General features: G+C 39.7%; 1 long non-coding RNA gene across 1 annotated transcript; it reads left to right on the forward strand.

Moving 5' to 3' along the window:
• The first annotated feature begins 243 nt into the window (after positions 1-243).
• LOC110210547 (uncharacterized) lies at positions 244-45,414 on the forward strand. The gene is made up of 3 exons (XR_002325117.2): positions 244-314; positions 2,708-2,804; positions 45,057-45,414. It is a non-coding gene; the product is annotated as an uncharacterized LOC110210547 (long non-coding RNA).
• Positions 45,415-56,745: the final 11,331 nt, after the last annotated feature.

Below are 56,745 nucleotides of genomic sequence, written 5' to 3' on the forward strand. Positions count from 1 at the left end.
AAATATAAATAAAACCAAAAGACATAAGATAGTTACAGCTACATAGAAGGATGGTTCAAAGGCTCTGATTGGAGAGGCAAACCAAGAAGTTGATGGAGTTGCTTTCGTCTTGCACCAAAAGCAGCAAGGAATTTAAGTTGAGATGGGACACATCTCGACTTAAAGAGCTCATAATAAACATAAGCAAAAAAGACCATCTTCTGTGATGTCATAAGGATAAAGAACTTCACAAAATTCTATAAACCAAGTCAGCGTTTACTTTGATGCTCAGTGACTCCAACACAAAGATCTGGCACAGGAGAGGATGGCAAAAGGTATGCTGAAACATGTAGCACAGATCCGAGAAACAGAAGGCAAATGCTTGTGAACTATGTAACAGTCTGTGTGCGTGCGTGTGTGTAATGAATGCCTTTTTACAGAAGAGACCTAGAAGGTACTGAACATGACAAACATTGACTATCTCCAAAAAAGATATTGACAATATTATAGAGGGCACACCATCTGCCCCTTTTTTCTAACACTCTGCTATCTTCAATTCAGAAGCAGAAGAGGGCCATTTGCATTTTTTCTTTGCTTCATGGATTACCACAGCCAAATATATATTATTATGACAATATTATAAGGAAATGATTGGCTACTGATGTAAGAGTTATAGGAGAATCAGCTGTCTGGATGCATGGAAACCATCTAACTAGACAGGGGAAGGTCAAAATTAGCATCAAACTATAAAAAGTTTAAATATTAGAAGACATTGTTAGCAATGATAATAGCTTCAACTAGACAAAAAAAAAAGCTATCAATACCCCCCAATGGGAAATTGATTATAGCAAAGATTTTTATCTTGATTATTGCTTTTTCCTGCAAGTTTAGATTATATAAAACAATCATCATGAAAAGGAGGCCAAAAGGGCCTATAAAAATGTCTTGGATTACAATTATTTGATTTCTTTGCCAAGTGGTAAAATATGGAAGCCAAGAGTAAGATTGATTTGGAATCCAAATTAATTTTTAAACATAATGGATGAGAATGGCAGAATAGCATAAACATCTCACGAAATATGGAAAAGTAGCAGAAACAAAAACAAATCTCTAGAAAGCTCAACGTGAGATCTAAACAGGCTTCATCATTCCAAGTATATTCAAATATGTCACAAATCAAAGATGGAATGGATGTGTCTTCTCTATAACGGTTTTCATTATGAATGACAACAAAACCACCATGTTTGGACCAAAGCCAAGAGCAACTGTATCATACCACATATACACTGAAGATAACCTCTGCTGAAGGTGACCCAGTCTTGAAAGCAGGGAGGAATTGTTTTATAAGCTATGTCAAGGAGGGAAATATAGCAATAGTATTGGGGGAGGGGCAGAGGAAATCGCAGCAGATATTAATGTACAAAATAGGGGTGATCCAGAGGACATCGGTAACTATTAGCCCATATAACTACAGTCTCATCTTTATGAAATCTTTGTGAGAAAAGTATACACACATATATTTGTATGTATACTCCAAGGGTATGCTTTATGAAAATGGAATAGACAGGGTTTTCTAGAGCAAACCACATCCTTAAATCACACCATTGCTTGAAATGTTCAGAGAACACAAAATTCTGCTATTAAATTTGTTGATTACAAAAGAAAAAGAAAGAAAAGAAAAGCATTTCACTTGACCCAATGGTTGAACAAAATGCAGTCTTAAAATATATTCTCCAACATTAATATTTATATGTTAAGATCATACAAAATTCCTTGATAAACTCAAAGATAACTGGTCGGTGACCTAATTCTTAATGCTAATTGAGGCATAAAATAGGGAGTGCTAGAGCCACTAAATGTGGACTCTAATGTCCCAGATGTCCTACATAGGGAGGACTCCCTGTAGATGTGTAGGAGATTCCAGGTCCTCCTTTTAGAGGATGATATTGGGCTGATAGTACCAAGCCCCCGGACATAAAGAGACTCCTTATTGCCAACCATAATGATTCAAAAAAGATTAGCTTAACAATTTATACCAAAAAGAAAAAAAAACCCCGAATGGATGAAAATGCTTCTTTATGAAGACTATAATAACATGCAGTTGGATGGTTAGTCCATTAAGTTAGTACATATATTCAGGACAGACATTGCTGTTGAACAATGATTTGGGCCCAGAACTGAACAAAAGGAAGAGATTAGACAGGCTTGGACTGGGGAAGTTTTCTAGCATTTTTGACAAGCCAAAATTACTATTAGGCACAACAACCCCACCCTTAACATTCATAAATACGTCCTCCTGATAGCCTGGTGTAATCACAAACCTTGGGACATCATCATTTCCAGAGGTGGGTCTGCAGCATCTTACTAATGTGCCCAAAGCTGGCTACCTGGGAAATGAGAGGAAAGGGTAGATACGTTTAACGCCCAAGGGCTGCACTGGGACCTACAGAAAGCTAATCACCAGAGAGAGGCTCCCAGCACTTTAAAAAGGTGTGTGTGCTCCATGGCAAACACACAGGAGAGCAGAGTCAAGAATCTCACAGGATGAGGAGATTTGCATGGGTCGCAAGCAGCACAAATGGAGGGGATACCCATATGGGCGATCAGAAATCTGCTGAATTATTAAAGGGGTCTGTTTCAGACATTCTATCATCCTGACAATCTATGAGTCTAAACACTGAAGATTCATTTGTAGCAGCAACTTATCAGAGCAACCTCCTTCTTCCAGGCAGCCTTTGAGAGTCACTGCCCAAACCACCAGCATGGTACTGAAGATTCCAAGGTACCACAACCAGAGTAATCATTCCAATTTACAATATCCTAAGGTCAGTTCTGTTGATGTAATAAATTCTTCTCTCACGACCCCCAATCTCATCCCTAGGGCTTGCAGCACCCTACTCTTTCAGGAGACTGGAGAGAGCACAGGAGAGAGCCAGACAGAACGGTCAGGTCCCTGGGGCTTTTGGGCGGGCAAACTCTAATTAAACCCAGAGCCCTCTGACTGCTCTGCCTAATTGTGAATGCTGAAGACTTGCACTTCCTGTTTAATTATGGAAAAGAGTCGAGGTAGGGATAGGGTGGGGGGGGAGGTAGGGGATGGAGGGATGGGGTGAAGAGGAGGCTTCTTTTGAGACTCTCCTGCTTCCTTAAGGTTCTTAATCAGAACTGTACATCCAGAGCTTTGAGAGAGATGCTTGGCTTCTCAGAAATGTGCTTGTCTGGCCAAAGGCTTTGGAAATCTATGACAGGTAGGGAATAAAATCACGAACCCAGGATTGTTTGAGCTCTGGAGGTAGGGGGATAGATAAAATTACCTCTAAAAGATTCCTCCACAACAAAGGTTCTTAACCTGGGGTCTGTGAATTTGTTTTTTTTTTTTTAATATTTAAACACTGATATTTCAATAGAATTGATTTTCTTCATAATCCTATATATTTTATTTTATGTATTTATGAAGACATTCTGAGATTTTGAGAAGGGTTCCCTGGGCTTCCCCAGACTGGCAAAGGTTAAGAACTCCTGTTCTATTACCATTTTTTTAAACAGAAGACAAATACACACAAGTTGATATCTTATGGTGGAAAATATGCAATGTTTGGACCAGGAGTCAGAACACCTGAGTTTAAATCCCAGCTCTGACATTTCTAAGTTGGGTGAACAACAGTAAGTTATTTCCTTTCTCTGAGCTTCAGTTTCCTAATCTGTAAAATGAAGATACTGATCATTGCATTGCTCACCTTACAAGATTATTTCAAGGAAAGGGATTTGAAAACTGTGAAGTGTTGGAAACCAGAGCCACAGTGGTCTTTTTGATACTTGGAAAATTGGAGATTTCGAAGACCCTCCCCTCCATCTCTCGTGATACAGATCACAACTTCTCTAAACTAGCCTCAGCAGAAGGTCTTGGAGAATCACTGCAGTAGGAAAAATTCAAACACTGGTGACTAGTCTGGAAAGGACATTCTCAGAGCCTCTCTGGTCTGGCTTTAGGAAGATAGACAGTGCCTGCTCAAAGCCTTTCTAGCTTAGCTTGACCTACCTCAGCTTGGGCTCGGCGAGCATTACCTCTGAGGGCCCAAGGTCACCTCTACTCTTGATAAGCAATGGGAGGAGAACCTTGGGAAAGATTACTGCTCTTATCATTGTTAGTACTAGTACAGAATGTGGCAGGAAATTTAGAAATAATAGCTGTTCAACTCTTCTTGTGGTGGCAAAGAATTGGAAATTGAAGGGATGGCCATCAGGGAATGGCTGAACAAGATGTGGTGTATGATTATGATAAAATATTATTGTGCTGTAAGAAACGATAAGCAGGATGATTTCAGAAAAATCTGGAAAGAAATACATGATTTGATTCAGAGTGAAGTAAGTGAGTAGAACCAGGAGAACATTGTCCATAGTAACAGCAATATTGCATGATAATCAACTGTGAATGACTTAGCTATTCACAGCAATATGATCCAATATGATCCAAGACAATTCCAAAGTACTCATGATGAAAGATTCTATCCACCTCCAGAGAAAGAACTGGTGGAGTCTGAGTGTAGATTGAAGCTTTTTTTTAAACTTGTCTTTATTTTTCTTGAGGTTTTTTTGGTCTGTTTTCTTTCATAACATGACTGATGTGGAAATATGCTTTACCTGACTGCACACGTGTGTATAACCTATATCAAATTGCTTGTCTTCTCAATGAGGGTGGAGGGGAGAGAAGGAGGGAATTTGGAACTCAAATTTTAAAAAAATAAATGTTAAAAATTTATATATATACACAATTATAAAAATATAAAAAAATAAAACCCAAAAATTTTAAAAAGAAATAATAGCTATTCTATCCTATTCAATCATACATTATATTACATTGTATTATTCTGTTACCTTGTATTGTTATGTTTTGTTATGTCATATTATTATTACATATATGTGTGTGTGTGTGTGTGTGTGTGTGTGTGTGTTTATATAGCGAGCATTTATCATCTGATAGCCCAGACCCTTCACTTTACAGAAGAGACCCTTGAAGCCCTGAGAAAGGAAGCAATTGGTCCACAGTTACACAGCTGGTTTATGATAGAGCTAGGGCTGGAAATCAAGTCATTTGACTCCCATTCCAGGACTCTTTCCATCTTGCCCAGATAACCTCTATTCTTACACTTGGTCATCCGACCTTATGGTCCCACTAGGCATCTAGAGTCTCTCTCCTCAATGCCATCTCACAAATCAGGATACTGATCCTCAGAGAGATTTAAGTACCTTTCTTCAGGCCATACCATGAGTGGTAGAGCCCAGCCTGGAATCCAGTCATTCAAATTTCCAGTCCTTCCCAATTAATCCAAGCAGCCACACATTTCCTGCCTACTCCCTACCCCATCCAAGTACATTGAGGGTTTGCTGCTCCAGGGAGCAACCCAAACCCAGAAGGATCAGTCTCAGAACATTCTCTTCAGGCATAAGGAAACTCAGGCACAGAGGTTTTCGTTTCATTGTTCAAGGGCACCCAAGAAATAAAATCATAGATATAGAGCTATAGGGTCTTAGAAGTCATCTAGTCCAACCTGTGGCTTGTCCAAGGTCACACAACTCATCAGTGACAGAGTCAAGATGGGAAACAAGGTTTCCTGACTCCAGTGCTAGCACTCTCCATAGCAAGTCATGCACTGCCTTCTGAGCAGGGACTATGCAGGATGCAAATCATTACATTATAAAGCAGTTCAGGACAGGGGAAAGAGCCAGACCAGGAATCAGAATACCCTTATTCTAATCTTAGCTCAGCCATTCACAAATTAAATAGCTGGGCCTTAGTTTCCCACTCTGTTAAATGGGGAGATTATCCTGATCTTTTAGGTACCTTCTCACTCTAATATTCTATCAATCTGGAGCTATACCACCCTCATACAGATGTGATCCATCACCACAAAAGCACCTTCTCTTCTCTACTGGTGAGGCCTCTAGGCTTGGGCAGGAGATTAAAAAGTAATAAGATTGGGGCCAGAGCTGTCAACTCAGTATGCTTATAACCAGGCCTGGAGAGGGTGGATAATTAAGGAAGTAGAATGTCTGTATGGTCTTAAAAGAAGGAATTTTAAAAGAAGGATTTTTGGTAGGAGAGACAAAGAAATAGGAGGGATTTCAGTTTGCCTCAGTGGAAGGAAAGGGGCAAAACTACTAAGGATTGTGGTTGATACAAATGAGAGTGGTGATGAAGTATGATGGGAGCTCCTTGAGGGCAGGAATTGTCTCATTTTTTTTATATTCGTTTCTCCAGAGCCTAGCACAGTGCTGGATATAAAGCAGGCACTTAAGAAAGGTTATTGACTAATTGATGTGGCATGGTCACTGTTGGCTCAGTAGAAGAAAGAAGAAAGTTAGGAGGGTTTATTGTTCATTTCAGTGGCAAGACTAAGGAAGTTGAAAAGTTGGTTTCAGTGAGAGGAAGCAGGAAGAAGGAGAGTCTGTGGTTGGTTTCCTTGGGAAAAGCCATGTATTGGTGGGAGGGATGGGGGGGGATCCCTGGTGTAGGCATAAAGTGGCTTGGATTTAAGTCAATGACTCCTTATATAACATTGGGCTAGGCCCTTCCAGCCTGTTGGCCTCAGTTTACTTATTTGTAAAATAAGAGGTTTGGACAAGGTGACCTCTAAAGTCTCTTCCAGGTCTGGATCCAGACCTTACCATCTTTAAGGTAGTAGTATAACAGAAGACTGGAACAACTAGGTGGCATGGTGGATAGCGGACTTGGGCTTGGAGTCAGGAAGACATCTTCCTGAGTTCAAATCCTGCTTTAAACACTTACTAGCTTGTGATCCTGGGCACATCACTTAACTCTGTTTGCCTCTGTTTTCTCATCTGTAAAATGACCTGAAGAAGGAAATGGCAAACCACTTCAGTATCTTTGCCAAGAAAACCCCAAACGGGGTCATGAAGAGTCAGACATAACTGAAGTGACTGAAGAACAACAGGATTGGTGCGTACACCAAGCACTCAGGACAATATCTCCCCCCTTGGACAAGCAGGGAGCCCTCTTAGAGGGAACTACATTATGCTGCATAAGTGTCTTGAAGAGGCTGCAGCATGTGTAGGCACTCTGTAGTGGTTCCAGTCAGCTGAAAAGGAGGCTCTTTCAGCTCTGAAGGACCTATGATGAAAAATGCTATCCATCCCCAGAGAAAGAACTGATGGTTTCTGAATACAGATTGAAGCTTACTTTTTTATTTTTCTTGAGTTTTTTTTGTCTATGTTTTCTTTCATAACATGACTATTATGGATATGTTTTGTGTGACTACACATGTATAACCTATATTGAATTGCTTGCCTTCTCAATGGGGGGGAGGAAGAAGGAAGAGACTTTGGAACTCGAAGTTTTGAAAACAAGTGTTAAAAATTGTTTTTACATGTAACTGGGAAAACATTTAAAAATAAATAAAAGGAATATTAATTTTGAAAAAAAATTAAATTAAAAGGAGGCTCTTTGATGGGCTCCAGTCATTAAAAAAGATCTGTCCACTTCAGACTCCTCTTCTTTGCTTCGGTGTTCTTGGGGGAACTTGGATTCTGGGAGTGCAGCCTACAACTTTGTGAATTCTAAAAGCCTGGGGGCTCAACATCCCATCTTCCAGAGTTTGGGATGTCCCTGAGGTACAAAGGGAGTGGAGCCTCCATCAGCATCCTAGTGTTCCCGAATTCAAGTTGACAGCCAGCATAGTAGCATCAATGCCTCAAGGAGTGAGGAGTGACCTTCAGGAATGTAAGGATCTCAATGGCCTCCCAACTCACTATGCAAAGAAGGCAGGGAAAGTAAGTTTCACAGCCAAAGAAGGGTTGCAAGAATAACCCAAAGTCTCTTTTCCCATTGCAAGGAGTTTGAATATCAACTAGCCACCAATTCCTCAGGCATTTTCTCAGCATGACTTTGTACCAGCTCCCTGCACACCAGCTCTAGGCTCCCTGCTCTTTCTCCTCTATATCTGGTCCTATTTGACCCAGATCAGAATCCTAAAAAATGCACTGAGCTTAACAGCATTAGCAGTTGATTCCACTGAGAACCCCAGTGGACCTAAGTTCCGTCCTCCCTGACTTCCCCCTTGTATAATATTTCCCCTCGGTAAAGTTCGCTACTTTATTTTCTCCCTGCTGGTTCCCATCTTGCACTTGGTTCTATCTTGTGGTGCTCTGCCTCCCATCCACATACCAGTTTTCTCCTTTAGAAGCATCAGCTGTTGATCCAGGATGAGACTAATGGTCTTGGCAGCAGCCCCGACTTCACAAGCCATGGCTTAAGAGGGCTGGGACCAGGAATTCCATCTCTTCATGGTAGGGCCTCCCTCCTTCTTCCCAACACTAGGGTTATGATGAAGGGTCTACCCTGAACTATACACCCTCTAGGCGCTACCCCCAGCAATATACGAATAATAACAGCAAGCTAACATTTGTATAGAGCTTACTATGTGCTAGGCACTATGCTAAGTGCCTTACAATCATCCTCTCATTTGATCTTCACAACAACCCTGGGAGGTCAGAGCTATTATTATCCCTGTTTTACACAGAGGGAAACGGAAGCAGGCAGAGGTTAAGTGACTTCCCCAGGGTCATACAACTACCAAGTTGAGTCTGAAGCTGGATATGAATTCAAGTCTTCCTGACTCTGGGCACAAAGCTCTCTGCACTATGCCACCTGGCTGTGCCCTCTCTTCGCCCCTCCCTACATTATGACCATAACTGAGACAAGGCATCAAAGCTGCCTCGAGGCATGAACTTAGTGGGACCAATACTACACAGGCATTGAACTGAGTTGAGCCTACCCGTAGATAACCCTTTTTAAAAGCTACCCAATGTTAAGTGGTTTTAATGGAACTAGACTGCCAGGCACAGGCCCCTAATAAATGAGGGGAGCACAACCAGTGGGGGGGTTCCAGCCTGGCAACGGAAGTGAGGGATCCCACAAACCCCTCTGAGTCTGCTGGAGCTCTGAGGGGCCAGGTCAGGCCTGGCTCTAAGGAAGCAGGGCACTAAGAAAGGAATGATACGGAAGGGAAAGGGTAAGCTGAAGTGTCTCCCTCCCTTTGATTATATAAGGGAACACAGCCTTCCGTGACTTCAGAACCCTTGACCTCTTGTGCCAGGGTCAGACAAGTGCACATGTTCCAGTAAAAGGTTAACCAAGGGAGACAGCTGAACCTTGAACTTAGTCACACACAGGTAGATTAGCCAGGGGCAGCCTGTTTCTTCCCCTCCCATTTCTCTTCTGATTACATGTTCCTAAATAGAGGCACATAATTACTCATGGGTCAATAGGATAGATCTCAGTAATAGTAATAACAGTTTCTCAGATATTGACGGTGCTTTGTTATCTACCAAGAACAAAGTATGTTCACACACATGATCTCATCTAAGCTCTACCAGGAAAGAGTTATCCCCATTTAAGAGATGAGAACACTGAGGCTCAGGCAATCAAAAAGGAGTTATCGTCTACTATATGCTAAGCACTGAGGATACAAAGGGAGGCAAAAACAGACTCTGCCCTCAAGGAGTTTACATTCTGATGGGAGAAACAATAGGCACACGTGCAGGTCTGTACAAAAGGAAAAAAAGATTTAAAAAAATAGAGACAGGAAGGCACTAGCAGCTTAGAGGGAATGGGGGAAAGCTGCATGTAAAAGGTGTTGTTTGAGCTAAGAGTTTTGAAGGAAAACCAGATTCTAAGAATTGAAGGTGGAAAGAGTTCAATTCAGGTGAGGGGGGCAGCTCAGATGAAGGCATAGAACTAGAAGATGAACTGCCTTATGTGACAAGCCACCAAGCCAGTTTAGTTAGATTGTAGAGTAGAAGAAGGGGAGCAAAGGGGAAAAAAAGCTGGAGAGGTAGGGTGGGGCCAGGTTATGAAGAGGTTTGGATGCCAAACAATGGCATTTATCCATGATGCTAGAGGTTCAGCATTTTGCTCATAGCAGCCTCACGGATTTAGGCCTCAGATGTCACCTAGCTTAACCCCTTCATCTTAGAGGTGAGGAAATTGAGGCATAGAAAGGATAGGCCAATCCCAAAGGCAATCAGTATCAGAGATGGGATTTGAACTCAGGTTCTTTGACTTCAAGACCCAGTGTCCTTTCTACCGTACCATGCTGCATCCTGATAAATGAACAAACGAATGGATGTCATTGAGGTCACATAGCCAAGTTAATGGCAGGACCAGGATCCAATCCCGGATCTCTTGACTCCCAGTCCAAGGCTCTTGGCATCATACTATGCTGCCTCTCCTGTAAATGGACACAATCATGTCAATCCATTTATATTCTATCCAACCAGTATTTATTGGACCAGGGTGGTGTGGTAGGTACAATAGGAATTAAGGGACTTAGCTTCAATTCCTCTCATTCACTGTATAAACTCAATTAAGTCACTCCTTTTCATTTCTCAGTTTCCTTGTCTGTAAAATCATAGGATCGTGGGTCTTTACTGGAGATTTTAAGGACCTTTTCCAACCCTTCCATTTTATAGACAAATAAATTGAGGCTCAGAAAAGTTAAGGAACTACACAAGTCCCCATGCCCAAGGAGGGATTTGAACCAAGGTCCACTGACTCCAAATCCAGGTTCTTCACCCTTATACACTTGCCTTCTTTCCATTCCATTCCTTTCAATTCAACAAATATCCCTAAATATCTACTATGGCCAAGGGATACCTTCTAGGAGCCAGGGTTACAAAAAAACCACAAAATAAACAACTCGTACCCTCAAGAGGCTTACATTCTGCTGGACTGGGATACGATATGTACACAGAGAAGTGAATCTCAAGTCTATTCAAAGTAATAGAAAACATTAACAACTTAGGTTGAGTTGGAGGTGGAGAGAAGGGAAGAGATTAGAAAAGACCTTGTCTAGGAGGTGGTAGATGAGCTATGGTTTGAAGGAAGATGTTGATTCTGTAAGGCAGAGGTGAGAAGGGACTATATAAGGGGAATAATAGGAAATGGAGGTGGAAGCCAGATGGTAGAGACAGAGTAGGGAGCCATCAAAGACTTTTGAGGGATATAGTAACATGGTCAAATCTGTGTTTGAGGGTTATCAATTTGGCAACTGTACGTAGAGGATGGAGTGGCTGGATGGGGTGGGGGAGAAGACAAATTAGGAGGCTATTGCAGTAGTCCAGATAAGAAGTGAGGAGGGCTTGAACTGGGGTGGGAGCTGTGGGAGTAGAGAAAAGGAGACAGATGTAAGAGATTTAGCAAGACTTGGCAACTGATTGGAAATGGGTTAGTGAGTGAGAGGGAGGAGTCAAGAACTATTTTAAAAGTATGATGAATGGAAGTATGATGGTGTTATTGTCGTTTAGTCATTTTTCAGTCATGTCCAACTCTTCATGCCCCCATTTGGGGTTTTCTTGGCAAAGATCCTGGAGTTGTTTGCCATTTCCTTCTCCAGCTCATTTTACAGATGAATAAACTGAGGTAAACAGGGTTAGGTGTGACTTGCCCAGGGTCACACAGCTAGTAAGTGTCTGACCCAGATTTGAACTCAGAAAGATGAGCCTTCCTGACTCCAGGTCTGGCACTCTATCCACTGCACCACCTAGCTGCCTGAAAGTACGGTGACACTTAACAGAAATTGAAATGTTAGGAACAAGGGGTGGGCTTAGGTGAAAAGATGAGTTCCATTTTGAACATGTTGATTTTGAGATGCCAATGGAATATCTAATCAAAAATTTCCAGTAGAGCCTAGGATCATAGATGTGAAGTTCAAAGGTCATTTAGTCCAATTCCTTCATCATACAGAGGTAGGAACTGAGAATGAGAAAAGTTAAGAGATTTGCCCGAGGTCACATAGGCAGTAAATAGCAGAGGCAGAATTTGAACCCAGAACCTCTGATTCCAGAAGTATTGCTCTTTTCATGGTGCCACAATGGGTCTCTAGCCAACTGGCAATGTGGGATGGGAGCTTGGGAGAGAGATTAGGATTGACTGAATGGATTTGGGAATAATCCCTGTAGAGATTATAATGGAACCCACTGGAGAAGATGAGAAGTAAGAGAAATTGTCTAGAGAGAGAAGAAGGTGCAGCACAGAGCCTTGAGGGGTAGGTATGTCCACATTTAGAGAGCATGACAGGGGCAGAACCAGGAGATCATAGAGTGATGGAAGCCAAGGGAGGAGACAGTGTTAAGGAAGAAAGGGTCATTAACATGTCAAATGCTGCAGAGAAATAGAAGAGGTTGAGGACCAGGGAAAGGTCATTGGATTTAATAGTTAGAGATCTTATGTAATCTTGGGTTGACCAATTTCAGACAAATGTTTTGATCTGCTGCCAGACTGCAGGGGATTGAGAAGGAAGTGAGGAGGCAAGGAAATAGAGACTGTGAGAGTAACAATAAAATCTGACATTTATATAATGTTTTCAGGTTTGCAGAATGCCTTGGATACAAAAACTTCCTTTGATCCTTGCAAAAGATCAAATGGCACAGGTATTATCCTCAACTTACAGCTGGGGAAACCAAGGCTCAGAGGACACAAGCGGCTTGCCTAGAGTCACACTTTGTGTAAGACTCCAAGGTGGCATGTGAAACTTCCAGACTGCCGCTTCCAAATCCAGCATTCTCCGCCCTATGCCAAACTGAGATAATCCTTTCTAGAAGGATGACTGTGAAATAGAAAAAAACTTACAGGGTGATGGCTTGAGAGCATGTTATGGCGTGGTCACACGAAGGGTTTGTTTGTCTTTAGGACTAGGAGGGAGCCAGGCCTGTTGGAAGAAATAGGTAAGGGGACTAGCAGATAAGGAGAAATTGAAAATGAAGGGGGTGGGTGAAAATTGAAGCAAGAATGGTTGAAACAGAGAGACCTACCCAAAAATGGAACAGGAGCCTGATAACATAATGAGTTCCCAATCAGTGTAGGCATTTAAGCAGAGGCTGGACAGCCAGCTATTCATTGGAAAGGTGGGAAAGGGAAGGAAAAAGGTTTCTTCCCCCATTTTCCTGTCCCTTCTCTGTAAAGAAAAGTAGCATTTAAAAAAAACACCAGTTAATCAAACAGCAATTAGAATCATAGAATCATGCATAGATTGCAATAATATACATAAATGCTCTTTAAATTGTGATTAAAATAGCTCCCATTTCTCTAAAGATTGAAGGCTTATAAAGGGTTTCTTCAGAATTATCTATAAGGTAATTTATGCAGGCATTATCCACATTTTACACATTAGGAAGCTGAGGCTCAGAGTAGTTAAGCAATTTGCTCAGAATCACACAGCAAGGAGGAACAGAAGCCAAAGCTTAAACCTTGATCCCTGCTAATTCTAAATCAGGTATCCTCTCTACCTCCCCACAGAAAGTGACTATATAAAGGTGTCATTCTTGGCATGGTGGTCACCATCCTCTCCATTAGCCTTCCTCTGAGGTCCTCCTTTGCTCATCATGGAGGGGACATGACTCTAGAGTTCATCAAGGTCCCTACTAGTGAAGTCTAAGTTCAGGTCCCTACCAAGCTGGAAAGGTTTCAAATCCAGATCCACGCACAGAGCGCCATATCTGTCCATGAGCCAATGACCTACCTGGCTAAGTACAGAGAAGCCCATCACTGAAGGGCTGGAGACCAGAGGATAGATTTCCTTGGTTACAGAAATTCATGATGACTGCCTACTAAAGCATGGAGGGTCTAGTTTTTGCATCAGTGGAGGGCAAAGGATTCCCATCATTAAAGCGTGATAGAACTGAGAAGGATCTGAAAGCCTATAAAGGCCAATCCTTTCATTTTACAGAGGAGGAAACTAAGGCCTGGAGAAGGGGGATTCGAAAAAGGTCACACAGTGACTTAGCAATGGTGCCAGGTCTAGAACCCAGTTTTCTGGACTATCATGAACCCTTTCTGCCATGTGACACTGTGTCCCAGGAGAGAAGTACATTTCCAGTATATCATTCAATAAGGCATTGTGTACAGTAGGAGCTTAATAAAGGTTGGAGGCAGTCATGTGCATCTAGTGTCCCTGTCATTGCAATATGCTCACCCTTCTCATCTTTGCCTCTTGGCTTCCCTGACTTCCTTCAAGTCCCAGCTAAAATCCCACCTTCTACAGGAAGCCTTTCCTGATCTCCCTTAATGCTAACGCCTTCCCTCTGTGGAGTATCTCTAGTGTGAAAGAGCTCCTTGAGCTTTTCTTAAGTTGCCCTATTTTCCGGAGATGAAGCCCCCCTGAACTAACTTAATAGTGATCTTTTGCAACTGAATTCTATTAAACTTTCAGTGCCCTTGAAGACAAGCCAGCTCCTGGCAGTATGCCCAGCCTGACAAAGTGCTTGTTCATCTGGGACCCTTTCAGATAGGCAGAACATCTTCCCTCTGTGGTCCCTCTCACTCCCCCTCCCCTATTGCTCTCTTCTTCCTCTCATTTGTGAGGGGATTGCCCTCCACTCCTCCCATAAGACCTCTCCTTTTTGTTGTCACCCCATAAATATCCACAGCGTTGTCCATAAGGCCGGTCCTTGTATAAGGAGCTCCCACACCCATGTGCCTTTCTTCTGTAATAAATCAAGTTGCCACCCATGTCTTGTGGAGTCTTACTTTTGGTTAACACCAGTATAGCTGTATATAGCTTATTCACACATAGTTGTTTGTGTGTTATATCTCCCTTAGACTGTGAGCTCCTTGAGAGCAGGAAGGACTGTCTTTTACCTTTTCATCTCCAGCACTTAGCACAATGCCTGGCATCAATCCACACTTTATGCAGCTGTTGAAAGGCTCTTCCTAAAGCACAGGTCTGATCTTGTCACTCCCCTGCTTATGACATTTCAATCACTCCTTATGGATTTTAACATCAAATATGATCTTCTGCCATTTAAAGCCCTCACTTTCTGACTCCAGCCCGCCTTTGTGGGTTTATTTCACCATGTTCCCCTTCACAGACTCCAGTACTCAGTGCAACTGCCCTTCCTCATCATCCCTCACACACAACACTGCATCTTTGTGTCTGTGCTGGTCGCCTCTGGTGTGAAATGCACTTCCTCCCCACCTTTGCCTCTTAGAATCACAGCTTCCTCAAAAGCCCAGCTCGAGAGCTAGCCTTGGTACCTCCAGCTGATAATGCCTCCCCACTCCAGTACTTTGCATTTGTCTCCTATGCTTTGTACTTATTTGGGATCGACTTATCTGGGCCTGGTCGTTCCCTCTCCTTTCCCCACTCCCATCCCCCAGAGTAGAAGCTTTTTGAGGGCATAGACAGATTGGTTTTTATCTTTGTATGTCAGCACCTATCCCTATGCTAGGCACCTCGCAGGGATTTATTGAATACTTTTGATTGATTGTTTATTTTCCTGAACCCTGAGCAATACTCTGCCATGTGAAAAGTCCCCAGGCCAGGAATCCTACTCAACTGGACCAGTTAATAGAACATATCTTAATTAAGCACCTCCTTATGTGCTCAGCCTGAGGAGAAAATATGGTACCTCACTCATGAAGCTTGCAGAGCCATTGAGAACTCATGCCATGGACATTAGGAACAAACAGGGAACAGCAGTGCAGTCTGTAAGAACTCAGAAAAAGAAGAACAGACTTGTAGGCTGGTGTAGCAGAAGGAGAGAACTAGAGGCAGGGAGATGTTAAAGGGAAGCAAGTTTCTGCTTCTTAAGGGAAGAATTCCCTAAAAATTAGGAGTGGCTTAGTAGCTAAAACATGAGACTTAGAGTTCAGAAAGATCTAAGTTCAAAATCTACCTTGGGCACTAGCTGTGCGACCCAGGGCAAGTCACTGAACCTCTCTGTTTTAGTTTTCCCATTTGTAAAATGGGGATAAAGCACCTACCTCACAGTGTTATGAAGATCAAATGATTTAACATATGCAGAGTGCTTTGCAAATCTGAAAGTGCTAGCTATTATTATTGTGGTTGTTACTAAGGAGTAGACCTGGGACTTCTGCTTCCAGGAGCCAAGATGGTGGAGTAAAAAGGTAGTTGCTCTCACTCTCCCCTATCAACCTCTGAAAACCCAGAAAATATCACCCCAGAAAAAAAAGACCTGGAACAGCTGAACTAGAAGAAAGACAAGGAGCAGCAGTGCAGCAGCCCAGCAAACGGGTCTCCCAGTGCCTCAGCAAAAATAAGGGAAGCAGCACTACAAAGGGCCCCACACAGACAAGTGCCCTGCGGCTTTCATCTGAAAGGAGCTGAAGAAAGCAACTTAGAGTCTTTCTAAAGTCCCAGCCTTGCTGATTCTAACCCAACACCAGGTAAACTGTCAGAACCTTACAGCCTCCAACTGTCAACCAGGAAGAGATCCTGAAGCCCAGGTGGTAGAGCGGGCAAATACCAACACCTGGACCTCCAAGTGCCTAAGTGAGGGTGGGGGGATGGGTGGAGGGAACCGGTGGAAACCAGCTCAGAAAACCACCAGGTGCCTCAGCACTGTACCACCCAAAGGAATCTCCCAATGTGCATTAGGCCAGAAACGAGGGAGGAAAAGCACTGCAAGGGGGCCCCAGGCAGATAAACATCCTGCAGCATGCATCTAAAAGGAGCTGAAGAAAGCTAAAGGAAAGGAAAAGCAGGAAACCTAGAATTGCTGGAAGTTCTAGCCTTGCTGATTCCAGCCCAAAACAAGGTAAGCTGCCAGAGCCCTACAGCCTCCAATTGCCAACATAAAAGGCCCCAGCACACAAAGCCAGTGACCAAGACCTAGGCTCCCAACACAAGAAGCTTGGGTCAGTGTTCTCTGTTCCCCAGCAGGAGAGCTCAATCTCTTTAAAGGCCAGGGAATAAAGAAACACCATGAGTAAAAAGAAACATACCATAGATTCAGATTACGAGAAGAGTGAAGATCAAGACAGAAATTCTGAAGAGGACAACATTGTCAACAAACCCACATCTGCAACAAAAGGGAATATGAACTGGTCTGAAGCCCAAAAAGCCTTCTTAGAGAGCTCAAGAAGGATTTTAAAAGTCAAATGAGAGAGGTAAAGAGTCCTTAAAAATACAATTGGCCAATTGGAAAAAAAGTGCACTGAAGAAAACAAGTCCCTAAAAACACAATTGGACAATTGAAGAAGGAAGTACAAAAACTAACAGAAGAAAAAAATCTGTTAAAAACTAGAATTGGACAAATGGAAACTAATGTCTCTATGAGAGAGCAAGAATCAGTCAAACAGAAACAAAAAAATGAAAAAATAGATGAAAATGTAAAATACCTCATCAGTAAAACAACCGACCTGGAAAATCATCAGGAGAGACAATTTAAAAATTATTGGACTACCTGAAAATCATGATGAAAAAAAGAGCCTGGACAGTATCTTTCAGGAAATCATAAAGGAAAACTGCCCTGAAGTCCTAGAACCAGAAGGGAAAATAACCATAGAAAGAATACCACTCACCACCTGAAAGAGATCCCAAATTGACAACCCAAGGAATATAATAGCAAAATTCCAAAATTACCAGATGAAAGAGAAGGTGCTGCAAGCAGCCAGAAAGAAACAATTTAAATATCATGGAACCACAGTCAGGATTACACAGGACCTTGCAGCTTCTACATTAAAAGACCGCAGGGCATGGAACATGATATTCTAAGGCAAAGGAGCTTGGAATGCAGCCAAGGATCAATACCCAGCAAAAATGAGCATCATTTTTCAAGGGAGGAGGTGGATATTCAATGAAATAGGGGACTTCCAAACTTTCCTGATAAAAAGACCATAGCTCAACAAAAAATTTGATCTTCAAGTACAGGACTCAAGAAGACATAAAAAGGTAAATGGGACAGAAAGATACAATATGTTGTTAATAAGGGGCTGTTTAAACCCTACAAGGGAATATGACTTGCAACCTTGAGAACTGTATTGTTATTACACCATGTTAAAGGAGTATACATAAAGAGGGTGGATATTAGTTGACTTTGATGTAATGATAAAAAAAAATCTAATCAAGTGGGTTAAATGGATCCAAATAAGTGGATCAATCTGATCTTAGAAAATGTACTGAGAAAGGAGGAGGCAGACAAGGGTAAATTACATTACAGGAAAAGACACAAAATCCTATTACAGCAGAGGGAAAGAAGGGAGGGGGAGCATTGTTTGAACCTTACTCTCATCAGATTTGGCTCAAGAAGTGCATAACATAATCAGTTAGGTATAGAAATCTAACTTGCCCTATAGGCAGTAGGAGGGAAAAGGGGAAAGAAAAGGGGGGGGGGAGAAGGGAGGGAAGAAGCAGTAAGGTAAAGGGGAAGAAAAGGGAAAGGGATAATAAAAGGGGAGGGACTGAAGGAGGTGGTGGTCAAAAGCAAAACACTAGTGAAGGGGGGAGAAAAGGAGAAAGAAAAGCATAAATAGGGGGAAAAAAGGATGGAGAAAAAGACACAGATAGTAATCATAACTGTGAATGTGAATGGGATGAACTCTCCCATAAAAGGAACTGGATAGCAGAATGGATTAAAAACCATAATCCTACAATATGTTGTTTACAGGAAACACATTTGAAAAAGAGTGACACATACAGGGTAAAGGTAAAAGGCTGGAGCAGAATATATTATGCTTCAGCTGAAGTAAAAAAAGCAGGGGTAGCAATCCTGATCTCAGACAAAGCAAAAGCAAAAATAGATCTAATCAAAAGAGATAAGGAAGGAAACTACATCCTGCTAAAAGGCACCATAGACAATGAAGTAATATCATTACTAAACATATATGCACCAAATGGTATAGCATCCAAATTCTTAGAGGAGAAGTTCAGGGAGTTACAGGAAGAAATAGACAGCAAAACTATACTAGTGGGGGACCTGAACCTCCCCCTCTCTGCACTAGATAAATCTAACCACAAAATAAACAAGAAAGAAGTTAAGGAGGTGAATAGAACATTAGAAAAGTTAGGTATGATAGACCTCTGGAGAAAACTGAATGGGGATAGAAAGGAATATACTTTTTTCTCAGCAGTACATGGCACATACACAAAAATTGACCATGTACTAGGGCATAAAAACCTCACAATCCAATGCAGAAAGGCAGAAATATTAAATGCATCCTTTTCAGATCATGATGCAATAAAAATTATATGTAATAAAGGGCCATGGAAAGATAGACTAAAAAATAATTGGAAACTAAATAATCTAATCCTAAAAAATGATTGGGTCAAACAACAAATCATAGAAACAATCAATAATTTCATTCAAGAGAATGACAATAATGAGACAACATACCAAAACTTGGGATGCAGTGAAAGCAGTTCTTAGGGGAAGTTTTATATCTCTAAATGCTTACATAAATAAAATAGAAAAAGAGGAGATTAATGAATACAACTAAAAAAACTAGAAAAAGAACAAATTAAAAATCCTCAACTAAACACTAAATTAGAAATATTGAAAACCAAAGGAAAAATTAAGAAAACTATTGAACTAATAAATAAAACTAAGAGCTGGTTTTATGGAAAAAACAACAAAATATATAAACCTTTGGTTAATTTAATTAAAAAAAGAAAAAAGAAAACCAAATTACTAGTATCAAGAATGAAAAGGGTGAAGCTACCACCAAGGAAGAGGAAATTAAAACAATAATTAGGAATTATTTTGCCCAACTATATGCCAACAAATTTGACAATCTTAGTGAAATGGATACATATTTACAAAAATATAAATTGCCCAGATTAACAGAAGAGGAAGTAAAATACTTAAATAACCCCATCTCAGAAAAAGAAATTGAACAAGCCATTGATGAACTCCCTAGGAAAAAATCTCCAGGGCCAGATGGATTTACATGTGAATTCTATCAAACATTTAAAGAACAATTCCAATACTATATAGACTATTTGGGAAAATAGGTGAAGAAGGAGTCTTACCAAATTCTTTTTATGATACAAGTATGGTGCTGATACCTAAACCAGGAAGAGTCAAAACAGAGAAAGAAAATTATAGACCAATTTCTCTAATGAATATAGATGCAAAAATTTTAAACAAAATACTAGCAAATAGATTACAGCAACTTATCACAAGAATAAAACACTAAGACAAGGTAGGATTTATACCAGGAATGCAGGTTGGTTCAATATTAGGAAAACTATCAGCATAATTGAGCATATCAACACAAAACCAACAGAAACCACATGATCATCTCAATAGATGCAGAAAAAGCTTTTGACAAAATACAACACCCATTCCTATTAAAAAACACTAGAAAGCATAGGTATAAATGGAGTCCTCCTTTTTTTTTTTTTTTGGCTAGGCAATGGCGGTTAAGTGACCTGCCCCAGGTCACAAGCTAGTAAGTGTTAGGTGTCTGAGGCTGTATTTAAACTCAGGTCCTCCTGAATCCAGGGCCTTTGCTGTATCCACTGTGACACCGAGCTGCCCCCTGGAGTCTTCCTTAAAATAATAAATAGCAACCATCTAAAACCTTCAGCAAGCATTATATGTAATGGGGACAGGCTAGAAGCATGTCCAATAAGATCGGGGGTGAAACAAGGATGTCCATCGTCACCACTGTTATTCAATATTGTACTGGAAGCATTAGCTTTAGCAATAAGAAAAAAAAGAAATTGAAGATATTAGACTAGGCAAAGAAGAAACAAAACTATCACTCTTTGCAGATGACATGATGACATACTTAGAGAATCCTAGAGAATCAAGTAAAAAACTACTGGACATAATAAACAACTTTAGCGAAGTTGCAGGCTATAAAATAAACCCACATAAATCATCAACATTTCTATATATTACCAACAAAGCCCAACAGCAAGAGATAGAAAGAAATTCCATGTAAACTTACTGTAGACATTATAAAATATTTAGGAGTCTACCTATCGAAGCAAACCCAGGAACTCTATGAACACAATTACAAAACACTTTTCACACAAATAAAATCAGATCTAAATAATTGGAAAAACATCAGCTGCTCATGGATAGGCCGAGCTAATATAATAAAATACCTAAGCTGATTTACTTATTCAGTGCCATACCAATCAAACTACCAAAAAATTATTTTAGAGTTAGTAAAAAATAATAGCAAGATTCATTTGGAAGAACAAAAGTTTCAGAATATCAAAGGAACTAATGAAAAGAAATGCAGGGGAAGGTGGCCTAGCCATTCCAGATCTTAAATTGTATTATACAGCAGCAATCATCAAAACTGCTTGACACTGGCTAAGAAATAGAGGGGTGGATCAGTGGAATAGGTTAAATATGCAAGACACAGTAGTCAATGACTATAGTCATCTATTATTTGATAAACCCAAAGACCCCAGTTTCTGGGATATGAACCCACTCTTTGAAAAAAAACTGCTGGGAAAACTGGAAAAAGAGTATGGCAGAAACTAGGCATGGACCCAAACCTCAGACCATATGCCAAAATAAAGTCAAAATGGGTTCAGGACTTAGATATAAAGGCTGATACCATAAATAAACTGGGAGAACAAGGAATAGTTTACCTATCAGATCTATGGAGAACAGAAGAATTCATGACCAAACAGGAAATAGAGAATATTATGAAAAGCAAAATGGATAATTTTGATTACATTAAATTGAAAAGTTTTTGCACAAACAAAGCCAATGCAACTAAGATTAGAAGGAAGGTAGAAAATTGAGAAAGAATTTTTACAACCAGTCTCTCTGTTAAGGGCCTCATTTCTAAAATATATAGAGAATTAAGACAAATGTATAAGAATATAAGCCATTCCCCAATTGATAAATGGTCAAAGGATATGAACAGACAGTTCTCAGATGAAGAAATTAAAGCCATCTATACTCATATGAAAAAAATGCTGTAAATCATTATTGATTAGAGAAATGCAAATCAAAACAACTCTGAGGTACCACACCACACCTATCAGATTGGCCAACATGACAAAACAGGAAAATGATAAATGTTGGAGAAAATGTGGGGAAATTGGAACACTAATGCATTGTTGGTGAAGTTGTAAAATGATCCAACCGTTTTGGAGAACAATTTGGAACTATGCCCAAAAGCCTATAAAAAATGTGCATACCCTTCGATCCAGCAATAGCACTTCTAGGGCTATGTCCCAAAGAGATCATACAAATGGGAAAAGGACCCACATGTACAAAAATATTCATAGCAGCTCTTTTTGTGGTGGCAAAGAATTGGAAATTGAGAGGATGCTCATCAATTGGGGAATGAATGTAATGGAATACTATTGTGCTATAAGAAATGATGACCAGGCTGACTTCAGAAAAACCTGGAAAGACTTATCTGGCCTGATGCTGAGTGAAGTGAGCAGAACCAAGAAAACTTTGTATACAATAACAGCTACATTGTGCGATGACTAATATTGATAAACTTAACCCTTCTCAGCATTACAAGGATCTAAGACATCTCCAGAAGCCTCGTGATGGAAAATGCTATCCACATCCAAAGAAAGAACTATGGAAGTTGAATCACTATCATTTTTTTTCTCTTCTGTTGAGTTTTGTTTCCTCTTTATGATGGTTCCTCCTATTGGTTTTGATTTTTACTTACAACTTCACTAATGTGAAAATATGTTTAATAGGAATGTAAATGTATAGCCTATTTCAGATTGTGTGCCGTCTTGGGGAGGGTGGTGGGGAGGAAGGGGGAGAAAAATTTTAATCTCAAAAGCATATGGAAGTGATTGTTGATAAATCAAAATAAATTAATAAAATCTTTAAAAAATAGTAGAGCTGGCTATAAAAATGTGTAACAGCAATATTGTATGATGATCAACTGTGAATGACTTAGCTATTCTCAGCCATACAATATTCTAAGACAATTCTGAAGGACCTATGATGAAAAATTCTACCCAACTCCAAAGAAAGACCTGATAGAGTCTGAATGCAGATCAAAGCAAACTTTTTTTTTAACTTTATTTTTCTGGGGGTTTTTGTCTTTTTTTTTACAACATGATTAATATGGAATATGTTTTGCATGACTGCACACATATAATCTATATCAAAATACTTGCTTTCTCAGTGAGGGGGGTGGGGACAGTGGGAGGGAGACAATTTAGAACTCAAAATTTTTAAAAATGAATGTTAAAAGTTGTTTTTACATGTAATTGGAAAAATAAAAAATTGAAACAAAGCCAAAAAAATTAAAGCTATACAACAGTGAATTGTGCCAGTTCAATGGATTGTAAGCTCCTTATCACTAGAAGTATGGGAGTATAAGTTCAATGACTCTGTTGGGGAAACAACAGAAGAAATTTCTGCACTGGGTGAGAAGTTAAATTAGATGATTCCTGAGGTTGTGCCCAGAACTGACATTTCTAGTCAGAGGGCTTCCTGGAGGAGGTGGAAGCTAGGCCGGCCACTGAATGTTGAGGAGGATTTGGTAGACAGGGAGCAGCAGGGGAGGGCACTCCAGATAGAAGGGAACAACTTGAACAAACCTGTTGCTGTGATTATTTGGGGACCAGCAGGAAAACTGACTAGATACTACAGGCATGAAGAGGGTCAGTAGCAGGATTGTGGGAGATGACAGGAAAAGTGTTTGGAATTGAATGGAGCAGGGCCTCAAAGACTAAAGAGGCAGGATTCTATCTTCACGGGCAATGGGGAGACACTAGTTTCTTGAGTAGGATAAGGAATGTGACGAATCTATACATTAGGGAGATTACTTTAGTATCTATGAACAGGGTAGATTGGAGGGAGAAAGACTGGATTTGGAGAGACAAGCATCTGGGGGAGGGCAGATGAGGGCCTGAGCTAAGCCTGTGGCTAGGGAAATGGTGACATAGGAGTGGATCTGATAAACTTTCCAAAAGGAAGAAATGATAGGACTTGGGGACTGAATGACTGGGGCTGGAGAGGGAGGGTGGTGGTGGAAGGGATAAAGAAGGTAGAGGAGTCAGAGGTGATTCGAGGGTTTAGAGTCTAATTGAATACTCCAGCCCTTACCACACTCCTAAGGTTGGCTTGCCCACAGTCCCCAGCAACATCTTGAACTGTTATCTTTTGGTCTTTTTAATCATGTCCAACTCTTCATGACCCCTGTTGGGGTTTTCTTGGCAAAGGTGCTGGAATGGTTTGCCATTTTACGGATGAGGAAACTAAGGCAAACAGGGTCAAGTGACTTGCTCAGGGTCATATAGCTAGCAAGTGTCTGAGGCCAGATTTGAACTCAGGAAGATAACTCTTCCTGACTTCAGGCCTGGCACTCTACTCACTGAGTCACCTAGCGACCCATCTTGAGCTAGGCTTATATGTGTAGGAAAAAATGAGGGGGGAAAAGGAATGAAGGGGAAAGGATTTAACTTAATTGAAGAAATGTAATTCAGCACTTTCTATTTACAGACCCCAGTGAAGATCTGGTCAGGTCACTGTGCTCCTATCCTTGGACTCTCCCCTCTTCCTCAGCCTCTCCCATATCCAATCAGTTGCCAAATCACATTGATTTTATCTTGACATTTGTCCCATTAATCTTCTCTCTACCCACATAACCTTTACTCTATTGTAAACCCTTATCACCTCTTGCCCAGACTATTGGAATAGTCTCCCAATTGGCCTCCCTGCTACTAGTGTCTCTCCACTCCAATCCATTCTCCACACAACTTCTAAATCAACATCCTAAAACCCAGAGCTGCCCGCATCATCTTCCTCACTCAAAAATCTTCCACGGCTCCTTATTATCTATAGCAAATACCTTGATTCGTTCTGTGAAGTTTGGATTCAGTCAAAAGGCCACACAAGGACCTAGTGGGCCACATGTAGCCTTGAGGACACAGGTTCCCCACCCCTGACCTATAGGATAAAATATAACATATTCAGTTTGACATTTAAATGCCTTCATATTCTGGCACCCACCTCTCCTGGTTTTATTGGGTAGTACTTCTCTTCATGAACTCTCTATTCCCATCCACTGGCTGGCTAGCTCTTTGGTTCAGGCCACCTCTCAGGTCTGGAATATATTCCTTCCTTATCACCACCTGGTTGAGTCACCATCTTCCCTGAAAGCCCAGCTTGGGAGCTACCTCCCTATAGGGGCCTTTCCCAGATGACCTTGAGTTACTAACTCTCCCACTGGAAATGACTACATATTAAGCAACGCTGGCCTCCTTGCTATTCCTCAAACAGGTTACTCTATCTCTCCACTCCCAGCATTTTCACTGATGCCAAGAATGCTCTCTCTCCTGGCTTCCCTGGCTTCTTCCAAGCCTCAACCAAAGTCTTTCCTTCTGCGAGGTACCTTTGCCAGGTACCTTTAGTCAACTGCTGCGTCTTGCTCTCTGTGCCTTCACAACCTCTGACCCCTCCTTCCCACTCACACAGCCCCCACCTTGGCTCAGACCTTCCTCCCCCTCTTGCCTGGATTATCACAACAGCCTCCTAATTGGTCTCCCTATCTCAAGCGTCTCCCCACTGTGGTCCATCCTCCACACTGTTGCCAAAGTAATTTTCTTTAAGTGCAGGTCTGACCACGTGACTCCCCTATTCAATCAACTCTAGTGGTTCCCTATTGCCTCTGGTATAAAATGTAAACACATCTGCTTAGCTTTCAATGACCTTTAAAACCTGGTCCCAACCTATCTTTCCAATCTCCCTGGATCCCTTTTCTAACTAAGCAATCCAGTCAAACTGGCCTTTCTTTTCTTTACACCTGACGCTTCCATCTCCCATCTCCATGTCCATGTGCACTGACAATGCCACATGCCTGGAATGTACTCTCTTCATACCTCTGCCTCGTACAGGACCCCTCATCCTTTAGGACTCAACCCAGCCAGCACCTCTACATTAAGTTTTTCCTGATGCCCTCGACTGCTGATATCCTCCCTCCCAAATGACCTTGTAATTACCTACTTGGTATATATATTTGCGTTTATTTACTTTATATTCATGCTGTATATGTTTACATATTTACTCATCTGCCTCATTAGAAAGTAAGTTCCTTGCAAATGGGGGTTGTTTCCTTCTTTTTCACTTGTACCCACAATGCCTAGCTCAGTGCCTGCATCTTTAGATGATCAATAAATCCTCATCAATTGGTCATCCTGGGAGCTCTTGATACAAAGACAAACATAAAACAGTTTCCGCCCTCAAGGAGCTTACATTCTACTAGCAAGAACAACATGTACACATATACATGTACGTACAGACATGCATATAAATATAAATGTAACTACAAAATATATGCATGCAAAGAAAGTACAAAGTTATAGGGGGAAGGGGGATAGGAACAGCATGCCAGCTGCCCACTGAGTTGAGTTTTAAGGAAGCTAAGGGATTTCAGCGGCAAAGGTAAGGAGGATGTGCATTCCAGGCCTGTTGAACCACTAATGCAAAGACGCGGAAGTTGAGGACTGGGGGAGGGGGGAAGTGATTGCAGGGGCAATCTGCTGGAAGAAAATATATGGGATCAAGGGTAGATATCTAACAGTAATCATGTTACACTTGAGGGTTTGCAAAGTGCTTTATGTGTTTAATCTCATTTGAGAGTCAGAGCAACCCTAGGAAATAGGTACTATTATTAATCCCCAGTTTCCTGATGAAGAAACTGAAGTTGACAGGTTAAGGTTCTTGTCCAGGGTGAACAGCTAAGTATCTGAGGCTGGTTTGGATCTTAGGTCTTCCTCATTCTACTCTATCCACTATACCAGCTAGGTACACATAGAGGGGGTGGGCCTTGGGGCTCCCTCTTTAGAGGCTAGAGTAAAAAAGGACAGAAGAGGGATGATGTCAAGGGGTCATCTGTGAGGTGGAGTGGAAGAGAAGAGAGTGATCACGTTGAATGGCCTCTATTTTTCTCAGTAAAGGTCAATCTCTGCTGAGAATGTGCCCAGAGCTGGAAGAGTAGGAAGTTTGAGGAGAGTAGAGAAGTTTAAAAAAACGCTTGCTCCCAGGTCTGCCTTCTGGGGCCAGGCAGCTTAAGAATTTCCTGGAGCAACATCTCCTCTACCACCTGTCTTCTCTCTTCTAGACTGAACATCCTCAGATTTTTCAACTGATCCTCCTAGGGCAGCATTTCAAGCTCCTTTCTCATTCTGGTCACCCTCCCCTAAGATGGTGCCCAGATTATGAATATCCTTCCAAAACTGGCTCCCCTGACATATGAGATGTAATAATCTTGCCAGAGTGAAGGAAAGCAGAACTATGACCTCCCCAATTCTAAGCACTAAGGCACACAATGCCTGAGACCAAGGATCACAAATTTAGAACTGAAAAGAAAATTAAAGGTCATCTAGCCCAACCCATTCATTTTTACATAAGAGGAAACTGAGGCTCAGAGAGATTACCTTGTGTCACATAGGCAGAGAGTGACAAAGCGAGAGATTTAAATTCAGTTTCTCCGATGCCAAATCCAGTGAGTGTTCTCACTTCTGTACTATAATGGCTTACTAGATGACATTAGATCAGGAATCATAGTGGATAGAGTCCTGGAGTCAGAAGACCCAAGTTGTGGGGGCCTCAGCAAGTCAGTTAAGCTCTCTTAGCCTCATTTTCCTCCTCTCTAAAATGTAAATCATAATAGCACCCACCTCCTAGAGTTGTGGTGAGAATCAAATGAGATAATATATGTCAAATACTTCATAAAACTTGAAGCGCTATCTGAATATTAGCTAGTATTACTATCAGCATATTGGGTTGGAGGCTATTATGTCACTTTTTCTATATTAAGCTTATAGTAGTACACCAAAGTCCTTCTGTGGAGATCAGATGACTAACGGAGGGACAAGCATTTTTGCACACCTGAAAAGTGCCATTGTGTAAGAGATGGCAAAACCCTCCTTGCTCATGGAAGTCAACCTGTTCCCCCCAAATGCCTCCATGACCTAGTAATTGTGCTTGAGGTTTCCCCAAAAGATTGCTTCTTTGGAATATTGTATTCATCATCTAATGAAAAGTGTTTAATTAAATATATACAGGTCTTGTTACAGTGTACAATAATACTGCTCTGGGTGAGGAAGGATTTATCAGGTAAAGCTTTGTAAAAGAGTCAAACCATCTTTTAGGGGAAAGACAAAAATACCATAGAGTTTTTAATTGAAAGGGACCTTAAAGATCAGTTAGTCTAGGCCCTTTGTTTTTCAGAGGAGAAAACTGAGGTAGATTGAATTATGCAAAAACATTGAATAAATGCTTAGTATGTTTGAAATAATAACTTCAGCAAAGTTGTAGGATATAAAATAAATACATACAAGTCATTGATTTCTGCATATTACCAACAAAATTCATTACAAAGATTGAAAGAGAAATTCCAATTAAAACAGCTGTAGAATGTACAAAATACTTAGTAGTCTACCTGCCAAGAAACACACAGGAATTATATGAATATAACTACAAAACATTTTTATGGAATCACAGACTTAAAAACCGGAGCTATAATATTTACTCAATGGGTAGGCCAATTCAATATAATAAAAGTGATAATACTATTTAAATTAGTTTGTTTATTCAGTGCCATACCAATCATCACTTTATAAAGCTAGAAAAAGTAAGAATGAAATCAATCCAGAGGAACAAAGGTGAAGAATCTTGTACACAACACATTCAACTGGGGGGAAATCTTTACAGCAAATTTCTCTGATAAAGGTCTCAATTTCAAGATTCATGAGGAACTCATTCAAATTTGTAAAAATAAGAGCCATTCCCTAAGTGATAAATGGACAAACAATACAAATAAGCCATTTGCAAAGGAAGAAATCTAAGCTATTTAGCAATATAAAAATAGCTATATAGTAGCTATATTTTTTAAAAGACTCCAAATCATTAATAATTAGAGAAGTATAAATTAAAGTAGTTCTGGGGTTCCATGTCACATTCATCACATTGACAAAGTTGACAAAATAGGAACAGAACAAATGTTGTAGGAGATGTGGAAACGCAGGAACATTAATGGACTCGGTGGAACTGTGAATTGGTTAACCATTCTGGAAAGAAATTTGGAACTATGTGAGCAAAAACATCACGAAACTGTGCATACACTTTGACTGAGTGATACCTTTACCTCACTTACACCCTAAAGAGATTAAAGAAGGAAGAAAAAAGACTTGTATATACAACATATTTGTATCAGCTCTTTTTGTAGTTATGAAGAACTGGAAACTAAAGAGTTGCTCATCAGTTGGGGAATGGTTGAATAAATAATGGTATATGACTATAATGGAATACTATTATGCTGTAAGATATGATTAAAGAAATGGTTTTAAAGAAACCTGTAAGGATTTGTGTGAACTGATATAGAGTAAAGAGAGAAAAATCAGAACAACTGATTTAATAACAACAACATGATAAAAACAAGACTTAAGAACCCCGATCAATGCAATTCCAAATGATTCCAGAGGACTGGTAAAAAAGCATCCTAAGACAGTAGCAATGGATTCAAGACATAGAATGAGACAATACATTTATAGAAATGATATTTCAATGTGAGATTTTTTTTTCTTTTATACATATTTGTTACAGGAATTTTCTTTTTCTATTTCTTTTCGATTGGGGAGAGTATAGGAAGAAGAGGGAAAATTGAAAAAATTAAAGTAATTGAAAATTAAAATATATTATATGATAGTAAAATATTTATAGGAACGTTTTTCATGGTAACAGAGAAATGGAAACGAAACCATCAGTTGAGGAATAGCTAGATGAGTTGTGGTATATGCATGTAATGGAATGTTGTTCCCCTATGAAAAAGGAAGAACACAAATATAGAAAAGCGCATGAAGATTTATGTGAGCTAATACAAAGTGAAGTAAGCAGATCCATGAAAACAATATTCACGATGACTTGTCATTTCAGTCATGTCTAACTCTTTGTGACCACATTTGGGGTTTTCTTGGCAAAGATACTGCAGTGGTTTGCCATTTCCTTCTCCAGCTTATTTTATAGATGAGGAAACTGAGGCAAACAGGGTGAAGTGACTTGCTTAGGGTCACACAGCTAATAAGTGTCTGAGACAGATTTGAATTCAGGTCCTCCTGACTCTAGGCCTAGCACTCTGCGCCTATCCATTGCGCCACCTAGAAGAAACAACACACTAATGGAAATTCAATGTTTTGAAATTACAAAGAATAAGCTTGGCACTAAAAAAGAAATATGAGAAAAAAACCTTCCCTTCCTCCTTTCAATGGTTATAATCCATGGGTGTAGACTATTGCATATAATGTTAGATTTTTTTTTTCAATGTGATGATCAGTTTTGTGGCATTTTTTTTTCTTTTACTTCTTTTTAAAAAATAGTTGCTATAAAGAATGACTCTTAATCAACTTCTGGGAGCCAAGATGGCAGAGAAAGCAGTAAACCTCTGCAACTCTCCCATATTTACCTCCAAACAACCATAAAATAGAGCCACAAAATAAACTCTGGTACAACAGAACCAGCAAAAAGATGGAGTGAAACAATCTTTTAGCCCAAGAAACTTGGTGCATCAGCAAAAAAGGTCCATCTCACTCAGGTGAGAGGGGAGTGTAGCCCAGAACAGGAAGCATCCCAGTAAGCCCCACCTCAGCAAACCAGCAGTAGATACTGAGTCCCAGTGTGGTGGAGCAGGCAAATGCCAACATCAGGACCCCTCACATGCCTTAGCATAGTCAGGGGAATCAGTGGACTCCAGGTCAGAGAACCAACATGTGCTTCAGCATAGCCCCAGGCAAACAGGCAGCTCCCAGCAACTGGGCCTCCACATGCATCAGCACAGCCCTGGGCAAACAGGTAGGTGACTAAGTAAACAGGCAGACTCCAGCCAGCACTAGCCACACTTCAGCACAGCCTGGGCAATCAGGCAGCTCCCAGAAGCCAGACTTCTTGTGCTTTAGTGTAGCCACTGGGAAACACAGAAACATCCCACCAGGCCTCAGCACACACCAGACACCACCATTAGGACCCCAGCTCAGCAGTGGTTAAGCTGCCAAACCCCCCTACTGCCCCCACCAGCACCAGTTAACTCCCACCTTACTCCCTCAGCACAGCACCAAACAGAGGGTTTTCTTTGGGCCTCAAGGCAACATCAAAGCAGCACCAGGTGAACAGCCAGGGCCTGCAGCCACCAGCGCAAGAAGCCTGAGACAGTGCCCTCTTTCACCCTGGGAGCAGGGCTCAAATTCAAAAGAAAGGAAAAAGCTCCCATCTCCAAAATAATACAGAGATGAGCAGAAAACAACAAAAAAAGAATCTGACCATAGAAAGTTATTATGGTGACAGTGAAGACAAAGACACAAACTCAGAAGAGACAATAACATCAAAACACCTTTGGGCAAAACCCCAAAGAAAAGTGGGAATCGGTCTCAGGCCCAGAAAGAGCTCATGGAACAGTTCAAAAAGGAGCTTAAAATCATATAAGAGAGATAGAAGAAAAATCAGAAAAGAAATGAGAGTGATGCAAGAGAATTATGAAAAAAGAGTCAAAAGCCTGGAAAACTGCTTAAAAAGTAAAATTAGTCAGATGGAAAAGGAGATACAAAAATCCACTGAAGAAAACAACTTAAAAAGTACAATTGGCCAAATGGAGAAGAAAGTAGAAAAGGTAATCTAGAAAAACAATACTTTAAAAGTTAGAATTGAGCAAGTGGAAGTTAATGACTCTATGAGACATCATGAGTCAATCAAACAAATTTAAAAGGATGAAAAAATGGAAGAAAATGTAAAATACCTCAATGGGGAAAACAATTGACCTGGAAAATAGATCCAGGAAAGACAATATCAGAATCATTGGACAACCTGAAAGCCATATTCAAAAGGAGGCCCTGGACAGCATCTTTCAAGAAATTATCAAGGAAATCTGCCCTGATGTCCTCAAACCAGAGGGCAAAATAGGCATTGAAAGAATCCACCAATCACCTCAGGAAAGAGATCTCAAAATAAAAACCCAAAGGAACATTATAGCCAAATTTCAGAACTATCAGGTCAAGGAAAAAATACTACAAGTGGCCAGAAAGAAACAATTCAAGTATCGAGGAGTCACAATCAGAATCACACAGAACCTGGAAGCTGCAACATTAAAGGATCAGAGGTCATGGAACATGACAGTCCAGAGGGCAAAGGAGCTAGGACTACGACCAAGAATCATTTACCTGGCAAAATAAAGCATAATACATCAAGGGGAAAAAATGGTCAGTCAGCTAAAATAGAGGAATGTCAAGGCTTTCTTTGTAAGGAGAAGACCAGAACTAAATCAAAAATTTGAACTCCATTATTAAAACCCAAGAGAAACATAAATAAGTAAAAAGGGAAAAGAAAACATAAGGGATTCAATACAGCTAAACTGCTTACATCCCCACACAGGAAGAGGACACTTAAAGAGTTATAACTAACAGTACAGATAAAAGGAATATACATAGACAGAGGATACAGGTATAAGGTGAATTTGAGAGAATGGCTTAAAAAAATTAAGAGATGAGAAAGAGGAGTACACTGGGTGCTGAAGGAAGGGAGAGGGAGAATGGGGTAAATTAGGAGGAGGAGATTGACTGGAGGGAGGCCTAACATAAGGGAGGGCACATCAGGGGAAGTGGGAGACAGAAGCAAAACACTGGTGAGGGGAGAAAGGGTTAAAGGAGAGAGAGGAAAACAGGAGGAAGAATAGGATGGAGGGAAATACACAGGTAGTAATCATAACTGTGAATGTGAATGGGATGAACTCTCCCATAAAACAGAAGTGGATAGTAAAGTAGATTAAAAAAACCAGAATCCTGCAATATGTTGCTTACAAGAAACACACTTGAAGCAGAGGGATACATACAGAGTAAAGGGAAGGAGCTGTAGCAAAATCTATTATGCTTCAGCTGAAGTAAAAAAAGAAAGGGTAGCAACCCTGATCTCAGATAAAGTAAAAGCAAAAATATGCCTAATTAAAAGAGATAAAGGAAAAAACTACTTCTTGCTAAAAGGTACTGTAGACAATGAAGCAATCAAATTAGAAGAGCAAATCTACAGGGAGGAGAAGAATTCATGACCAAACAAGAGGTAGAGAGCATTAAAAATATAGAATAAATAATTCTGATCATATTAAATTGAAAAGCTTTTGTACAAATAAAACCAAGAATAGATGGAAAGCAGAAAGATGGGAAACAATCTTTACAGAAAGTATCTTTGCTAAGGCCTCATTTCTCAAATATATGGAGAACTGAGTCAAATTTTTGAGAATACAAGTCATTCCCCAATTAATAAGTGGTCAAAGGATATGAACAGGCAGTTTTTAGATGATGAAATCAAAGATATCTGTAAGCATATGAAGAAGTGTTCTAAATCACTTTTGATTAGAGAAATGCAAATCAAAACAACTCTGAAATACCACCTTACACCAATCACATTGACTACTATGACAAAAAATAAAAATGATAAATAGTGAAGAGGATGTGGGAAAATAGGGACACTAATGCACTGTTGGTAGAGTTGTGAACTGATCCAACCACTCTGGGGAGCAATTTGAAACTATGCCCAAAGGGTAACCAAACTGTTCATACCCTTTGATCCAGCAATACCACTACAAAGTCTGTATCCCAAAGAGATCGTAAAAAAGGGAAAAGGACCTACATGTGCCCAAATATTTATAGCAGCCCTTTTGTGGTGGCAAAATATTGGAAATTGAGGGGGTGCCCATCGGTTGGGGGATGACTGAACAAGTTGTGGAATATGAAGGTGATGGAATACTATTGTGCAATAAGAGATGATGAACAGGCAGATTTCAGAAAAACTTGAATAGACTTGTACAAACTGGAAAACATTGTACACGGTATCAGCAACGCTGTGTGATGATCAACGAGGAATGACTCAGCTCTTCTCAGCAACGCAATGATCCAAGACAAGTGCAAAGGACTCACGAAGGAAAATGCTGTTCACATCCAAACAAAGAACTGATGGACGCAGAATGCAGATCAAAGCATATTTTTTCATTTACTTTATTCTGTACCATAGTTTTATTTCCTTTTGATCTGTCTCTTTTTCCACAACTCTGACAAACATGGAAACAGGCTTTACATTACAGCACATGTATAATCTATATCAAATTGCCTACCATTTTCAGAAGAGGGGAAAGGAGTGAGGGAGGGAGAAAAATTTGGAGCTCAAAATCTTGTAAAAATGAATGCTAAAAAATTTTTCTTAATATGTATTTGGGGAAAAATAAAATACTATTTTAAAACAAAGAATGACTCTCTTAAAATAAGAAAATTGGAAGGATATAGGAGAATATCTAGGTCATGTAAGACTCAAAGTTTTTTTTATAAAAATGAATTAATTAATTTTATTTTAACATATTTTCAAAAATAAATACATTGGAGACCATAAATGAAATGCTAGTTACATAGGGTGTGAGTGGGGTGGTGATTCCCAACTGGAGGGATCAGGGAAGGCATCCTAGAGGAAGTAGCATTTGGTTTGAGCGTTAAAGAATCATTTGAAATTCAGTAACTGAGAAGAAAGGAGAGAGGTTATCCCAGACATCAGGAACAGCATAGGTGGGACTATGCATACCACATTCAGGGCGTAGAAATTAGGTCAGTTTGACTGGAGTGGAGACCTCCTGAAAAGTGGTAATGTGGTGTCTTTCCCTCCTCTTGATTATTTCTCTTCCCTCTCTGTGTATTCTAGACTTACAATTGTCGATTCATAGTCCTTGTACTTATTTAATCCTTCTTTAGTCTCTCTAATCCTCATGGAATTAAAGCTTGTAACGTACCTATTTTGAGTTCCTTCTTCTAAATAGTTTCTATGTTCTTACCTTGTAAATCTTGCCCACCAGTCCCCTTTTTCTGTTGTGTCTACCTCTTAGAAATGCCAGTCTTGTAGGTGATTTACAGGATATTATCCTATGATAAGGAATTTCCCTGTCCCTGATTGTGCAGTCCGTTACTGCCCTTTGTCCTCCCCTTTGATCGTTTTTCACCCTATTTCTCTTGAAATCTCCTCTCTAGGTGCATGTCTCCCACTTTTCTGAGTATCTGCTTCTCCCTAGGGAGGTGAGCTCTATTCTTCTGTCTCTTTAGGCAGGGTGAGTAGTCTCTAAAAGCACCAAATCCCTGCAGATTATACCCATTGTAAGGTCCCTGACTCTATTTATAGAATATCTCTCTCCCTTTATGGGAGTGTTCTTCAGCAAGACATCCTTCCTCCATTGAAATAAGATTTTCCCCTTTATTTCCCCCTGTTTTGATCTCTCCTTTTACATCTTCACCTATTCAGCTGTTCCTATGAGACTACAGGAGTTATTTTCCCTTTATTGTCAACCCCTGACTTGATTAGGGTACATCACACATTCATGTGCCCTCCCATTCCGCAGTTTGATCACACACACACACACACACACACACACACACACACACACACACACACGCAAAACACTGATTCACCTGTATGTAGGGTGTTGTGAGATTTTAAAGTTAATGACTTTTCAAGCCTTATTCTCTACCTATACTACTATTTGACTTCCTATTTCACCTTTGTCTTTTACAAAGAAATCTCTTATCCCTGTTATTATTTTTGTTGTTGTTATTATTGTTAATCCTATAGGCTTTCTTTTTAGCTTCCCCCCCCCTTTTTTATTGTGGTAATTTATTTTATAATCTGTTCCTTCGTTAGTTGTAAACAAAAAATAGTTTGTTTGCCTTGTACTTCTATTCTCTGTGGTGTTTACACAGCAAAAAGTTTGGTTATGTCTAGTTTTCTTTATAGGAATGCTTGGAATACCTCCTTTTATTGAACACCCATCTTTTTTCACTATTAGGCTCAGGTTTACAGAATAGGTCACTTTGGATTACAGCTTGAGCTGCTTTGCTCCTCAGAACACATTATCCCATTAACTCCTGAAGTTTCTGGTGGATATGGAATAGTTATGTTATTTAAATTTCTTTCCTTTGCATTTGAAGTTATTTCTTCTGTATATTTGTAGAATTTGTTGTTTGTCATTGGAATTTTTCAATTTAACCACTATGTGTTTTGAAGTTTGCAGCATAGGTTTCTTTCAAAGGCAATGGGTGAATTCTCTGAATTGGCTCTCAGAAGTTCTGGGTACTTTCCTTGTATTATTTCTTGCATTGCGGTACTTTTTGACTTGTAATTTTCTTCTGGGAGATTTACAGACCTCAAGTTTTCTCTACACATCTTGTCTTTGAGATCAGTATGTTTTGCTGGTATGGAGATCATGTTTTCTTCTAACGTTATTGCTCTTTACTTTTTTCCTTCCAGATTGTTTGTCATCCTATGTAGTAACATTCTTAATCAATTATTTTCTATTTTGTTTCTTTGAGATTTACCACTGTGGCAAATCCAAATTTTTCTATTCTGCCCATTATTTCAGTTGTGCAAGTCACAAATTCTGCTCCCAATCCTTATTTCTCTTTTTTAAACTATTCAGGAACATCCTGCTATGGTCCCATGCCCTCTTATGAATCCATAGGGTCATCTGGCTCATTAAGTGTCAGTCATTTTCCTTTGTTTTGCAGTATTAATTCATAGATGGTTGGATTTGAAGGCCATATTAACTTTTATTTTTAATATCTTTCTTGGCTTATTTGCTTATGCTCAAGGAATTTAACTAAATTTTCTTCTTCTTGAGACTTCAGTCATTTTTTTTGTTGTTTTTCTTCATATTCACCTATTGTTCACTTTCTGACTACTTCCCCTTTGATGAAAGTGAGCTCAGGTATAAACCCTAGACCTCTAAGTTATCTCAGTCTCTTCCTGTGCTGAGGAACTCGAATTTAACCAAGCTCTGTCCCTGCTCCAAGTGATGTCTGGGGTGTAATAACTGGCCCCAGCTGGATGCTGGGCTCTTTCCTACCACACATCCTGCCTTAGGAGGATGGGAAAGGACAAAGCTCAGTTCTATTGTAAGCCTACGAGTCTACTTGTGCAGCTCTGACAGAGCATGGTGAGTAGTGAGGGAAAAGGTATTGAGGGTGCATGTTATCGTTTAGAGATTAGCCTTCTCTGCTATGAGTTCATAGGTGTTTTTACCTTGTTAAGGTTCTGAGTGCCTTAGATCATGAAAACAACTGGAATTGCTTTGTTTTTTACATATAATTCTTATTCTGGAGAGGCTTGAGAGGTCATGAGGCATGAGAGCTCAGGAGAAAGTGTCTAGTCCCATATTTTTTGGGTCATGTGACCCAGAAGACAATAATATGTTTTCTCGTATTACTGGAAGGTAGTGGCATCTGGTTGTGGAAATTGTGAAGCCCAGTCAAAGGAGTTTGAATTTCACTTGAGATGCAACAAAAAATCACTAAGTTGTTTTTGTTTTTAAAGACCTACATGAGCATATTTGTACATGATAAAGGGAATGCATTGGAGAGGGGAGAGTAAAGGTATGAAGATCTTTTTAACAAACTATAACCATAGACCAAGTAGGTATAATGAGATCCTGTACTTGAGTGGCAGCAGTGAGAATAGAGAGGTAGAATCAATGCGAATTGGTAAATACTGGGCTATAAGAATGAGGAAAAGAGAAAAGGCACAGATTAACCCTGTGCTTGTGATCTTATGATCTAGGAGGTAGAGTGAATCATGGCACCACTGACAGAAAGAGTGAAGTAAGAAACAAGAGCAAGTTTAGGAGAAAAGATAATAAGCTTGGTTTCAGATTGTTGAATTTGACATACTTAGTGGACATTTCCATACAGATGGAAATGTCTGGAAGAAATCTGAAAATCTGGGACTGGACCTCAGAAGAAAGATAGAGATGTAGTTTATGAAGCCATCTGTGAGAATCTACAATCATTTTGAAAGCTAAGAAGGATTGGGCCTAGTTAGTACTAGCCTAGGAATATTGGGCAGGTTCATCTTTTGAGAGGCAGCATGGTGTAGCAGTCAAAGTCCCGGACTCAGTATCAGAAAGATTGGGGTTCAGATCCTGCCTATTAGTTATGTGACCATGGGCAAGTCACTTAATTTCTGAGTCTCAATTTCATCATCTGCTGGACTAGGTGGGTCTGAGGTCCCTTCCAGCTCTAAAACCATGATCTTAAGTTGTAGTTAAAGCTGTGGGACTCACTAATTACTTTCCTATGGCCATGCCCAGTGGTTTTATCTCTCTGTCCTCATCTTTCTTGGTCTTTCTATGATAGTTGACATCATGGACCAATTCAGCAAGCATTTATTAAGTACCTACTGTTACAAACCACCTCTTGGCTTTGCTAAAAACCTGCCCTCATGCTCCTTCTACCTCTGTAGCCATTCTGTAGCAGATAGGTGGTATAGTAAATAGAGTGTAGAGTAAATAGAGTACCTTATAGTCAGGTAGGCCTGAATTCTAATCAGGGAAGACCTGCCTCAGACACTTTCTAGTTGTGTGTCCCTGGACAAGTTGTTTAACTTCTCTCAGCCTCAGTATCCCCTCCCCATAAAATGTCAATAATAATAATACCTAACTCATAGAGTTGTTATGAGGCTTAATTAAGACAACATATGTGAACTACTTTGTAAGCTTTATGGCTCTATATAAATAAATGCTAGCTATTGTTACAATTGGGGCAGCTAGACAATGTAATGGATAGAGTGCCAGGATTGGAGTCAGGGAGACTCATCTTCCTGAGTTCAAATCTGGCCTCAGACACGTACTAGTTGCATGACCCTGGGCAAATCATTTAACACTGCTTACCCTAGTTTCCTCGCCTGTAAAATGAGCTGGAGAAGGAAATGGCAAACTGCTCTAGTATCTCTGCCAAGAAAACCCCAAATAGAGTCGTGAAGAGTCAGACACAACTGAAATGACTGAACAACAACAAATTGTTAACATTCCTCTATCTGAGGCAAAGTGGGGTAAAGTGATTTTGCCTAAGGCACAGAGGTAGAAAGCTGTAAAGCCCCAATAAATGCATTGCATGGAAGATGGTTTCATGGTGAAATGATCATAGCTGCATATGTACATCTTCTAACATAACCACAACTCTTCTCTGATTCTATATTACTACTGGTTCCAGTTTGTTGGTGAAGGAGGATTTGGTCCCTTATGCACAACCCTAGCCCTAACTCCAAATCCAAGACTTTCCAACTCCATCCTGATGCTGCCTCTCCACAATCTTCAGGTCACTCTGAGACACCCAGCCAGTCTCTTGATGACCTACCTGGTCAGTAAGAGATACCCTAGCCAAATTACCCCAAGACCGCTTACCTAAGTAGGCAGGGAAAGAAAGAGCTATCCAATGAAAGTTTATAGCATCCCTTCCAAGAAAACAACAGAACACACAAAGAGTGGCCCTTCCTCAAGACCAAACCTATTTAATTTTTATTACAATCTCCTAAGCAGATTGTAATTGCTTTTGCTGCAGCTGACGTACCCACAGAGCTACACAAGAGGGGCATAAAATCTAAACAGAGCCATGTGGTGCCCAGCTCCATACGTAACCAAGGAAAGTGGGCAGAGCTAGAAATTGGCACAGTAGTTCTGTGGCCCTGTTCAGCTGCTGTCATTTTCAATCACTGGTTTCTCTCCCCAGGTAACCAATTAGAAAACCGGAGGTATTAAAAGAAAACAAACCCCACAATTTCTACAGCACCCAGAGGGCAAAGTTTAGAGCAGTGGGTAGAATCAGGTCGAGAGAGACAGATTTTTGACTTGGTGTAAGGAAAACACCCAAACATTCAGTCTTGTCCAAAAATAGGATAAATGATGGTGGGAGATAGTGAGCTCCTGATCACTGGAGGTCAAGTGGAGGCTGATTGACTATTTGTTGGAGATGTTCATAGCATTATAGATTTAAGACTGAAAAAGACTGCACAAATCACCTAGTCCAATCCCCTCATTTTGCAGGGAAGAAAGCTAAGCTCCAAGGAGGCAATTTCAGCCCCCTCATTTTACAAAGAAGGAAGCAGAGGCCCAGAAAAATAAAGTACCTTTATCCAAGGTCATGCAGGAATTCAATGGCAGAAAGTTTCAGTGAAACATAATCCCTTGGGGATTTGAACAAAAAATTGCCTTCTCCCTTGCTGCACTGGCTAACAGGCCCATACCTGCCTCAGTTTTAATAGAGAATAGGCTTGTATACTGGGCACACACACACACACACACACACACACAGAGTTACACACTCCACTTTACTACCTCTCTTAGATCTTACCTGATGAAAAAAACAATCCCCTGGGCTATACCCTTTTCAAAGCGATTTGTCCTAGGACAAAAATAGCCCTGTTTTATAGATGAGGAAACTAGAGTCCAGAGTAGTCATTTCTTTTTTGTGAGTTTTCTGTCGTGAGTTTTCTTTAGTGGTGTGTGCTCTAGATGTAGGCCCTAGAGCAAGCTGTTCTGCATCAGTGCATGGCTAAAGAAGGTATAACTCTTCTGGGTAAGGTCTATCTATGATGTGTTCATTTGTGGGCAAAAAAGAGACCATCTGGACCCACCTCGTGGACACACAATTCTGCTAGGTAGAGCTAACGAAGAAACAGACTGCAGACTCAGCTAGTGGGTAACATATTACTGAAATTCCCTGTTCCTACTCCAGGAATTCCTATCTTAAGGAAATGAGCATTCCCCAGTGCCTTTGAAGGTATACATTGGGGTGAAGGACTGTATCCGTGATCTCATCTTTGTAAGGCAGGGATCAGCAAGCTATGACCTAGTGCCAAATGTGGCCTGCTGCCTGTTTTTGTATGTCCCCTGAGCTAAGAATTGTTGACCAAGGAAACGGGAAGGGGTGGGAAAGGAAGTAGAGGAGAATAGAATAAGCATTTATATGGTGCCTCCTATGTGCCAGACACTGTGCCAAGGGCTTTCAAAAAAATTATCTCCTTTGATCCTCACAACAACCATGTGAGGTGGGTGCTGTTATTAGCCCAATTTTTACAAATAAGGAAAGTGACTTGCCCAGGATCAAATAGCTAGTTAAGTGTCTGAGGCCAGGTTTGAACACAGGACATCACAGTAAGGCAGAGTCTATTTCCTTTAAGAAAAATGGTTGGTAAAACAAAAAAATTTAAAAAAAAAATAAAATGGTTGGCAAAAATAATGCTCTACCCAATGCTCTACCCGCTATGCAACCCAGTAGATGACCTCCAAAATCACAAAACCAAGGACAGGCCAGATTTGGCCCTTGGTTTGTAATTTACTGACCCCTGCATTTGGGACCTCTCAAATGAGGAAACTCTACACCTGTGCAGATTGGCACCTTTCTCTATAACTTAGGACCTTAGAGGTGCCCAAAGCACTGACTGACTTGCCCAGAACCACACAACCTATACACATGAGGCAGGATTTAATACAATAAGCAAACGATAGCTAGAATTTATATAGAGCTTTGAGGTTTGCAAAGTGCTTTACAAATATTATCTCACTGGATTCTTCCAGCAACCCTGTAAGACAGGCTCTATTATCATCCTCATTTTACAGATAAGGAAACAGATAGAGGTTCTGACTTGCTCAGGGTCACACAAAGTTGATAAAGGTCTATTTCCTTTAAGAAAATGGTTGGTAAAAATGAAATCATTCATCCAAATGAGCGTTGAACAGGGATTGAGGACTACTTCAAAACAGTGCTTTCTTTATAAAAAGGAGAGAGCTGGGGGTTAATGAGAGTGGATCAAGGTTGTTCGTAATAATTCAATTCAGCAAATGCTTATTAGAGGTCTGTTTTGTACAAATTGGTGTATTAATAACAATAACTGACTTTTACCAACTACTTTAAGGATTAAAATACTCTCCTCTCAACAACCCTGTGAGGTATGTAGGCCAACTATTATCCCTCATCCATCACCTCCCTTTTTTTAAACAGATGAGGAAACTGAGGCTTAGAAACTGTAAGTGACTTGCCAAGGTCATACATATAGCTAATAGATGGCTGAGTTGGATTCAGGCCCAGAACTTCTGACTGGAGGTCCAACACTCTTTCCACTACACCATGCTGAGTCCTGAAAGGTGCCAAGAAGCAATTAGCACCTGAATTTTAATTAATAGTGAAGTATGAGCTAAAACAGATGGGCTGAGAGCCATGAAAATGAAGTGGGACAGCTGGAGGTGAGAAGGAAGTCTTTAAAAGTACATTTTTTGAGAAGACTTTACAAAGGTTAAGTAGTGAAATGGGAAGAGTGCTAAGTCAAGATACTTGAATTCTGGAATAGCAAATGCTCTGGGGCTACTATTCTGACCCTTTCTCATGCTGTCAGGCTGGATCCTCAGAGGGCAGCTACTACTTGTCGCCTCACAGTTCTAGGGGCAACTCAGAGGAGTTGGGGAGGATAGTTTTCTAATGCTGAAACTTATGAGCCCCCACCAGTGTGCTTCTCCCTACATCACCAATCGATATCATTTGGTCTGCCAGCTTCATCAGCCTTTAAAATAGGTAATTGCTAATGTGGTATGGCAACAACATTTGGTACAAAGACATAACCCCAAAAGTCTGTGACACATTCTCCTATTGGTACATATAGAGTAGGGGGAAAGTAAACTCAAGAAAGCACATGTGGCAAAGGAATAATTCATAGTTATTGGTACCTGAAAGTCCTTTTCTTCTCTTCATGGAGGTACTTATGAAGTTACTCTTAGCTATGGTGTCATTTTTCTGCTGAGCTCCAAGTAAAACTTTGAAGTTGTCTTTCTTCATTGCAACCAGGCTGTCTTTGGCTCCTGATGTAGACACTACTGTCAGCTGTTCAGGGACAATTGTTAGGAAATGCAGATCCTTAGGCCTCCTGAAGTATATGATGTCCTCCTCTGACAAAAGAGGAGGAGTAGGAAACCAAGACCAAGGTCGAGGAAGGCTCTTCTTCTGCTCTTCCAAGTGATTCCTTCTTAGGGTCTTGGCTAAAACTGCTCTCTCCTGCCTCACTACTCTTTCAAATCCCCAATTCTAGACTACCTTAGTTGTATTATACTAGCCCCACATTGGTTAGACTGTGGTCCTTTAAAGGACTGTGGTCCTTTAACCAATTAAAGAATGATTAGAGATTTCCTTTTCTATCTAGCTGAATGCCTTTGATTGATTCAATTGGAGATAATAACAATACTTACCTCCCAGAATTGTTGTGAGAATCAGATGAGATGATATTTGCAAAGCACTTAGCACACTGCCTGAGATATCATAGGTTTTTAATAGGTATTTAATAAATGTGTTTCCTTCTTTCTTTACTCTAATCAAGATGTGTTCTCACTTGTTAAGCTAAGGCCCCAACACAGCACCTGCACATAGAAGTTGCTTAATGATATTTGTTGGATTTAGTTGAAATGAGTTGAATTCATGTTGGTAGTTCTATGCAGGTTCCATAGTGTTCAGTGTGGGAGGAAGAGGAAGGGGAAGGGTTAAGTGAAGTAGACCCAAATAGAGGGGGATAATTAATTCATCAATCCAATAAAAACTCACCCTTATCCTAGTCTTGGCTGTATCGTTGTTCTGTGACCTTGGGCAGGCTTCTCTGGGCCTCTAGCCCCCATGATAACAATAGAATAGAACTTTATGATATTGGAAGAAGGTGCATCCTTCTCAATACAGTCTGTGTTTCCTAAGCATACCTTGAATACTGGGCCATAAAGTCTGAATATTGAGAATGCCAAAGAGCTGGACAGTGCATATCACACAAGTAGTGAAAGATACTTGCTTATAGCTTGTTTGTGTCCCAAATACTTAGCACAGAGACTGGTACATAATAAGCATTTAAGAAATACTTTTTTCAAAACTTTCTTATTTCATTTTTGTCAATGAATGGGCATTTTTTTCTCCCTCCCTTCTCCTCCCTTATTAAAAAAAAAGAACACAAAATCCTTGAAACAAATATACATAGTCAAGCAAAACAAATTCCCACACCAGCCATGTAAAATAATTTGCATCTTTCTGCCTATTGAGAAGTTATCACTTGTCTGTCAGGAATCAGATAGCATATTTTATCATCAGTTCTCTGGAATTATGGCTGGTCATTGCATTGATCAGAGGTCTTAATTCTTTCAAAGTTGTTTGTGTTTACCATATTGTTGAAATGGAGGTCATGCACGTGTACAGATCTCATCAGCTTGCAAAGATGGAGTCTCCACATGGATGATGCCATCATAGCAAACTTACAGGGTCTACACACATATCAGACTGCCTTCATTATACTGTTCTGGTTCTGCTCATTTCTCTCTACGTCACGTCATACAAGTCTTCCCAGGTTTCCCTGAAAATTTCTCTTTTGTCATTTCTTATGACACAATATTATTCTATTACATTCACATACAGTATTTTGTTTAACCATTCCCTAATTGATGAGCACTTCAAAAAGTTTTTCATTCTTTTATCTTCATTCATTCAATCCTTGGCAGAGTCCTCAGAAGCCTAGAATGGATGAGTGTCAGTGTTCAGGAAATTCAGATGGTCAGAGGTCATAGGACTCTGGTGCACACTCAAATACCATGGAGAAATAGAGTCATAAGATCACTGATTTTCAAAGTTAGAAGGCACTTCAGTGGTCCTCTACTTCAGGGGTTCTTAATCTTTCTGTGTTCTGGTCACAAAAAAGGCAGCCAGATGATGCAATGGATAGAACGCCAGGCTTGGGGCCAGTACAACATCTGACACGTCCTAACTGCATGATCCTGGCCAAATCACCTAACCTCTGTCTGCCTCAGTTTCCTCCACTGCAAATGGGGATAATACTAGCACCTATGATTTTGTGAGAATCAAATGAGATAATATCTGTAAAACACTGAACACCATGCCTGGAACATAACAAGCACTTGATAAATGCTTATTTTCTCTCTCCCCCTCCAGCTTGGACCCCTTTGATAGTCCAGTGAAGCCTATCAACCCTCTCTCAGAATCATGCTTTTAAATGCATAAAACAAAATATGAAGGATTACAAAAGAAATTATTCTCACTATAGAGGGAATTCTCTTCTAGGAATAGTTTGTACTAGAGCAGGGGTTCTTAACCTACCATCATAGACCTCTAAGGAGCCCTCGAACTTGGATGGGAAGAAAACCACATCTTTATTTCTATATAATATTTCAATGTAATTTCTTTTTTTTTTTTTTGCAACTGGGATTAACTGACTTGTCCAGGGTCACACTGCTAATAAAGCCAGATTTGAATTCAAGTCCTCCTGACTTCAGGGCTGGTGCTCTATCCACTGCGCCACCTAGCTGCCCCGTCAATGTGATTTCTTATTTGGAGGCTGTAGCATTTCTGTAACTCATGACCATTCAATATCCCCTATATAATACTGGTATTAACAAGGGGCCTTTGTCTCTGACAGAAATTTGAGGTCATCAAAAGAGCCTCACAATGTCCTAAAGGCAATCTAGACTATACTCTTCTCCTCCTATTTCCTTCTAGGGCCAGCTCATTATCCACCCTCACTTTTTCCAAGACACATATATAAGCTCCATACGCCATCCATCGAATTGCATGTCACGATCTCAACAACAGACATTCATCCACTTTTATTTTCCCGTGTGGATGGTTAGGCCAAATGCTTGTGAGCTGTTATGGACTTAATAAAGGTTCTGTAACATCCTGGAGATTGACACAACCTGCACAGGGTCATCTGAAAACCAAAGAGTCTTCAGGACTTCCTCATCCAAAGGGAATCTCGGACTGTGCTGGACCCTCTTCACGCTGGTAACAAAGAACTGTGCTGTGTTCTGTCTCTCTGCTTCATGCTTTACATGGCACTAGTGATCTAAGGGTTTTGAACAAGGTTATATCTATTTGTTGATTTTTCAAAGATTTTTGAATTATCTTGATATATTGCCTCGTTGGAAGATCCTTTAAAGCAAAGGTTCTTAACCTGGGGTTCATGAATTCATGTTACGTGTGTGTGTGTGTGTGTGTGTGTGAGAGAGAGAGAGAGAGAGAGAGAGAGAGAGAGAGAGAAAGTTAACTGTATCTCAATGTAATTGATTTCCTTTGTAATCTTTTGTATTCTATTTTATGCATTTAGAAACATGATTCCAAGAAAGAGTTGCTAGATTGTTTCCCCAGACTGCTGAGAGGTCCATGACACAAAAAATATGAAGAACCCTTGATTTAAGGCAACATTTTGCTCTACTGAATCAACTTTTTTTAAACTTAATCAACAAACAGTAGGCACAGTGGGATCCTGTATTCTCCATCTTTCAGTCAATTGGGTGATGGTAAAGAGGTGGTCTATTGTGAAATGTAAATTCTGGATGATGATGAAGGAAGGTGACCACAATCTAACAGAGAAGTGATAGACTCAGGATGAAAAAGGAAGGAAGGAAGAGGAGGAAGAAATGAAGGAAGGAAGGATGGAAGAAAGGAAAGGAAAGAAAGGGAGGAAAGGAGGAGGGAGAAAGGAAACATTTATAAGCACCTACCATGTACCAGGCACTGTGCTAAGTGCTTTCCTGTTACTTCATTTGATCCTCACAATAACCCTAGTAGGTAGATGCTGTTATTATCCCCATTTTATAATTAAAGAAACTGAGTCATACAGAGGTTAAGTGACTTGCCCAGAGTCATACAACCAGTAAGTGTCTAAGGCCAATTTGAACTCAGATCATCTTCCTGACTCCAGGCCTAGAGCTCTACCCACTGTACCACCAGTTGCCTCTACATTTTTAGACATGGATAAAGTATAGATTAGTTTTGCATGACTATACTTACTTGTTACAAGGGTTTTGCTTCTCTTCTTTTTTTCCAATTGGAAGGGAGTGATTTTGGAGTTAGAGGAAAGAAAGAAAGAAGGAAAGGAAGGAAGGAAGGAAGGAAGGAAGGAAGGAAGGAAGGAAGGAAGGAAGGAAGGAAGGAAGGAAGGAAGGAAGGAAGGAAGAAAGAAAATGCAAAAAAAGAAAACAGAAGATCAGAAGGAAACAAATATAAAATAACATTGAAAGTAATATAATGAATTTATTATGCACTTTTTAAAAGGAAGGTATATGTAATAGACATTCACAAATTAATATACAACCATCTTTTTCCTGTTCTACTATGTATATTTTGGTTTTAAGGATTAAGTCCAAAATATCTTTTAATCATAAACCAAAGAAACATCTGTTATGAAAAGATGTCTATTCCCTACTAACACTTTCATTAAGCATAGCCTCTATAAATGCATATATTATTAAACTTTTATATCAATAAGAAAGTAGGTATATGGATTAATATTTGTTCATTCATTTCCTTCTTTATTAAAAGGTCTTACTTTTTTCTATACTTTGTGACCTTCCCTTCCTTCAGATACCTTGTTAATCCCTTAGTGTGCTCCTAATTGTGTTGCTTTCAGCAGAGATTTCTTCTACAAACACCTGGTCTCCTCCAGATTTTCGCATCTTCATTCTCTCCAGTGACATTTCTGTTTGTCAAATAAATCAAGTGTTTGCTGACTACAGCATTTTTAGACTCTTTTGGTCTCCTTTTTGTGGTAACTGATTTATATACGTTAAAATTCTGAATGGAGGGGGGCAGCTAGGTGGAGCAGTAGACAGAGTTCCAGCCTTGGAGTCACAAGGACCTGAGTTCAAATCCAGTCTCAGACACTTGACACTTACTAGCTGTGTGACCTTAAGCAAGTCACTTAACCCCAATTGCCTCACCAAAAAAAAAAAATTCTGAATGGAATTATTATAGTCTGTATATTATTTCTTCTGTTCATATCCTATATTTAATCATCAGTATTTTGTTTAAGCAGTTCAAAATGTATTTGGAGGTTTTGTTTTTGTTTTTGTTTTTGGAGAGGCCACTGGGGTTAAGTGACTTGCCCAGGGTTACAGCTAGTAAGTGTCAAATGTCTGAAGCCAGATTTGAGCTCAGGTCCTCCCCTCTCCAGGGCCAGTGCTCTATCCATTGCACCACCTAGCTGCCCCTCTCATGGGGCTCTTGCGAGAATCAAATGAGATGATAAATATCATGTGATCAAAGGAAGTAATAAATCTCTTGCAAACCTTGAAGTGCTACTAAAATGTCATAGATGCCTCGACACCCTTCCAGATGCTACTGCCCAGCAACTGCCACAAGATGAACATCTACCTTGGTCCTTTTTAGTTATCCAGAGATGCAATAGCAGTGATGGACTTCTTGTTAACCAGACTGAATTATTTGTGCCATCTCTTAATGAAAATGGACAGCCTGTTTTTGCCAATATCACACTCCCAGTTTATACACTGAAAGAAAAATGTCTTCAGTTATTCATGCCTGGTCAAGTCTCAGGACTACTGGAAACTGGACGTGGTGAGGTCATTGTATGGCAATCTGGAAGACTACTCGGATACCCAAAAGGACCTTAGGAGGCTTTCACTGGAGTACCTTGAAAATTAAATGGACAGAGACTAAGATATGAACTCCTGAGTCTTTTCTGTCAAAAGCATTGAGTGATTTTTACCTAACCATGGTAACTGTTATTTACTGTCAATTTCAGGCTCCTCAAAAAGAGACAGATCATCTTACTCATCTCCCAAGGAACCCGTATGCAAGCCAAGAAGCAACAGTTAAAACTGAACACGGAACAACTGATTGGTTTAAGATTGGACAAGGGGTATGACAGGACTGTGTGTTGTCACCTTATTTATTTAACTTATAAGCAGAGTGCATCATGTGAAATGCCAGGCTAGAATTAAGATTTAGAATTAAGATTGCTGGGAGAAATATCAACAATCTCAAATATGCGGGTGATGCACTCTGATGACAGAAAGCAAACAAGAATTAAGAAGCCTCTTGATGAGCGCAAAAGAGGAGAGTGTATATTTTAAAAAAAAATTGGTGATCTTGGCAACTGGTCCCATCACTTCCTGGAAAATAGAGGGAGAAGAAATGGAAACAGTGTCAGATTTTATATTCTTGGCCTCAAAGATCACTGCAGACGATAACTGCAGCCATGAAATTAGAAGACGCTTGCTCCTTGGAAGGAAAGCTATGGTAGATCTGGACAGCATACTAAAAGGAAGAGACATTGCCTAGTGACACAGCTCCATATAGTCAAAGCTATAGTTTTTCCAGTAGCAATGTACAGCTGTGAGAGTTGGCCTAAGGAAAGCTGAGCACCGTAGAATCTGTGCTTTCGAATTGTGGTGCAGGAGAAGACTTTTGAGAGTCCCTTGAACAGCAAAGAGATCAAATCAGTCAATGCTTAAAGAAATTAATTCAGACTATTCACTGGAAGGTCAAATACTGAAGCTGAAGCTTAAATACTTTGGCCACATAATAAGAAGATGGGACTCATTAGAAAAGACCCTGATGTTGGGAAAGATTAAAAGCAAAAGGAGAAGTGGATGACAGAGGATGAGATGGATAGATAATGTCATAGAAGCAACGGACATGAACTTGGATAGACATTGGGAGATGGTGGATAATCGAAGGGTCTGGTGTGCCATGGTCTGTGGGGCTCACAAAGAGATGGACATGACTGAAAGACTAAACAACAAAAAGGATCAGAATATCTTGCTCTCAGGAAGTAAAATTTATTCTAATGGTGATAACGGTTGCTTCAAGAATTAGAACATTAACATTTCAAGCCTGTAATTGAGATGTCAAACCGTCATTGGATTCATAAGGCCTTGTAATGTTTAGGAATTTGGATCACAAGACGCATTTTAATGAATGTCTTCTTTGGGAATATAATCTACCTTTGGGTGACTTGGCCGCTACTAAGTAGTCTGGGTGTTCTGACAAATGGCATGCAAACTTACCCTAAAACCCGGGACTAGATGACTTCTAATGTAGCTTCCAACTCCAAATATATGATCTACTGTGGTTTATTAAGTTGGGATTATGGCCAGGGTTAGAGGGCGCTGGATCACTTTAGGCTGGTTGTTACTCTGTAAAGCAGTATCGTACCTACACCATCCATTTGTTTTCCTTTGTGAAAAATAAGAATTTGCCTAGACAAGTTGTAATTGACCTGAAATATAGAATTTAAAAACATTTATTTTGTGTGAAAAAATCAAGAGCAATATTTATAGGAGGTGATTAAGTGTCTGACTCCTAGTAATTCACAATTGTTTCTGTACAAGGGTATTTTGTTGGGGAAAAGCATAATACTAAATATTAAAAGTATATTCTATTATATTACTTATGAAAATAGTGGCATAGATTTTAATAACAAATTATTTATTCAAAAGTGTTTGGGAAGTGTTTGTGGGTAGGACTTTGAAAAATAAAGGTGATTATTCATTTTGTGAGACAGTCACTTTTTAGAGGAGACTTTTTTTGTGATTTTCTAAGTTTTATTTTTTCAAAAAGCTGAGTCAATACCATTATGCAAGTATTTCTAAGCTGTGACTGTCTTGAACTATGTCTTGATTTCTGCACAGAGAATAAGGGGCCTTATCAATATTTGTATTTCCTTCTGGCCTTAAGAAACCACTGTGAAGGCAAGAACTTCACAGTACTGTTTTTATAATTTTCTTTTTTACACATCTATGATATATTCATTTATGCCGTCATATTTCACAATGCAAATATTTTTAATCATCCACTGTAACTTTTCTACTTGAAGAAACGTTTTTGTATTTCCATTTTTATCCTACTACATATTTTAAAGGACTTTACATAGACAGAGCATGGTGAATTTACCTCAAAATCAGAAATGATTTATCTCCTATAAACTTAACCTCTTCGTTAAAAAATGAAATAAAATATAATTGATTTCATTTTTGTGATGGTATTTGATCCTCACCACATTGAACACATTCTGATTCCTTTCTGAAAGGAAGCATTCATTCAATGAAGTATTAAAGCTGTGTATAATTTTGTTGTTATCATTAAGGCGTTTTTCAGTGGTGTCTGACTTTGTGACCCCATTCGGGGTTTTCTTGGCAGAGATGCTGGAGTGGGTTGCCATTTCCTTCTTCAGCTCATTTTACAGATGAGGAAACTGAGGCAAACAGGGTTAAGTGACTTGCCCAGGGTCACATAGCTGGTAAGTGTCTGATGCTGGATTTGAACTCAGAGTGCAGACCCAGAGTTCTATCCACTGCACCACCTAACTGCCCTCCGTATAATTTACCCACCTTAGAATTCATTATTCCTTATGAAGGAAGGTTTTCAGGTGCCATGGTGGATAGATCACTGAACCTGGAGTCAAGAAGACCTAACTCTGAATGTAGCTTCAGGCACTTGCTAGCTATGTGATCCTAGGCAAGTCATTTAGCCTCTGTTTGCCTGTTTCCTCATCTATGAAATGGGGATCATACTAGCACCTATCTCTCAATGTTGTTGTGAGGATCAAATGAGATAATATTGGTAAAGCACTTTGCAAACTTTAGAGCACTATATAAATGCTAGCTATCATTACTGATCAGTATTTTCTAATGTATTTCCCATCATTATCACCTATTTCCACCTTTGCATCCAAGTCACTGAGTATCAATGTGTATATTTATTCAATGTTGTGGTTTTTTAAATTTCTTATAGCTTTTCTCTACCTCTTCATTCTTCGCATCTGATGTTAGTGCATGTTAGCAGTACATTGCAGGTCTCATGAAATGATGCTTCTTGTTTCCCTTAAGCCTATGATAAAAGCAACTCCTCTATCTTCTTTTATTTGCCTTTCCAAGGAGAATCTATGGTCCATATTATATATAGATATCATATGTCTATATAATATTTGGCTGCCATGTTCTCCTTTCTTCTAGTTTTGTTTTTAGAGAGCACATAAAGATTGATATGATTCAGGTCCCTCTATCAACAAGTTCACTCATTCATTGGTCACCAGATCTCACCTTTAAATAACTCTCCTCAAGATGCCTCTATTGGGGGAAACAGAAAAGCCCAGCTTTTTCACAATTCCAGCAAGGATAAAGAAAAAGCAGGGAATGGAGACAGGATTTCTTCTCAAAGCCTGGAAAAAAATATCAGCCAATATAAGGCATTTTCTATCAAAAACAACTCACCTGGAAAACAAGTCAAGGAGAGATAATCTAAGAATCATCCGTTTGATGGTGTAAAAGTTCAACCATAAAAGAAGCCTTGAAAATATATTCAAGAAATTATGGATGAAAGACTCCACAGATCCTATTAAAACCAAAGGGCAAAGTGAAAAAAGAATGAATCCATAGTCATCTCCTGAAAGAAACCTTGAGGTGAAAACTCCTAGAAAAATTATAGGCTAAATCTAGACCTTCCAGGTCAGAAAAAAAAAAAAGATACATCAAGCACTCATGGGGGAAAAGAGTTCAAGTACTAAGTAGACACAATCAGGATCATACAAGATCTGTATGAAAAAACACCAATCTCTATCCCCCTTCCTCTTTTAGTGATAATAAGAAAGCATTTTTCTCAGTATCCTAGTCTTAAGCGTTAGTCAAATATAAATGAAAAGTCTTTATTAATCTTTCCTTTAACTATAAATTCCAGAATAATGCCATGTACCAAATCCTTTTCTTCCTATTACTGTAGGCCTAGCCATCTTCTTTGAAGAAACTGGGCAAAAAGTTCAGGGAGGAATTCCACTTTCCCTGATGACAGAATTAGAGTAGTGACAGAACAAGGGCAAGAATCTCTGGATTGATCTGTACTCCTTTTCTCCTGAAGCCAGGACCAGATTAGTGTGATGATCTAAGAGTAGGAAGAAGTCACTGATTACTTCAGGTAACAGAAATATCTCTCAAGTTCATCTTTGACCAGTTGGAAAAAAGTATCCTTAGAAGTGGTCAAAAAGGGATTGAATGATGTTAGAAAAATTATTCTCTTATACCTAAAGTTAAGGGATTATTGTTACTTAACTAAGCATCTAGAGGGCACAATGGATAGAATGCTAGACCTATAGCCAGGAAGATTTTAATTCAGATGTGGCTTCAGACATTTACTAGACCCTAGACAAGTGATTTAACGGCTGTTTGCCTCAGTTTCCTCAGCTGTAAAATGGGGATAATAATATTACCCCCTTTCCAGGGTTGTTGTAAGGATCAAATGAGATAATATTTGTAAAAATCCTTTTAAAAAATGCTTTAAGGTGTTATATAAATGCACATTATTATTAGCTATTATATTGTTTCGTCTGATGAAGAAAAATGTTAATTGAATTTTCACCTGGACTCTATAACCACACTCTATCCTATTGTGGAAGTTTGACAATGTCCACCACCATCCCCTTCCTTCTCTTCCTCTCAGGTACCTCTTCTCCACCACCACCATCCCTGTCTTTTGCATGTTGTCTTCCCCTGTTAGAATATAAAATCTTTAAGTGCATAGCCTGTCTCCTTTTGCTTATATTTGTATCACCAGTGCTTAGGGCAGTGCCTGGCACATAATAACTACTTAATTAAATGCTTTTTCCTTGTCTGAGAATTCTTTAAATTACAGCTTCAAAATGGCTGATGTTGGAGAGATTTCCAAGGACATTGGGAGACTCTGCCAGTTTGGACTTCTCTCTCTTTAAGTGGAAAAATGCTTAGATTCAACAATTCAAATTAATTTAAAAAATTATTTCTGTCAAGCTTGTGCCAAAAATTTTCTTCCACACATGGTAGCTACCATTATTAAAGATAGGAGAACTCAGAATACAATATTCTAGAAGGCAAAAAATAGGCTTACAACCAAGAATACTGTACCCCACAAAGTTGAATATAAGCTTATAGGTGAATGGATGTGGGGAATGGGAATAACCTTTAATAAAATAGGGGACTTCCAAGTCTTCCTGAGAAAAAGATGAGAACTGAGTTGATACTTTGAAATGCAAACACAGGAGTCAAGAAAAAAAAATTGCAAAGTAAATAGGTTTAAGCAGTTGGAGGGATTGTGTAATGATGAACTGTTTATAATCTAACTGAAAAAAATAAGTATCATATCAGAATCCTACTGTTTTCAAGAGCCATAGAGGGAATAAGGAGGACAGATACCATGGGACTGGTTTGGTTATATTTTGATCATCTTAAGGGGAAAAAAAAGATAAGAATAAAAAGTAACATAGTAGGAAAGAACGAGTAATGGAGTTCACTATCTCATATAATGAGGGAGCATGAAAGGAAGACTATACAAACATGGCAGAAGAGGTTGAGAGTTGGCTAAAACTGAACTTCACTTTCATGTGAATAAGATAAAGGGGAGAGACAGACAGACAGACAGAGAGAATTTGGTATAGAAATATATTAAGCTCAATAGGGAATCAGGCAGGGAGAGGAGGATTAAGAGTGGAGGTAGTTTAGGGAGGTATTAGTCAAAACAAACTCCATTTTTGAAGGACAGAGCATGAAAGGTACAATAAACAAAAAGAAAAAGGGTAAGAAACTGTCCATAATTAGGGCCAAGGAAAGATGAGAAAAGGAGCAAAACAGAAGCAGATTGCCTCAAATGTCATCACCAATGCTGAGTATGCTGCTTCCCTCAACACCCTCCTCTTTGTAAAGAAGGAGGTGGGGTGGCAATGAGAGAGAAAATATAACAGGATAGAATGGAGGGAAATACACAATTAACAATCATAACTGTGAGTGTGAATTTGATGAAATGACCTATAAAACAGTGGAGGATAGCAGAATTGATTAGAAAGCAGAACAAACAATATGTTGTTTACAAGAAACACAGAAAGATTCACAGAGAGTTAAAATAAGAAGCTAGAGCCAAATCTATTTTTCTTCAGAATCTCACATTTGGATTATGAATTGCCAAGTTCAAGTTTATAAATGGTCTAAAAACTACACGATACTTAGCAGTCTCTGCCTCCTTTTCTGCCATTCTGCTACCATTTAGTGCAGAAGAAGAGGTCATTGCATTTTTCTTTGTTTTGTGCATTACCATAGCCAAAGAATTTGTAGCCAAGTGACCAGGCTATTGGTCATGAGCCTCTCTGTATCTTACGAGGCTGATCTAAAGAAAGCAGACTCATTGTGTCATAAATCATCATACCTGAAGGCTTTCCAAAATGGCAAAATGGGTGCTCTACCAGATGACCTAGTCACCTCTACATCATGATGAGACATTAAAATGTTACTTTGTAAATGCTACCTAAAGTAGGCAGCAGCTGTCAAAGTAGCTAGTGGTTCAACCCGCTTAGCACCATGGACAGCAGCCAATTTCTTGGCTACTCTTTGCAAGATAGTCACAGGTCTGAGTTTTCACTAAGTCAACATTCTGGTTAGGGTTTTGCAAATTCTGCTGACAGCTAGGAAAATGTCTGTCTCTAAGTTCAAAAATTATCTGAAGACCAAAAGTAGGCAAAGAATATTTGCCATGAAATCTGCATTATTGCTAGTTGATTAAATGACTGAAATTCCAAAGCTAGTTGGGAAATTAAAAGACATTTAGTCAAATTCCCTCTTTTTATTAATGGGGAAACTGAGGTCCTGGGTAGGGAAGTGACTTGCCCAAATTTATACAGTTAGAAAGTGCTAGATAGATCTGGGACTAGAACCCAAATCCTTTGACTCCCGCCCAAGATTTCCTTCCAGCACATCACACTGAAATTTGTGACATCAAATGAAAAATTCTGACAATAGCTCTATAAGAGAGTAATGGGCTCAATTGTCAGATACCTCAGGGACTGGTTTCATATATAGTCACACTGAGCTATGCTCTGTGTCTATCGCCCAACTAGATCTGAGAAATGTCATCTATGTTGAAATTCTAGTTTGAAGGAGGGGGAAAAACCCTTTAAGATTTGATAAAGTGACAGTGTGTGGGAACATACATGAGAATTCAGGATCTTGAAGACAAACTAAGAGATGTAGCTCAGAAATGGAGCAGATAGAACATTTCTACTGTATTAAGGGGAAATAAAGCAGAAAAAGAAACTGAGAGATCTGAACAACATAGATTGGATTCAATGTCATCTCTCCCCTTCCATCCTTGATCTGGTAGGAGAATAGGGTCAGTGTCTCCGTACTACAGTATTGTCACACACAGAGCATGTCTTTGTCACTGCCACCTTTCTTTACAAAGCCCCTTACCTTCTTAAGGCCTGCCCTTCTCCCTCAGTTCCTATTATACCCCCAAGTGCCAATTCTTACCCAATTCAATTCAATTCAACAAACATATATTAAATGTGCGGAGCCCTGCACTTAGTGCTAAAGGTATAGAGTCCAGATAAGACATGGTATCTGTCCTCATTGAACTTCCAGTCCGATAGGAAGATGTGCTATATGACTTTGAACAAGTTACTTACTGGTTCTAAATTTTGGTTTCCTGTATAGATCGAGGGAATTGGGCTAAATGATCTCTAATGTCTCTTACAGCTCTAATCATCTGTGAGTTGTTTTTTTTTACTCCCGTGATATATATACGAACAAGTAAAATGCACAATATTAAATGTTAACTACATTAAGGGGGAATAGAGTGTCAAATGAGGTCTAAAAAGGGATAGGTCATCAGATAGTGAGACTAGGTGTGGCTTCCTGGAGCAAGCAGCTTTTGAGGTAGGCTTTAAAGGTTGAGTAGGAACTTAACAAGAGAGGAGGGAGAAGAAGGGAATTTTATGCACAGATAACTGTGAGCAAGCGAACAGATGTGAGAAAGCATAGGACATCGTCAGAGAAGAGACTGTCCCAGTTAGGCTAAGGTGTAGAGCATACATAGCTGGACTAGATGAGATATGTCTATAATGGAAGGTTAGCACCAGAATGTGGATATCCCTGAATGCTAGGCAAAGATTTTTAGACTTTGCTCAGTAGGCAATAGAGAGACACTGAAGGACTTTATATATACATATATGTGTATATATGTATGTATGTATGTATGTATGTATGTATGTATGCATGTATGTATAAATTCCCCCCCCATTACACATTAAAACAATTTTCAACATTTAGGGGTTTTTAAGTTTTTAGTTCCAAATTCTATCTCTCCCTCTCTTTCCCCTCCCTGAGACATTAAGCAATCAGATATGTGCAATTATGTAAAACATTTCCATCCTAGTCATTTTGTACAAGAAGACTTGAATAAAAGAAAAAGAATGAAAGTGAAAAAATAGCATGCTTCAGTCTGTATTGAATCAATATCAGTTCTTTTTCTGGAAGAGGATAGTAATGCTTCATCATTAATCCTTTGGGATTGTCTTAGATCATTGTATTCCTGAGAATAGCTAAGTCACTCATAGTTCTTCATCATATAATATGGCTGTTACTATGTACAACCT

The sequence above is a fragment of the Phascolarctos cinereus genome, unplaced genomic scaffold (genome assembly GCF_003287225.1).
Source record: "Phascolarctos cinereus isolate Bilbo 61053 unplaced genomic scaffold, phaCin_HiC Scaffold_726;HRSCAF=1367, whole genome shotgun sequence".
Classification (NCBI taxonomy): domain Eukaryota; kingdom Metazoa; phylum Chordata; class Mammalia; order Diprotodontia; family Phascolarctidae; genus Phascolarctos; species Phascolarctos cinereus.